General features: G+C 43.7%; 3 protein-coding genes across 3 annotated transcripts in view; 1 reads left to right on the top strand and 2 right to left on the bottom strand.

Moving 5' to 3' along the window:
• gcm2 (glial cells missing transcription factor 2) overlaps window positions 1-8,919 on the top strand; it is a 34,342-nt gene extending 25,423 nt beyond the window's left edge. The window contains exons 4-5 of the mRNA XM_084325918.1: window positions 593-854; window positions 2,534-8,919. Coding sequence (XP_084182044.1) covers window positions 593-854; window positions 2,534-2,848 — 577 coding nt within the window. The 3' untranslated portion in view covers window positions 2,849-8,919. The remainder of the gene's footprint in view (window positions 1-592; window positions 855-2,533) is intronic.
• Window positions 8,920-34,552: 25,633 nt separating this feature from the next.
• LOC311238498 (uncharacterized protein) lies at window positions 34,553-36,574 on the bottom strand. Its single transcript, XM_084326586.1, has 3 exons — window positions 36,423-36,574; window positions 36,122-36,237; window positions 34,553-36,003 (listed from the first exon to the last, which is right to left on the bottom strand). Exons 1-3 carry the CDS (start codon window positions 36,550-36,552, stop codon window positions 35,197-35,199), a joined length of 1,053 nt encoding a protein of 350 aa, XP_084182712.1. The 5' UTR covers window positions 36,553-36,574; the 3' UTR covers window positions 34,553-35,196.
• A 4,650-nt stretch (window positions 36,575-41,224) lies between these two features.
• LOC311237732 (uncharacterized protein) lies at window positions 41,225-43,852 on the bottom strand. Its single transcript, XM_084325708.1, has 4 exons — window positions 43,664-43,852; window positions 42,989-43,154; window positions 42,688-42,803; window positions 41,225-42,569 (listed from the first exon to the last, which is right to left on the bottom strand). The coding sequence occupies exons 1-4, from the start codon at window positions 43,688-43,690 to the stop codon at window positions 41,763-41,765; spliced, it is 1,116 nt and encodes a 371-aa protein (XP_084181834.1). The 5' UTR covers window positions 43,691-43,852; the 3' UTR covers window positions 41,225-41,762.
• Between the last annotated feature and the right edge of the window lie 28,237 nt (window positions 43,853-72,089).

Here is a 72,089-nt window from a genome sequence, read left to right as displayed (position 1 = left end):
ACCCTCTCACTCACTCTGCTAACTCACCCTCTCACTCACTCTGCTAACTCACCCTCTCACTCTGCTAACTCACCCTCTCACTCACTACTACTAACTCACCCTCTCACACACTCTGCTAACTCACCCTCTCACTCATTCTGCTAACTCACCCTCTCACTCACTCTACTAACTCACCCTCTCACACACTCTGCTAACTCACCCTCTCACTCTGCTAACTCACCCTCTCACTCACTCTACTAACTCACCCTCTCACTCACTCTACTAACTCACCCTCTCACACACTCTGGTAACTCACCCTCTCACTCACTCTACTAACTCACCCTCTCACTCACTCTACTAACTCACCCTCTCACTCTACTAACTGAGGCTATGTCTACCTGCAGTGACCATATTCAATCAGAATCCTTTTTTGGGTGGTAAAAATGGATAAAACAGGTTTTAATTCATTAGATTTTTTGTAATCGCTTGACATCCCTGGTATTAATATGTGTTTTTGTTGCGTGTATTCATGTGTGTTTGTTATGCATATTAGCATGTCTACTTGTTGAGTATATTAATGTGGATGTTTTTGTCGTGTGTATCTCTCTCTCAGTAAGAGCAGCTCCCTCCTGGGAACCTCCTCCTCTACTCCTCTTTCCTCCTATGAGCCCCTCCCCCCCTCCAAGCCCTCCCTCCCCTCCGCCAAGCCTCCCCACCCGGGCTGGAAACAGCTGCTGAAGAACAGCGCCCCCTACAGTGATCTGGCTGCCACTGCCAACCATCAGTACTACAGCCCAGAATACCCCTACCGTTACTCTGGCAACGGACCAGGCTCGCCAGCGGCTCTGCAGACAATCATCACCACGACGACCAAGGTAGGACATTTGACCATTGACCTATCACAATGATAAGTGCCCTTCTAGTCACCTGGCCGCCAACAACAACCAACCAAGACAACAGGAGAGGCACAGTGCTGTCGGGGTTAGGGTTAGGGTTAGGGTGCCCACACACAGCACTGGACACAGAAATGCCATGGAGAGCAGAGGAGACGAAGAGCTGCCATGTGAAAAGAAGAGAAGAAGAGCTGCCATGAGAGCAGAGAAGAAGAAGAGCTGCCATGAGAGCAGAGAAGAAGAGCTGCCATGAGAGCAGAGAAGAAGAAGAGCTGCCATGAGAGCAGAGAAGAAGAAGAGCTGCCATGAGAGCAGAGAAGAAGAAGAGCTGCCATGAGAGCAGAGAAGAAGAAGAGCTGCCATGAGAGCAGAGAAGAAGAAGAGCTGCCATGAGAGCAGAGAAGAAGAAGAGCTGCCACGAGAGCAGAGAAGAAGAAGAGCTGCCATGAGAGCAGAGAAGAAGAAGAGCTGCTACGGGAGTCAGGATGTAAGCAAGGAGCGAGTGGAGCTTGTAGATAAAGGCACAAGTGAAATAGTTAAAACTCTAGTGAAAAGCAAGCAACAAACTACTACGTATAACGTCTGTAGTTGGGCCAACATGGTATTGAAGTACAAAACTGCTTTTTCTCTGGGGAATACATTTTTTTATCAGGGAAGTTGAGGCTGGAAATAGCATAGTGGCGTGAAGCATTATTCACAGCCCTGCGGAGCGGCGCATTGATGAGTGCTGGTGCACACCTAGCCCCCCCGTTGTGGAACAAGCCCTCCCGTTGTGGACCATCACCATTAAGAAGCTCGGCAATACCATTTAAGAAGCTAGGCATCACTATTAAGAAGTTTGGCAGTACCATTAAGAAGCTAGGCATCACCATTAAGAAGTTTGGCAGTACCATTAAGAAGCTAGGCATCACCATTAAGAATCTATGTATCGCCATGAACCTCTTACCAAGCACCGGCCCGAAATCGGGCCCTCATGCCCATGCACGCAAGTCACGGCACTTTGCGAACGTCTACCGGCTCTGGGCTGCATTTTTCGCCGAACATATAATATACCGTTCGAAAGATCCATTTGTTTGTACCATTAAGAAGCTAGACAGTACCATTAAGAAGCAAGGCATCACCATTAATAAGCTAGCCAATACCACTAAGAAGCTCTGCAATACCATTAAGAAGCTCTGCAATACCATTAAGAAGCTCTGCAATACCATTAAGAAGCTACTGTAGGCAGTACCATTAAGAAGCAAGGCATTACCATTAAGAAGTTAGGCATCACCATTAAGAAGCTAGTGTAGGCAGTACCATTAAGAAGCAAGGCATCACCATTAAGAAGTTAGGCATCACCATTAAGAAGCTAGTGTAGGCAGTACCATTAAGAAGCAAGGCATCACCATTAATAAGCTAGGCAATACCACTAAGAAGCTAGGCATCACCACTAAGAAGCTAGGCATTACCATTAAGAAGCTACTGTAGGACAATATGAGAAAAGTTACAGTGACTTTCCTCTACTCTATTATCACGTATCCCTTATCGCTTATCCTTCATTCTCTCCTCTCCTCTCCTCTCCTCTCCTCTCCTCTCCTCTCCTCTCCTCTCCTCTCCTCTCCTCTCCTCTCCTCTCCTCTCCTCTCCTCTCCTCTCCTCTCCTCTCCTCTCCTCTCCAGGTCTCCTACCAACCCTGCCCAAAGCCATCAGCAGCCCTGCCTCCCTATCAGTCCTGTCCCAAGCCTCCGGCTGGCCTCTCATCCTACCAGCCCTGCACTCCTCCTAAACCTCCCGTGCTCCCTGGTTGCACCTCGCTCCTTGACGATGCCTCCTCCTCCTACTCCTCCGAGGTCAAGGTTTCAGAGGAGTCAGGAGGGGTCATCAAGTCTGTCTCCTACAACCCGGACTCTTTGCAGGCCAAACCAGAGAGAGCAGACAGCTATGACTACCGATACTCTGGATACCCCAACTCCTACAGATACGACGAGTACTGAGCCATTACTAGTACTACAACTACAAGTACTACTGCCTAGACACTGGATACCCCAACTCCTACAGAGATGACGAGTACTGAACCATTACTAGTACTACAAGTACTACTGCCTAGAGACACTGGATACTCTTAACTCCTACAGATATGATGAGTACTGAGCAGGGACGTGCTCATGACTTTAGAGGGGCAGGTGCTCAAAGGCTGAAAAGGGCACTATACCTGTGTGTGTTTTAACCGAGCGCGCATAGCGCACAAGCCCGATTTTTAAGGGCCCTTTTCGGGCAGGGGGGCCCCCTTTTTATGCTTTTTGGGGGGTTTTGGCGATCAAATATTGAATATTGAACTATAATAATCAGTGCAGGAGCTCACTTATCCTTGAAAGACACTTTTATCACTGACTTAAAAGGCCCATACATCTCCATAAATGTTCAGGGGGAGGGAATAAGTGCTTACCCTACAGACCCCAAGAAGTGCTGTATATTCTGTATTGTTTAAAATGCATTTTTTATTCCAATCCCGATTTGTATTTGAGATTCCCAAATCCCATTGGACTTGACTTCTTCGTGTCCCTCAGTGAGTGTAATACCAGCATTCAACTGTATGCGCCACAGCGGTTTCTATCATCATCATCATCACCACCCACGCTATGCATAAAATATATAGGTCCGCGGAGAGGCACGCTGAGGAGGCCGTGCAAACGGCAATGGAATATGGGGCATCTCTCTCTCTTTACCTAATATTTTGATTCTATCCTGACATTTTTCAGTTGGAAGGGCAGTCTATATGCGTAACAAAAAAAGAAAAAGAAAAAAGATTTAAATTATTATTATTCTTTTTTAAAGGGCACTTTTTTATGAGGCTCAAAAAGGCAGGTGCTCAAGCACCCATTGGGCTCTATGTGTGCACGTGCCTGGTACTGAGACACTGTTGGTACTACAAGTACTACTGCCTAGACACTGGATACTCTTAACTCCTACAGATACGACGAGTACTGAGCTACAAGCACTGCTGCATTGACACTGGATACCCTAACTCCTACTAATATGATGAGTACTGAGACACTGTTGGTACTACAAGTACTACTGCCTAGACAGAGAGAGCAGACATCCATTAATACTATTGATAGGCTGGCTATCCATAATACATAGATGTGACAAATAGTGCAAAAAGACTACTACTACTACTACTACTACTACTACTACTACTACTACTACTACTACTACTACTACTACTACTACTACTACTACTACTACTACTACTACTACTACTACTACTAATACTAATACTAATACTAATACTAATACTGCTATTGCTACTAATACTACTGCTACTACTACTACTGCTACTGCTACTACTACTACTACTACTACTACTACTACTACTACTACTACTACTACTACTACTACTACTACTAATACTACTGCTGCTACTGCTATTGCTACTAATACTACTGCTGCTACTACTACTGCTACTGCTACTGCTACTACTACTACTACTACTACTACTACTACAACTACCAGGGCCGCCTGAGAGAAATGCGAGGCCCTGTGCGAGATTTAAACGCGAGGCCGCGTTTTTTCATACAGTCAACATATTCTTAAATAATAGCGCTGCCCGAGGCTGGGCATGATACAGTCAACATATAGCAAGAGAGAGAGCGAGAGAGAGCTCCCGTTCTACAGTCAATATACAGTGTACAGAGAGAGAGAGAGAGAGAGACACATTGGAAAGAAATTGAAATGCTATTTGGCCCTAAACAGAGAGTACACAGTGGCAGAATACCTGAGCACTGTGACTGAAGATCCTTGACTAGGTACAGACTCAGCGAGCACAGCCTAGCCATCGAGAAAGGCCGCCATAGGCAGACTGTGTGTGTTAGAAAGAGAGAGAGAGAGAGAGCATGTGTGTTTGTGTGTTAGAGAGAGAGAGCATGTCTGTGTGTCGTGTGTGTGTGTGTTAGAGAGAGAGCATGTATGAGAGAGAGATAAGCAAAGATGAGCCCCTAAAGGATATTCAACTTTTAATGGAAGAACAAAACAGAAGGAAAAGATAACTTCACAAAGGCAACATGAATATACATAGATCCAAAAGGACAAAGATCAACACTTAAATCCAAAGAGAAGAGGGTCTATACCAGAGAAAACAAAGTAGCAAGGAGCCAAGGGCCGACATCAGCTAAATAGGCTAACTGCAAATAGAGTAGCCAGGTACTGACACCAGGCCACACACAGCTTTGGCCAACGCTACCCAAGCTACACAAACGACCAAGACAATTCACACACAGCACATGTCGTATCTCCAAATGTTGTGAAGTAACATGTGTTTTGCCTGGAAAAAAACATCGTTATTAACAAAACATTCGGGAGGGGAAGGAAGGAAGAGTGGGGTAATGTCCAATGGACATCTTACCTGCACCAAGGAATGCAGGGCGAAAGGCCGCAACACAGGTCTCCACGTTGACGAAAGGCCTCTCGCTGGCGGGACAAAAAGAAGCTATGGCCGGAGCCTTGTCATGGTGCAGGCCCGACTACATCTTCTGTCAAAATGATGTCGTAGTCAGAGTGCCAGGGCCCCCTGCTATTCTCACGGCTAATGTCAATGGTCGTAGCACAAGCTAACAGCTAACTCTAGGCTAACTGATAGCATCAAACTAACGTTCCCAGCCGAGCGCAGCCGGCAGCTAACGTCGTAGCTAAACAGCTAACTGGCTAACAGTTAGCTCAACCCGGCTATCGCTAACCATTAGCTAACGCAGAAGCAAGCTATGCGGCTACCACTGAAAAACTGTACAACGTGAGAAAAGCAATACAGGCCAACACTTCAGACAGCCGCTGTGTTTTCCTCTTCTCATACGAAGAGAGAAGGGAAAAAGAAGGCAATACACGTCCCACTACAGAGTGGTGTTTACCATAGCGGTGCCGGCAACAAGTCCAGGCCACACACCGTTAGCTACTAGTACTACAACAGCTAGTCGGCCCGGTTGGCTCCCGAGAGAGAGAGAGAGAGAGAGAGAGAGAGAGATATCCACAGCGGGAATAGAATAGAGTGCATTAAAAACTCACCAAACGTCCAAGAGGATGGAGACAACCGCGTGGAGTTGACAAAGTTCATCTGCCGAACGACCATCCTCTTCATCTTGGCATAACAATGCTGCACGCGCTGTCTCTAGGTTAGCTAACGCTAGTTAGCCTTTAGCTAAGCTAGCTACTAGCCGACATCATCATGGCTATATCCCGACTGAACCACACGTTAGCACTCAATATTATAACGTAGCTAAAGCTAACTAGCTGTCCCTGTCTTTAGCCGGGATGGCTAGCCTGACTGAACTGTCTAACATGCAACAACTTTCATCTTCAGTCCATCTGCCGAACGATGTCCTCTTCATCTTGGCTGGCATAACCTCCAATGCTGCACGCGCAAAATAGTCAGACGCTAGTGATGGGTCGGTCATGAGCGACTCGTTCATAAGAGCCGATTCATTGCCGTGAGCGTGAGTCGAATCGCTCACGTCTGGCAATGAGTCGGTTCACGCCCCCCCCCCCCCCCCCCCGGCACGCACACAGACACACACAATGAACTCAACAGACGCTACCTTACCCGTAACCCCTCCCCTCATTGAAACCAATTCTGCTGCCTGCAGAGCATCAGAGCTGCCTGCAGAGCCTCAGAGCCAGGAACAAGTCAGACACATTCTACAAATGTGTCTAATGTGAAATATATAAGCATATAAGCTAAACTAGGTCTGTGATGAAAAAGGGCCTCGCGGGAAGGGGGGCATCGCAAAAAAAAAAAAAAAAAAAAAAAAAAAAAAAATTAAAAATATTTTATTTTAATTTTTTTTAATTTTTTTTTGTGCAAGGCCCCCCTTACCGCGAGGCCCTGTGCGACCGCACTGCTCGCACACCCCCTGAGGCGGCCCTGACTACTACTACTACTACTACTACTACTACTACTACTACTACTACTACTACTACTACTACTACTACTACTATGACTACTACTATCAAAACAGAGTGGACATAACAGTGGGCCTGCATGTGACCAGTACTGAATAATACATACTACTACTATTACTATTACTATACTGTCAGCAAGTAAATACTGCTCTCAGTATAACACCCTCCTTCCAATGTGACAGAATGGGTAGTATTATGGTCTGTTGGGTGCAAATAGATACAATGAAAACTACTAGCATTCAATATCACTGATTGCTCCACTAAATACCCCTATCCTAATATATGATAGAATGAATACTGAACTACTAGCATTCAATATCACCGATTGCTCCACTAAATACCCCTATCCTAAAATATTAATATTCTGACAAGGAATCCTGGAGCCCAACAGCTGACATTAAGATACATTTACGAGAGTCCAAATGAAAGGTTATCAGGCAGGTGCGCCGTATTTGTGTAGTTGGCTAAAATAATTTACTAACAAGCACGATGATGAGGATGATGTTGTGTGGATATCTGATAGATGGATTAGTATTATGGTATGTTGAGAGAGAGGGGAGAGAGAGGTACTTACAGTAGAGCTGCTAAATTGTGCGCCAATCAGCTGGGGACAGAGAGAGAGAGTGAGAGAGAGAGATTGCTGTGAGGTTTGCTCAGTCAGCACTGACTTATAATTGCAAATAATGATGAAAATAAAAATAAAACTGCACCCATGGTAACCGCAAAAACAATAAATGTAGACCCGACTTATAATTGAGACCGGCCTTCAAACCGTGTAGCCATGAAAAGGGACACGCTGTTTAATTGTGACTCAGCTTTTAAATGACATTTTACGGTATGTCAAATACTTTGACAATTACTATAGCTGACTTTAACCCATGGGACTGTTGCTACACAGGGTTGTACAGACACACAACGTGAGTACACAAGTATTACTATTGTTACTACATGCTGTGTACTGCTACTGCTAGTGGCAATCCTTCCACCTGCTTTCTACTGGACCACAAACACTACGGATGACGTCGCCATCTACTGTAACTGTCTAGCAGACTTCTGTATTCTGCTGGTGTTATTTATAGAAGAAATACATTCTAGTAAAGACTGGATGACTGCACTTAACTGGATTATCCTGGACTGGAATACTCTAGAGATACAAAGTGTCTTAATTTCATGTGTTGGTGTTTAAACTATTTATCTGTATAATGTATACATAGATGTATAAACTAGACTAAGACTGGACTGGGCAGATGTGAACAAGAATGGAGAGTGCATCAGAGAGGAACTCAAACCACTAAGAATCTGGTTCACTGAGGCTCTGCTGCATATAGTGTGCTATGCCTGTGAACCTATCAAAGAGCAATTCTCTGCTATTCACTAAACAGGCCTTATGAAGAGAGAGGGCACAATATTGCTGATAGATACAGCTCTATTCTAACCCTAATCCCATGAGGAGCTGATATACAGCTACATTATATTCCTAACCCTATGACAACTTGATAGCGCTGGCAGATTTTCTTGTCACACATAATAATGATTTGTAGGAGGGGCCATGCAAATTAGAGATCATCAACACTGTAGAGCAAATGAGATCTTATGAAATATGGCAGTCTTTGCTTAGTGTGGTCAGTTTAGCTGTTCAGAATGGCTGCTAGCTGTTTAGCTGTTCAGAATGGCTGTTAGTAGGCTAGTTCTAGTAACTGATGAGCAAAGAACAACACAATCTAGGCTTGAGATAAATGTGCACAGCATGGAGTTAATAACCTATTCAGACCATGGAATTATCTTTGGTATTAAGTAACTCAATGTGAATTTATGTTAAGAGGGGTTTCTTGTGTCTCAAGTCAAGTCATTCAGACATGCAACCTAAGTTCATTTTGGGTGCACGGTACTCCTGAGAAAAGGTGAAATAAGTCCAGCGTCTCTCATGATAATTTTGTATATTGTTATTTCTGAGCGCATCCTTATAATATACAGTCATAATAGAATTAGAAGGTACTCTCTGGAATCAGTGACCTTGGTCTATATTGAGATGTTTTAATGTAATTTTTCTGTTGTGTCTTTCATGATGTGGTCAAAGACAGTGTAAAATAAAATAAAAACGTTTTTAAGAAAATAATTGATTACAACTCAGCATTCTATTCAGTACTGTCACTCCCCTTCAACTCAAAAGTTATATTATACTATCAGTCTGTGGCAGCAGTTATTATATTTTATTACATGGCGTTTTCACATTCGCCGAAATGCTTGCTTGTGATTGGTCAATAGCGCGCGTCAGAGGTCCGATATTACCCGATACCGGACCTCTGTGGAACAATAATGACCGCTGTGCGCAGCTGTTCGCAATCAAGCCCACTGACATCAGTGCAATCAGACACTTCCGGCTGCCGGGGAAGCTGCCGGCGATGACAGGGCGGAGCGACGAGCGGAGCCAGAACCAGTGTTGCTAGTCGATGTAAAATGAATTAGGTATATTGTTAGTAAGTTAGCCATGTAATAAGCGGGATAATGTATAGCTATACTCGATCATTGTCGCAAAATAATTGACCTTCACTGACATTTAAAACACCTCGCCGAAGCGGCTCGGTATTTTAAACTACGTGTCGGTCAATTATTTTGTGACAATGACCTCGTAGCTATACATTATCCCTTACATAATATCAGTCGGTGGCAGCAGTTATTATATTATAATATTAGTAGTGGCAGCAGTTATTATATTATAAAAGCGGTCTGTGGCAGCAGTTATTATATTATAATATTAGTCATGGCAGCAGTTATTATATTATAATATCAGTCGGTGGCAGCAGTTATTATATTATAATATCAGTCGGTGGCAGCAGTTATTATATTATAATATTAGTCATGGCAGCAGTTATTATATTATAATATCAGTCGGTGGCAGCAGTTATTATATTATAATATCAGTCGGTGGCAGCAGTTATTATATTATAATATCAGTCGGTGGCAGCAGTTATTATATTATAATATAAGTCATGGCAGCAGTTATTATATTATAATATAAGTCGTGGCAGCAGTTATTATATTATAATATTAGTCGGTGGCAGCATTATTATATTATAATATCAGTCGGTGGCAGCAGTTATTATATTATAATATTAGTCATGGCAGCAGTTATTATATTATAACATTAGTCATGGCAGCAGTTATTATATTATAATATCCGTCGGTGGCAGCAGTTATTATATTATAATATCAGTCAGTGGCAGCAGTTATTATATTATAATATCAGTCAGTGGCAGCAGTTATTATATTATAATATCAGTCATGGCAGCAGTTATTATATTATAAGTCATGGCAGCAGTTATTATATTATAATATCAGTCGGTGGCAGCAGTTATTATATTATAATATCAGTCGGTGGCAGCAGTTATTATATTATAATATTAGTCATGGCAGCAGTTATTATATTATATTATATTATAAGTTGTGGCAGCAGTTATTATATTATAATATCAGTCATGGCAGCAGTTATTATATTATAATATAAGTCGTGGCAGCAGTTATTATATTATAATATCAGTCGGTGGCAGCAGTTATTATATTATAATATTAGTCATGGCAGCAGTTATTATATTATATTATAAGTTGTGGCAGCAGTTATTATATTATAATATTAGTCATGGCAGCAGTTATTATATTATATTATATTATATTATAAGTTGTGGCAGCAGTTATTATATTATAATATCAGTCATGGCAGCAGTTATTATATTATAATATAAGTCGTGGCAGCAGTTATTATATTATAATATCAGTCGGTGGCAGCAGTTATTATATTATAATATTAGTCATGGCAGCAGTTATTATATTATAATATCAGTCGGTGGCAGCAGTTATTATATTATAATATTAGTCATGGCAGCAGTTATTATATTATATTATAAGTTGTGGCAGCAGTTATTATATTATAATATCAGTCATGGCAGCAGTTATTATATTATAATAGCAGTGTGTGGCAGCAGGTATTATTATATTCCTTCATTCATTCAATCTTTATTTAATCTCGAAAGATCATTAATAGCAGGCTCTCATTTACAATGACGTCGAGAGGAACAATACACAATACAAAAATTATATAAAAACTGAAAAGTCAATCAGTTAAACAATTCAAATCAATAAAAAACAGGTGAAATGGTTGGTCATTATAGATTTAAACTGACCAATGGATATTAAAGTATTGAGTTTTAAGGTGCTTTGCAAAACAGGGGCAGGGGGCACAGAAGCTAAAAGCAGTCTTTCCTAATTCAGCGCAAACTTTAAGGTCCCCCTGCTTTTCTTTATCATAAATCGATCAATACAGACCGTATTAGATCCCCAATTATCATATCATGGGGTATCATTGGAAAGCCACACTCATTGGCTACAACCCTGTGCAAAGATTTTCGAGATCGCCAAATGATTGACCGAGCTAGAGCCCCGGGAGTCGGGGTGGTAATGTGTACTTTTGCGTACTTTGGGGCACGCCTCACATATCGGCATGTAACTCGAGAACCGCTGAACGGATTTTGTCACCTGAAAGGGCAATCGACAGGCAACAAATAGGGCTTTAAAAAACACCTCTCTGCCATAATTGTAGTGGAAATTACTAAGAGAACAAAGGATGAGCTGAGTAAATCATTCTGTCGGCTGCTATTATATGTAATTCATAGGCTACCTAATACCAACAACAAAATGGATTGTATCATATGCCTCTACACACATTATATTATACACATCATATTATATCTTGGTTCGGCAGCGCCTCTGTGAACAATCTCTCAGAGTTTGCTCCATCAATAAACGCGCATTTTGGCTGATAATGTGCCGGTGGCCGGAGTCTCATTCAGGCCTAATTGTATTTAATTCAATTGTAATGTTATTACTGGGGTATCTAAAACATCACAATGTAGATCAGGGTTATCCACTGAAGCCATAATGACTCTGATCAGAACCACGGGCTCATGACGAGCGCACACAATAGGCATTGTAGAGCGCAGAGTTGGCGTGCTGAAATTGATTTAATTTCAGTCATTACAGTGCTTAATGTCGGGTCATCTCTTGTCATTTATTTCTGTCAATGTGCTGGTTCTGTAGCAGGACTGGGTCAGTCAACATCCTTGGCTCCCGGCGCACCGAAGATTATACGTTCAAGTTCGGTTGGACCTCTGTGATCCATCTCGCTCTCAGTGAAGTCTCTCAGAGTTCGCTTGGGTTAGTCCACTTTTCCACATTTCATGGGGGTGTGCCATTACCGTATATGGTTAATCGGGGCGGTTCTGGTATGCAAATACGTGAAAGTGTGCACGAGCCTCGGCGTAGGACCAAGGTGATATTTATCATGACAGGTGTGCGTAGGACCTGTGTACGCACGTGTGATGAATCCAGTTTTTTTTGTGCATGCACACATTCTAAATTCTGTGCTTAAGTATGGAAATAGAACATTTTCTACGTCACGTTGATGAATGAGGGCCCAGGTATGTAATTTCATCTTTCCTTGTGACAATATTGTCACCCACTGTAACTGAGAAGCCGCTGGCCTTGCTGTGTTTGCTATTTGATCCAAAGAGAATGGACTCTGTTTTACCCAGGTGTAATGATAGTTTGTTATCAGCGAGCCAGGTGCAGATTCTGCCGAGTTCAGAGCTGAGGGCTTTTTCAACCTGCAACTTGTCCCTGTCAGAGACCAGCAGGGCCGATTCGTCCGCGAACAGGATTGATTGATTGAAAACTTTATTAACAGATTGCAGAATGGGTACAATACAGTACAGCTCAATACACACAATTGTTAAGGGGATGCAGACCAGAGAAAGACTTTCGTCTTGTTTACATCAGGGTCCCCCATTTTCAATTCATCAGGAATTCATCAGGAACAAGTTGCAGTCACAAGCTGATGACATGCAATTTGCATAAATTAGGAACAGTAAAGGTCCTAGTATGCTTCCTTGTGGAACACCACAGCTCACTGTGAGGGGGGGGGGGGGGGGGGCAGTGTACCGTGCACCTCCACCATCTGTTCTCTACCCTCCAGGTAGGATTGCATCCAGCTCACTGATGAACTTCTACTCACGTTGTTTGTCTCCTGCGGAGCAGAACTATGACATCGGGAACCGGGAGCTCCTGGCGCTAAAGCTTGCCCTAGACTAGAGGAATGGAGACACTGGCTGGAGGGTTGATTCCTCTCTCAAACCAACGTGATGAAGCCCCAATGCGTAGTAACTGTGTAAAATGAGGAAGGAGTGGAAATGCAAGAGGACCACTGTTTTCTGTTGTGGATGCTTAAAACTTATGTGTCTATGTTTTTGCCTGTGTGTGTGTGTGTGTATGTATGTATGTATGTATGTATGTATGTATGTATGTATGTATGTATGTATGTATGTATGTATGTATGTATGTATGTATGTATGTATGTATGTATGTATGTACTGTATCTACTGTATGTTTGCCAGATTGCTGGGAAATTTGTTGTGCACATTCATGACCCAACAGGAAGAAACCGATTGATCTTGGTGACCCCTTTTCCTGTAGTGTCTCCATCAGGCCAAGCTGAGAACAAGCTATCTTATGAAAATAATGGCTGACCTGCCATAACATTTGGTGTGAATATTCATGACCCCAAGAGGAAGAAGTTACCTTTCTTCTAGCACCAACATCAGGCCAAGTGTTACATTTTTAAATGAGTGCATCTCCTGACACGTTAGTCATATTTGCTGTGAACATTAATGACCCCTAGAGCAGCCATTCTCAAAGTGAGACCCATGGGCCAGTGGCAGCCTGCAATGACTTGTTAGGGTGTAAATACACGTGTTGTATTTGGTCTGGTTCCAATCCAGTCTTAAACCAACCTACAACATCAAACAATACTTAAAACTATGCCTCCTGGGCTAAGCTGTCAAGTTAGGAATGACTTTTGTTTGTTGAATGCTTGCTAGGCTACCGGTTGCATGGCAACTAGGCATCTCATGAGTCATGTATGATTGAAGAGATGCGCTGTTATGTTATCATTTCTGGTAGCTTTAGCTAGCAATTTCAGTGACAATAGAGTGCTATTGTCATAGAGTTACAGAGGTTTGAACACACTGAAATAAACATATTTTTTTCATTTGCAGATCTATCTACTCTATAGTTATTCGCTGAAAACACTGCTGGGGGCCATAGCATGACGTCTTACTTAGACCATGCCCAAAGTTGATAACAATATCACAAAAAAGTTGTGTTTTACACATCTTTATGTAATGGTATGTTTAGGCATTTTTCCAAAACTCTGTGAGATGAGTCAACACTACCTCAGTCCCCTCTCCCCCTCTCCCACTAATCTATTGTCACGTACACCACCCCCACCCATTCTCACCCCATTCTCACACAACAACAGATCAACAACAGATTAACGCAATTTGCACTCCAGAGAGAGAGGCGCATGTTCATTCTCTTGCGTACAGTACGCTTTTACAGCTTTTACAGCTTCTCTGTCTCAAAAATTATTTTCTTTTCATAATTTCATTGGCTACACAAACAGTCAATCATTTTCAGCGTCAGTGGTGATTTGTCCGGTCATTGAGAGGCGAAACCGGAGGTGGTAACTTTTTCGAAACTGACCCTCGTTGGCTGTTTGGTTTTATAACCCGAGATTGGAAGCACTTAATAGGTCAAATGGTGTCAATCAAATGGCGGCCATTTTTGCTTTCAACCGATGTGTTGGTGGAGAGGCAATAACACAGCGTGACGCCGACAGACGGCTGTAATGTGTGTTGCGACGTGCGCAGGGATCCCACAGACATTGCAACATTTTATTAAAGGACTTTCATAAGCACTATTTTTCATTTTAAAAAGGCATTTAAAAGGATACAATTCACTTTTAAATGCTGTTTTTTATAGAAAAAAACTGATCCAATATTTATGGCTTAAAACCAATTTCCGACAATTTAAAAACACTTTAAATTAAAAAAAATACATTTTTTGATTCAGAACAATTTTATCATGGATGAACAAAACTTTCAATGCGAATGGTTGATTTGAATTTCAAGGACTTTTTAAGCACCTTGTTGAAAAATGAGCTGTTTTCAAGGAATTCCAGGCCTTGACTTTCTTTTGTCAAAAATCAAGCACCCACTTCAAGGACCTTGTGCGAACCCTGTCATGGTTTTTGCTTTATTTCACCTTTCTGTGAGGGACAGCTGTCTATTTTTGCTTTATTTCACCTTTCTGTGAGGGATAGCTGTCAATCCCTGGTCCCTGTGGTTAATTGCCTCATGGGTCGGCAGGTGTGTGGGCTCCTAAAATGTCTGTGTAAGCAGTCTAGTGGTTATTCGTTTCACGGATAACTTTAAGAGTCCCTATTATCTGCTTGTGACCCACACACACACCCACAGCCCTCACAGAATGAATTAGCCATGACTGGGTCAGCGGATAACACAGGTCTCGAACAAGCACTTGCTGCACAGCGTCAAGGATTACTTTCACATGAGGAAGCTATCGTACAATTACAGCGGCAACACGCCCTCATGGTGCAACAGCATGGGGAGATGTATGAAGGATTGCGCAAGATGGATAGTTCCATGCGTGATTTGGCTGACAGCATAGCCAATGCACAATTATCTCTCCCTCACCAGAGCCCACCTAATGTCTCTCAAGTACTACACACAGGACCCTGGCCATTACCTTGTGAGGCTAAAGTCCAGCTCCCCTCACGCTTTAATGGGGAGTCATGTAAATGCTGTGGTTTTCTGGCACAATGGCGAATAGTGAACAGAGCCCAGCCTTCTCGTTTTCAGTCTGAGGATTCACGTGTTGCCCTAATTCTATCCCTGTTGGAGGGACCTGCCCTCGATTGGGCTGTTCCACTCATACGGGCTCAGGCTCCAGTGTTAAATGACTCACAGAGACTCATGAATGAGATGGAGATAGTTTTTGATCATAAAGAGGTCGCCATGAAGCTGACGCGCATGCGCCAGGGCACCAGTAGTGTAGCTGAGTTTTCCATCGCTTTCAGAACCCTGGCTGGGCCTACAGGCTGGCATGAGGGACCACTCATCACTTTGTTCACCAACGTGTTATCTAATCAGGTCAAAGATGCTTTGGCGGTTGTGGAATCTCCAGACAATTTTGATACACTGGTCACTACTGCCATACGTGTTGATAACCGGATCAGAGACTGTGAGCGTGAGAGGCGGGCCAATGTTTTCGTGTCCCGCTGGAGGAAGTGTCGTCCTTTCCTCCGCAACCTTCAGTGGTCAGCTCGTCTGAACCTATGCAGGTGGACAGCACTTCTGTGCGTGACTCCAGGGAGACTGGTTCTCGTGTGGACTGGTGCCGGTACTGCAGGAGAAAAGGTCACACGAGGGTGGAGTGTCCGAAACTGAAGAGAAACGGTCAGTCTCGCTAGTGGGCCGAGAGACACCAGTGAGACATCACATCACCCCCTTTCGAACCTTTCTGCCTGTGGTTTTAGGCTGGAATAGGCAGTCTGTTATGGTTGACGCCTTTTTAGACTCAGGGGCAGTGGACAGTTTCATCAATTCCAGATGGGCTAAGGACTCTAAAATACCTGTACATTCCCTCCATAAGCCCTGTAGTGTCACAGCGCTTGATGGACGGCCATTGGGTACAGGCAGTGTCACCAAAAGAACCAATTATTTATCTATGCAGGTTGCTTATGGGAACCATCCTGAGCGCATTCTATTATTTTTATTCCATTGTGCTGGGCCATTCTTGGCTTAATAAACACAAGCCACAGATAAATTGGGGTGAGGAGAGGGACACTGTCATGCAGTGGGCCTCCCAATGCCGTCACCGTTGTATCCAAATTCCTCCGTCACCCACAAGTTATGATCAGTTTAGTGAGAACGGTTGTGATCCTGTTGAAGCAGTGGGCGGTCTTGGTTTCCAGAGCCCACTCTCTCAACCATTGCACTCCCAGCCATCTGTTGATCAGGATTGGAGTTTGGAATGGGATCAACAGTTTGATTGGGACTCCCTCTGTGAGGAGGTTCTGGCGGAGGACAGTTTAGACAGTTTAGAGTCTCTGTGTGAGGACTTCTCCTCGCTTACTTGTACAGCTGACCCCCTCATGGAGAGCACCAACATCATGAGTGTGGAGTCACACCCATTACCAGAGGGAGTTCCCACTGTCTATGCTTTCCTCAGTGAGGTGTTTAGCAAACAAAGGGTCACCATCCTGCCACCGCACCGACCTTATGATTGCGCCATCGAATTGCAACCGGGCTCTATTCCCCCTCATGGTTCCTTGTATTCGTTGTCGGTTCCTGAAAGCGCAGCTATGAACACTTACATCAAGGAGGCTCTGGCTACTGGTTTTATTAGACCTTCCACTTCACCTGCGGGTGCTGGATTCTTTTTTGTGGGACCTTGCATCAACTACAGAGGTCTGAACAGCATTACAGTAAAAAACGGTATCCCCTTCCCCTGATGAACTCGGCGTTTGAATGCCTCCAGGGGGCATCCATTTTTACCAAACTCAATCTCCATAATGCCTACAATCTGGTGCGCATACGCCAAGGGGATGAGTGGAAGACCGCATTCAACACTCATAATGGTCACTACGAATACCTGGTGATGCCATTTGGTCTTACTAATGCCCCTTCAGTTTTTCAGGCGTTAATCAATGACGTGCTCAGGGAGATGTTGGACAAGTTTGTTTTCGTCTACTTAGATGACATTCTGATATTCTCCAAGTCCCTTTCTGACCATGTCAAACATGTCAGGCAGGTCTTGAGGTGCCTTTTGGATGCATGGTTGTTTGTGAAGGCTGAGAAGTGTGCCTTCCACGTCCGCTCTGTGTCCTTTCTGGGATTCATTGTATCTGAGGGGAGGATTCAAATGGACCCCAAAAAGGTGTCAGCAGTGACAGACTGGCCTACACCCGTCTCGGTCAAGCAGGTGCAACGATGCCTAGTATTTGCAAACTTCTACCATCGTTTTATTCATAATTTCAGTTCAGTGGTACCACCTATCACCGCACTCACCAGGAAGACAGCACCTTCCCATTTCCAGTGGACTCCCAAGGCTGAGGCAGCTTTCGTTGAGCTTAGGAGATGGTTAAGTTCTGAGCCTATCCTCATTACTCCTAACCCATCCCTGACCATTTATTGTGGAGGTGGATGCTTCTGAGCTTGGAGTCGGAGCTATACTGTCCCAACACTCATCGTCCGACGGTAACGTACACCCATGTGCGTACTATTCACATGGGCTCTTGCCGGCTGAAAGAAACTATGATGTTGTGGACAGAGAGCTGTTGGCGGTCAAGTTGGCATTGGATGAGTGGCGCCATTGGCTAGAGGGAGCTAAACACCCATTCACGGTCTGGACAGACCATACAAATTTGGAATATATCCAGGGTGCTCAGAGGAGAAACTTGCGACAGGCTCGCTGGTTACTGTTTTTCTCTCGGTTTAATTTCCTCCTGACGTACCGTCCCGGGTCTAAAAATATCAAGCCGGATGCTCTTTCCCGGTTATATGATGGGTCAGAAGAGGACCATCCTCCTGAGCCCATTGTTCCTGCAGGACAGATCCTAGCTCCTGTGACATGGAGAATTGACTCTGCTGTGTGGAGGGCACAACGTTTGGAACCAGATCCGGGTGGGGTGCCCCAGGGTTGGTTATTTGTACCAAACAGCATTTGTTTCCGGGTATTGAAGTGGGGCCACTCCTCTCGGCTGACAGGACACCCCGGAGTGCACAGAACTCGTGACTTCTTGGCCAGAAGGTTCTGGTGGCCTGGTATGATGAAGGACGTTCGGGAATTTGTGGCAGCCTGCCCCGTTTGTGCACGGAACAAAGTGTCTCAACAGTCACCACCAGGGCTGCTTCGTCCTTTGCCCATTCCTAGTAATCCGTGGAGCCACATCGCCATGGATTTTGTGACTGGTCTGCCTCCTTCTGACGGTCACAGCGTCATCATGGTAGTGGTGGATAGGTTCTCCAAAGCAGCTCACTTCATTCCGCTGGTCAATCTGCCATCTGCTCAGGAGACCGCTCAATTGGTGGTTGACCATGTCTTCCGAATATATGGCATCTATTTTCTTAATTACTCATTTTGAGACTTCCACCTGTAAAGGTTGTTTTGTGTTGTTTATTTTTCCCCTTCTCCTAAAATGTCTGCGTAAGCAGTCTAGTGGTTATTCGTTTCACGGATAACTTTAAGAGTCCCTATTATCTGCTTGTGACTCACACACACACCCACAGCCCTCACAAACCCTGCATGCGTTAAATTCGCACAAGGTCAACTCTGAATTTGAGTCTATGGTATTACAAGTCCAGTTCTAAAAAGTAATACTACAGTAATGTACACTCAGAGGTCCTAACTGACCTCTTCAACCTGTCACTAGCCCAGGCAGTTGTTCCTTTCACTAGCCTAGGCAGTTGCTCCCTTCACTAGCCCAGGCAGTTATTCCCTTATCTAGCCCAGGCAGTTGCTCCCTTCACTAGCCCAGGCAGTTATTCCCTTATCTAGCCCAGGCAGTTGTTCCCTTCACTAGCCCAGGCAGTTGTTCCCTTCACTAGCCCAGGCAGTTATTCCCTTATCTAGCCCAGGCAGTTGTTCCCTTCACTAGCCCAGGCAGTTGTTCCCTTCACTAGCCCAGGCAGTTGTTCCCTTCACTAGCCCAGGCAGTTGCTCCCTTCACTAGCCCAGGCAGTTGTTCCCTTATCTAGCCCAGGCAGTTGTTCCCTTATCTAGCCCAGGCAGTTGTTCCCTTCACTAGCAGTTGTTCCCTTCACTAGCCCAGGCAGTTGTTCCCTTCACTAGCCCAGGCAGTTGCTCCCTTCACTAGCGATTGTTCCCTTCACTAGCCCAGGCAGTTGCTCCCTTCACTAGCAGTTGCTCCCCTCACTAGCCCAGGCAGTTGTTCCCTTCACTAGCCCAGGCAGTTGCTCCCCTCACTAGCCCAGGCAGTTGTTCCCTTCACTAGCCCAGGCAGTTGCTCCCCTCACTAGCCCAGGCAGTTGTTCCCTTCACTAGCCCAGGCAGTTGTTCCCTTCACTAGCCCAGGCAGTTGCTCCCTTCACTAGCCCAGGCAGTTGCTCCCCTCACTAGCCCAGGCAGTTGCTCCCCTCACTAGCCCAGGCAGTTGCTCCCCTCACTAGCCCAGGCAGTTGTTCCCTTCACTAGCCCAGGCAGTTGTTCCCTTCACTAGCCCAGGCAGTTGCTCCCTTCACTAGGCCAGGCAGTTGTTCCCTTCACTAGTGTGACCGATCGTATGTGACTCCTCTGCCCCGAGGGAGTTTCGAACCCTGGTCGGCCACACCACGGGCGACAGCACAGACCGCTATACCAAGAGGTGAATTCACTCTTGGTAACGTGTCTATGTGTCTTTTAAGGGAGGATGAGTTTAACTCGCAGTACCGATTACTGCCACAGTCACTTCACATTACAATACAGTCCATCGTGACTGTGGATATTACTCACGGACTTCCGTTACACTAGCCCAGGCAGTTGTTCCCTTCACCCCCCCCCCCCCCCCCTCTTTCTTCTCGCCCCCCACCACTCTACCTTCTCCCGAACCATTGTGGTAACTAATAGGGATCCAAAATGAACAAATAAACAGATAAATAGTACTCTTGTCACGTGGGGACCAAAAAGACATAGACATGCGACCTATTTTGGGTCCTGAAACATAGCTTAGGACCCCCTGGTATAAATGATCAAAGGTGGGACGTTTTCTGAGCTGCTGTCCTGTTTGTATTTGAGGTGCAGTGAAGCCGGGAGATGTTTTGTTCTGATGCCTTCTGACCGATTGCGTTTCAGTGTCAAGTAATAAATGTTGTTTTGACAAGAACACGTCGGAACACGCTGCTGCCCTGGAAATGAACTTATCTACTCCTCCCGTCTCCTCTCCTCCTTCACCTCTCCTCTCCTCTCCTCTCGTCTATCTCCTTTCTCCTCTCCTCTTCTGTTATAGTTATGACCTCATATTCTAGAGCAGATATTTTGGTCTGGTTTCCCCTCTTCAGATGTGAGTCCCTGTAAGTCAGCCTAACAGATTTCCAACCAGAATGCTGTTGAAATGTAATGATTTTCCTTCCTTCTCTTTCAATATAAACAAAGATATTTTTTTCTGTTTCATGACATTTTTGTTTTGTAAGTTCAGTCCAGACATTCAATCAAATTCCTTCGCCTGCGATGGTTGAAAGACCTTTTCATGTTTCCGTACGCATGGATCTCTTCTAGATCTTTGATACAGGGGTTAAATCATTCTAAATGTTTGATACAGGTTTTAAATCCTTCTAGATGTTTAATACAGGTTTCAAATGTGTATGTGTGTGTGTGTGTGTGTGTGCGTGTGTGTGTGCGTGTGTCTGTGTGTATAAATGAATGAACCTCAGTAAATATGCAATTTAACTGATAGATACACAAAATGTATTTATTTATGTTCATTTAATTGTGTTGATGTTTTCATTTATGCAAAATAAGTATGTACATTTTGTTTGGTTTGGTAAACATTGCACTATGAACAGTCTATCAGTGTACTGTATGTGTGTCTGTAGGGGCAGGTACAATAAGAGTTTTCTCCTTCCTGTTCCTTTCGGCCATGGAATTTAGTGGATCATATCAAGTGAACTATATGTACTGAAGACACTGTTGGATCTGTAACAATTCCATGTACGAATAAATACAAATGATGATGATGATGATGACATCATTCTAAATATTCAATACAGGTTTGAAATCATTCTAGATGCTTTGATACAGGTTTTAAAATGAAAACCTCTCCCCTCCCCCCTCTCCTCTCTGCTCTCTTGTTTTGGAGTCATATATGACAGTTGTAATGAGACAGTTCTCTCATGGAAATATCTGTTAAAACCAACAGACGGTTGATTCCCGAACAAGCTGTCATGTCTCTCTAGATCCTCTCCCTGCGATCAGTCTCTTCTTACACCACCATCAGTCAATACAACCTTTTATCTTACATTAATGTCACTCAGTAGATTACTAGAAAATGCTTTCAGGAATTGGCAGAACAGACAAAACGCCACCCACCCAACCACCCACACAGCGAGCAGACTATCAACTTAGACTTCAAAAAGAAGCTAAAATATTGTCTGCTATATATATAAATATAAGCTGCTCCCTTTTGGGCAATTCCATTTGCTCCTTTAGTGGACACAGTAAAAGCAGCATGGCCTCAATGAACACACACACGCACACACACACACACACACACACACACACACACACACACACACACACACACACACACACACACACACACACACACACACACACACACACACACACACACACACACACACACACACACACACACACACACACACACACACACACACACACACACACACACACACACACACACACACACACACACACACACACACACACACACACACACACATCCTGCACCAGAGAGCTGAACCAGTCACCACTATGAGTCTATTTCCTGTGTGTCTATGTTATTTTATGATGAAACCCATTGTTGACAGAAGAAAATCCTCCTGACATCTAGATCCACCACTGGTTTATTTATTTTATAACTGGACTTTGAAGAAGTCTTTATTCGGCATGCAGTGACATACACATGCGATGGGCGCCAAACAGACAGGAACAAACTCACATGCAATTTTTGTTGGGTGGCCGATGCGATTGAGTCTCTGCACTTGACCCATCCCGTCGTCCTTTCCCCCAAGGGCAGCCGGGAGCAGATAGGGGCTGCGGCGTGGGGCCACGCCCCAGGGACCAATCCATGTGCTCCTGTCCGTCTTCATCAGGGACATGCACAACAGTGTTAGCGATCTGTTGTGCATGTTTTTACATTGGGAAACCCTTGCGAGCACGGGGAGAACATGCAAACTCCACACAGAAAGGCCCGGGAGATACCCCACCTGGGTAACTGTCAATGCGGAAACCAGGGCCCTCATTCATCAACGTGACGTAGAAAGTGTTCTATTTCCATACTTAAGCACGGAATTTAGAATCTGTGCACGCACAAAAAAACGGGATTTATCACACGTGCGTACACAGGTTCTACGCACACCTGTCTTGATAAATATGACTTTGATCCTACGTTTGAGCTTGTGCACTGTTTTAAGTATTTGCATACCAGAACCGCCCCGATTAACCATATACGGTAATGGAATACCCCCATGAAATGTGGAAAAATGGACTAAGCCGAGGGAAGCGTGTTATGAGACAGGCTGACAGACGTGTACACGTACGGTGATGTTGGATATGATATCTATTAACCATTGCTGCCTGGGCAGCGCAAACACTAATAAAGACCGTGCTGGAATATGACTGCCTTTTCCCGTTTTGTTTGATTAATACCCAGGGATTAAAGTTCTCCTCAATTTTATTCCAAATCGCGATGGATTTTCCGTCAATTTTCTACCTGCTGCATATGATTTCTAGAGGCATACTACAATCTATTTTGATGTCAGTATTGGGTAGCCTATATAAACAATAATACGAGAGCATATACAAGAACAATGAATCTCACTGCATGTATGATGTAGCCTGCCTTTCAATACATGAACTTGAATTCCATCATGTTTGTGTGCGGGACTCACAAGGCTGTTGTCACAATGGGTGGTACCGGTACAGTAATAGTCTACATAATATCACGATGGACCATGCCATAGCCTATGTTCTATTATGACATGATCTGTGACGACAAATGTTCTAGAATGTTTGATTAAGATATCATACTCTGACAGCATGCCTATGATCAACAAAAACGCGAACTTGAATCCCATCATCATATTTACATAGTCTGTCCACTATCTGGTGTCATTGCAATGCGTTTTTTATTCTTTCTTATACAGTAAAAAGGGGGAAGAACACTATATCGTGGGTGTTCATATGACTTGTATTCTGCTTACAGCTTCGAAATTACACTTGTTTCGTTTAACGTAAAGCCTTTTAAATATAATCAAAACGTTCCCGTGTTTCTGCGGTCTGTGCGCAAAATAATAACGAGTTGAGCTACGCGGAGCGCAGTCAGTCAGTACACCCCGTATATTCCGATAACGCTATATAAACCATGCTGCATTCATTCTGAGAGAAAGATCTATTATTCCAAATGCTATTTATAGGGTTTTGACCATAATTACACTACTGTTGCTATTTTACAATGAACTATAATGAATTACGGTTCATACAGAACATGCCAGTGTTGAAACTAATGCACAGAAGCTCATTTCCTTGTTGTAATAATATATTCTACCAACGGGCGCCAGGTACGCATGGTCCGAGCTGTCCGTAAATATAAGCACGAAGTCAAGTTCAAGTTGAAATTGATGAATCCCACACTCTGCTTAGAAATGGTCGTACGCACAGCTTAAGCACATATCTGTGCGTAATTCACGTTGATGAATGAGGGCCCTGGTCCCCAAGTGGGAATCGAACCCTGGACCTTCTAGCTGTGAGACGGCAGTGTTAACCACACCACCGTGCCACCTTTTCTATCTTTTATTGTGTTTTTCATTTCAATTCAATATTTATTTCATCTTGAAAAATATCACTGAGAGCAAGCTCTCCAGACGTAGAGAAACGCATAATAAATAAAAACAAATAAAACAATAAAGAAACAAAATATATATTATCTGTTGTAGTTATTATTATTATTATTATTATTATTATTATTATTATTATTATTATTATTATTATTATTATTATTATTATTATTATTATTATTATTATTATTATTATTATTATTATTATTATTATTATTATTATTATTATTATTATTATTATTGAATTCCATATGTTTTATGCTAAGTTGCCCAGTCACATGCATAACTGGCCTATGAAACTTAGCGTACGGTTTGCAACCATTTACTCAGTAGAACATGAAGACACATCATATCTGTCCTCCTTTAAAAAGACAAAGACCCCACCGAATGTGGTAGTTATAGACCCTTAAGCCTCCTCGGGACCGATCTCAAGCTGTATGCTAAGGCAGGGGTTCCCAAACTTTTCAGGCCGCGACCCAAAAATAACGGGGTCAGAGAGCCGCGACCCCCACTATTATAGGAGGTAAATAAATGGAAATGTATGGTTGAAACATGCACACGTTCAAACGCACACACACTAATAAGCATTGGAGGCTTTTAACCAGGGCCGGACTGGGGAATCATTCAGGCCAGGAAATATAGTGCAAAATATAGCCCCAGTCAGGCCACTTTTTAAGCAGGGGGTCTGGGGGGTCACCAGGACATTTCTTGTTACAAAGACTTCATTTCCTGAATTCTGGTGCAGGATTTTTTTTTTATTTGTACCCTTTAAATGCCAGTGTTTGTGATGGCATCACAAATTATTGTTAAAAAACAGGCTAGCATGTATGATTAGCAACAACACTGATTTTGATGGATTTTCAGTTTTTTTGTAATGTCAGATTGAAAATAATACAATCTTTTATTCAACTTCAGCCCTGATCATAACACCACATATTAATTTGATAATTCTAACCCTTTAAATGCCAGTGTGTGTGATGGCATATATTTACAATATATCAAATGCAAAGTAGATTTTTCTGGGGGGGATTATTACGGCTAGCATGTGTCAATGATTAGCAACAACAGTTTTTTGTAAGGGTCCCGCCTTGTGTGTGTGTGTGTGTGTGTGTGTGTGTGAGAGCAAGATAGAGAGAGAGAGAGAGAGAGATAGTTCTCCAACTTGTGTGAGTTGCAGTGATCTCCTGGTTGTTCCCCACCTAGGTTATCTAACTATTGCGCTGCTGCAACTAGAAACACTGTCCTGGCCTGCTTCTAAGTTCAGTGGCCTGATTTTTTTTTTTAAATCATCTGGCGACCCACCCGCGGCGGGTCGCGACCCTCCTTTGGGTCGCGACCCTGACTTTGGGAACCACTGTGCTAAGGTACTAGCCATCAGACTTCAAAAGCATATGACATCTTTAGTTCATCCTGATCAGACAGGCTTCATAAGAGGCCGCCTGATCACGGATAATATTAGACGGTTACTACATGTGATAGACGCCAGCAAGGATGCCGTGCCTCCTACAGCTATATTATCCTTGGATGCGATGAAGGCCTTTGATAGGTTGGAATGGTCTTATTTATGGGCAGTACTCGGAAGGATGGGGTTAGGAGTAGGATTCATTAATATGATTAAAGTACTATACACAGAGCCATCGGCCATGGTTATAACAGGTAAATTCACCTCCCCTCTCTTTCCTGTCTCGCGCTCGTCCAGACAGGGTTGTCCTCTTAGTCCCGGACTATTTGCTCTATCCTTAGAACCTTTAGCACAGTATATAAGACAATCCCAATCCATAGAGCCGATCTCAATTAGGGGCACACAGCACCATATTAGTTTATATGCGGACAATGTAATATTGTTCATGCAAAACCCTACCACCTCACTGCCTCATCTTCTCAAGCTGATAGATGATTTTGGCAATCTATCTGGATTTAGGATAAACTGGCCAAAATCGGCCTTCCTTCCACTTAATGTCACTGCAAAGAATACCTTCCTTCCAGAAAATATACAAATGGTAGAACACTTTAGATGTCTTGGAGTTGAAATATTCCCCACTATATGCCAAACAGTGAAGTATAATTATACAGGAATCCAAGATAGGATCACAAATGACTTTGACAGGTGGTCAAAACTTAAAAACTCAGTACAGGCCCGAGTATCAATAGTTAAGATGGATGTTTTACCTAGAATCAACTTCTTCAGTTCAATGCTACCGTTACCCCCCCCCCCCCCCCCCCCCCCCCTGCTGGTTACTGGAAAAAATTACATTCCGCCGCATATAAATTTATTTGGAACAACAAACCTCCATGAATAAAATGATCCACCGCACAGAGAAATAACGCCGACGGAGGTCTAGCATTTCCAGACTTCTACTACTACTTTAAAGCGTACTCTTTAAGACCACTGATCACCTGGTTTGATTCTCAAGCATCCGTATCCTGGAGAACATTAGAAGAAAACATTGTGGCACCACATAGACTGCAGGATGTAGTATACACCAACCTATCAATTAAGCAATGCAACATTAAATTAGGCCCTCTTATTACACATATGATCCGGATATGGCGTGAAACACAATTTTTTTTTTTACTAACCAACATAAATGGCATAGACACTCTCCCATATTTAATAACAATACACTCCTTATTGCACAACAACCTATCAGATTTCCCAAATGGGAAAAGAATGGCATACATACATTGGGAGATATCTTTAATGAACAGGGTTTCTGTAGCTATCAAGATATACATAACAAATTTAACCTCACCAGTTCCACATATTATTTCTACAGACAGTTATTAGCATGTTTGAAGGCTCATGCAGTCCCATTAAAGGTACCACTTGAGCACCACAGATATCACACATTCTTTTATGAAAGGGAAACATCGAGAGGTTTTGTCTCGGACTTTTACCGTCACTTACTTACATGTATGAAGTCCTTCCCCTAGACTCAGTTTGGAGGAGGGATATACCAGACTTGGAAGTAGATTTTGATTGGGCTGAAGTCTGGGCAAACGTTCGGCTATCGTCACGTAACCCGGATCATCAACAGATGAATCTTAATTTTATTCATAGGACTTACCTAACTCCTATTTGACTGAACTGTATGGGGCTTAAACAAGACTCTCGATGTTCCTTATGTACAAACGGTGATAGTGGTACATTTATATGTATTGGGAATGCCCGCCTGTTAAGATATTTTGGGAAGAAATAACCACACTATTATCAGGATTTTTGTTTTTGACAATACCTGTAATGCCTTCTGTATTGTTGCTGAATGATGTCTCTCAGTTATCACACTCTGTACTTGTAAAAAGGATAATCTTGTCCGGTTTTACGGCTGCCAAAAAGCTAATAGCATCACGCTGGATTCAACCTGATAAAATGTGCCGGAGGGTATGGATTCTTACCTATCTTGATGCGATTTACCTAGAGATATCTACCGCACGAATTCTAGGTGTTAATGAAACCAGCATAGCAATCTGGTTAGAAGTGGTGGAGAGGATAAAGCATTATATGAACTTTTAATCCTTGGTATCAAACGGAATAATGGATGTATTCAAGGGGGGTCGGGGGGGGGGGGGAGAACGAGCAAGAGCATTTATGTGTTGTATTGTATTGTAATTAATCTGTGTATATCTTTAATCTTTAATCTACATCTATTTTAATTTTAAAAACCGGGCTGTTATTATTGTTAGTATTATGTCGGTAATAGCCCTGTGATTTATAGTGGATTTCTACTGTAAATGTTTGTATGTCATGTCAAAAAGAAAAAGAAAAAGAAAATCTGATGTGAATTTTTTGGGGGAAAATGGAAAATGTATCATGGTATGTGAATCTGAAACCTCTCAGAAAGGCATCTAGATAGAGGACAGAATTGCGCCAGTATTTATAGTGTTATTTTATAATGATATAGTATAATATACTGTTATATAAATGATTATACATGTATAAAGTATAGTATATATTATATACTGTTATATAATTGTTATATAATTCAATTATATATTATGGTGTTATACAAATGATTACATAATTTATATTGTATATTATATAGTGGTTATATCATTATATCATATATGATATATCATAATAGTGTTTTATAGTGTTAATATAAATTGGGGGCAGTGTGGGCTAAGGTTAGAGAAATGGGCTTGTGGAAAGAGACATGTTGTTTTATTTTTGATGTGATTTATACAGGTTTGTCTCTTTGAGATCAAGATCTCTTTTTCAAGAGAGACCTGTTAACAATAGATATACAACTACATTGGACAGTCTTAGTACAGCTTAGACAAATATTACCAAACAAGTCAACAACCAACAAACACAATTACAAAGGAAAGGAAACAATTACAATCAACATCAAAAGTCAGTGTCCAACAGAATTAAATATTCAAATTTCAAGGTTTTCTGTAATTCATCCATTTGTATGGAGCATAGTATTTAACCCTTGAGTCACCCTTGTTGCAGTTCTGGTCAAAAAGCCCTTTTTAAAAAAATTTTTACATGTGTTTGTGGATATAGCGTTGGCTAGATTTTATGTATTTGCCAAAAAAGTTGCTCAGTATCACATCTTGGACTCACATTACAATAATCCATGATGTAAAAACAATCACTATTAAGCGAGTGAACAACAAGTGTCACACCTTTCACCCTAGTCGCAGAACTGGACAGGTTAGGGTTAGGGACTTAGGGTTAAGGTTAGGGTAACCCTAGGGTAACCATAACCCTAACCCCCTAACCCTAATTTAATAAATGGTTAAAATCCTGAAAATGAATAAATATTCGATATGTATGGTGAGGACTGAAGTTAATAATGATATTCATGAAAGAAAATTGGAACAATACATTAAAAATATATGTTTTTACTGAGATCGCAGTTTCGGTCACTAGGGAGAGAGGTAGTGGGTTTTTTGAAGGTTGACTCGAGGGTTAAACCCAGTTTTACCAGTTTTAGATGTAGTGTTTTAGAAGTGATCATGTGACCTAGTACCATATGTGCTGTATTTAAAAGCAATCAAGCAGTGGACATAATAGGGAAGTTTCATAAGCAAATCCTTATAGATAAATAAAATACAATGCAAGTCCCTTCTATTGGCAAGGCCATCCCACTTTTTAATATAAAACACAATGGTGAGTGAGAAATGTATCTACCGTCATAACATGCAATGCACTATGATACACAGCATCTAGGGGTTTTAAGGTGAAGGGAGTGGCATGCATGTGTAACGGATGGTATCGTGAAGCGCAGTCAAGAAGGGCTGGGGTGAGTAGCGGTGCTATGGGTTAAACTCACTCTCACATACTCAAAAGACGCATAGACACGGTACAAAGAAGTGAATTCACCTCTTGGTATAGCGGTCTGTGTTGCTGCCCGCGGTGTGGGAGACCGGGGTTCAACTCCCACTCGGGGCATCGAAGTTTGATGTGACATTGTCACAACCAATGTACAGAATGTCACCATAATCAAATACAGACATAATTGTTGATTGTACAACGGTCGTCCAGTTGGCAGGAGAAAAACATTTAGACAGGTGTTCCACATGGGTATAAAAATATCCTTTTATTTTACAATTTGATAACCTTGAAGTGTATGAATAAATACTAATATCAGGAGTATTGCTCACACAAGACCTTGAGAATAACATACATTTTGTTTATCAGAGTTAAACAAACTTGTGGTTAATGAGAGATATTTGAAAAGCATCAAAAACAAACTGTGAATTTGTAGTAGCCAGTTTAAGAGTTGAGCCAGTACCATACAAGATTGTATCATCTGCATAAAAATGTACATTACAATGCGTGGAAGATAATACCATGTTATGTATATATCATATAAATAAAAGTGGACCCAAAATAGACCCTTGTGGGACACCTTTACTAAGAGATTTGATACCATCAGCAACAACAGCTTGAGTTCTCCCTGAGAGATACACTGTAGGTATGATGATCATCCAATCCTATGGAAAATAGCTAATTTATTAAAATATTATGGTCAACGGTGTCAAATACCTTTGATCAATAAAAAGTACAACATAGTGCCGACAGTTATCACACAATGGTGTTCCAACTGTGTTCCAAGGTCCAACTGTGTTCCATACTATCACCAACATCTAAAAAGGGAGATCCCCCTTGAATGGCCCTTCTAAGGTTTCTCTCCTCCACACTGCCTGTGGAGCTTTTTTTCCCTATTGTTAGGTTTTAGTGAGTTTTTCCTTACCTTCGCGTGGGGTATGTCTGGGAGTGCTTGCATTCTTTCATTTATTTGCATTAATCTAAAAAATGTTGGACCTTATGGTGTTCTTGTTCTGTTCTTGACTTATTGTTATGTTTTCTTCTTGACTTGTTTAAAGAAGACCTGTACGGCCCATGGGGACATTAACGTGTGTTGTCGGGCCTTATAAATAAATTTGATTTGATTTGATTTGATTTATCAAGATAGTTTACAATATTATTTATTACAAGTGTCACCACTGTAACTATACTATGCCCTGGTCCAACTACACACCCTCAAGATCCCTACACTATGCATCTTCTGGTCGTCTAATGCCCGCTCTTAACTGGGCGATTTTCGGCCGTCCCAGACGAAAGATGACCAATCGTGGCATAATCTGTGGTCGTGGGCGAAATCGTGGCTCCAAGACGCAGGTCGTACGTCGCACAGTGAGAGAGGTTCAAAGATGACCGACGTGCAAGTCTTGCGATCAAAGATGCCTGCGACACATATCTGACAGTGCTTGATATTCTACGACCAGCGTCAGCTACCAACCAATAGAAATGCAGCATGATGACGTGTGATCAGTGCGACCGCATGATGACGTGTGATCAGTGCGACACATGTGCGTTTATGTGGGACAGTGACTGTACAATCCAATAATGCTGCTCCGCAAACGGACGCCAATTGTGTGGAGTCGTATCAAAGAGGAGAGGCTTGTCGAGTTGTGGCAACAGAAGCCATGCCTGTATGATGTGTCCTCCAGCTGTTACCATGACCGTGTACAGAAGGACAAAGAATGGAAGGAAATGGCGGAGGAATTGCAGCTCCCGGGTGAGTTTAATGTTAGTGTGCTAGCTAGCACACACACACACACTATGCAAGTACAGTCTTGTTTCTGTCAGCCCACTTTCAGTGTACATTAACTAACGTAATGTTGTTATTGCGCTTCACAGCCGAAGAGGTGGTAACGCATGCAGCGTCCCTGCGCACCCAATACGGGAAGCTATTACATCCCAAACCCAGTGGAAGTGGGACTAAAGACCCAACCCAGCGACAGACATGGATACTGAAGTACCTGGACTTCCTAAAGCATCATGTATTGCCTCGTCAGTCCTACAGCACCCTGGAGGTATGTGTATATTTGGAAATTGACAATAATAACGTACTTACTGTACATACTTGATTGATTGATTGAAAACTTTATTAACAGATTGCAGAATGGGTACAATACAGTACAGCTCAATACACACAATTGTTAAGGGGATGCAGACCAGAGAAAGACTTTCGTCTTGTTTACATCAGGGTCCCCCATTTTCAATTCATCAGGATTGAACCACTAAAGTTGTCAGACCGTTTATTTCTTAATAATGAATACTATAGTCTGTGGTGGCCTTGACTTCTTAAATTTCTCTTTTAATTACACGTTTAAAATCAACTGGATGAACGTTTCTCTGTAACCCATTCTATTTGGAATTTTATACCAAACTATATATTTTCCATATATCTACAAACTATATACTGTAGTAGCCTTTGTAAAATACCCTGTAACCCACTGCCTCTCGTGGTTTATTGCTTAATTATCACCTTGTACTGTGTCCTACAGTTCACAAATGGTGTCACCTGCATAATCATTGTGTGTATACTTGGTCAATAAAGATTATTCTGATCCTATGTCCTTCATCCAGCTAGATGATTCAGTGACGGACAGCTGTGCTGACACTGCTGAACAAGATCCAGAGAGTGATGACCTTGGGGAATCAGCGGTGTCAGAATCATCAGCACAGGACCCACCAACCCGTACATCCACACCCGCACCCACACCCACACCGGGTGGTCAGGCAAAAGTGGTCCGGAGCAAGCCATGGGAGAGAGGGCTGAACCTTGAGAGAGAGAAGATTGACCTCCTCAAGCAAGTAGTTTCAGACAACAGAGATGATGATGATGAAGATGTAATTTTTGGTAAACAGGTGGGCAGTGAGATGCGTCACGTAACGGATCCTGTTGAAAAAATGCGAGCAAGGCGGTCCATCATGAGGATGATTTATGAATCTCAGGACAGAAGCATGTCAATACGTCAACAGGTGCAGGGTCCTGCATCACAGCCGAATCAGCCGATGTATCGCACCTTCCCACACAACACACCACACCAGCGGCAAACGCAAACCTTTCAACCCTACCACCAGCCTCCTCCCACTCCCAGTTCTCAACCGTCTAGTAGCTACATGGGGATGCTCAGTGAAAATTCAGATACGCAGGCTGAATATGATTACTGATAATCAGTACAACTGGTAGTGTGGTAGTGCCATTGTCCACTTGTTTTTTTTCTTGTAATTTTAATGATGTATATTTTCTGGGTCTGGCGGCCGTGGGCTCTGACTGGGGGGGGGCCGTGGTTCGGTGTCTCTGCGGGTCGAGGCATTAAAGAGGCGTGATGCTTTGGCCCGCGGGGGTGCCGGACACCGGGTCCTCCGTGGTTGGGGTTCGTGGCTGCCTGCCTCAGGAATCTTTTTTTTTTTATAGTACGTTTTATTTTCCTCCACTTGTTTTTTTTCTTGTAATTTTAATGATGTATATTTTCTGGGTCTGGCGGCCGTGGGCTCTGACTGGGGGGGGGCCGTGGTTCGGTGTCTCTGCGGGTCGAGGCATTAAAGAGGCGTGATGCTTTGGCCCGCGGGGGTGCCGGACACCGGGTCCTCCGTGGTTGGGGTTCGTGGCTGCCTGCCTCAGGAATATTTTTTTTTTTATAGTACGTTTTATTTTCCTCCACTTGTTTTTTTTCTTGTAATTTTAATGATGTATATTTTCTGGGTCTGGCGGCCGTGGGCTCTGACTGGGGGGGGGCCGTGGTTCGGTGTCTCTGCGGGTCGAGGCATTAAAGAGGCGTGATGCTTTGGCCCGCGGGGGTGCCGGACACCGGGTCCTCCGTGGTTGGGGTTCGTGGCTGCCTGCCTCAGGAATCTTTTTTTTTTTATAGTACGTTTTATTTTCCTTATACTTTGCACTTTATTTGAAGTTTTCTAGCCCCTGTTGAGCAGTGAACAGTAAGTTCATATACTGTAATTTCTAAATTGTTTTGATATCTTGAAGCACCTTCTTACATTCTGAAACACCTTATTTTACATTCTTTTTTTGTGATCAAAAGGGGGAGCAGAGCGAGCGAGTGCCATTGTCCACTTGTTTTTTTTCTTGTAATTTTAATGATGTATATTTTCTGGGTCTGGCGGCCGTGGGCTCTGACTGGGGGGGGGGCGTGGTTCGGTGTCTCTGCGGGTCGAGGCATTAAAGAGGCGTGATGCTTTGGCCCGCGGGGGTGCCGGACACCGGGTCCTCCGTGGTTGGGGTTCGTGGCTGCCTGCCTCAGGAATCTTTTTTTTTTTATAGTACGTTTTATTTTCCTTATACTTTGCACTTTATTTGAAGTTTTCTAGCCCCTGTTGAGCAGTGAACAGTAAGTTCATATACTGTAATTTCTAAAAAAATTTGATATCTTGAAGCACCTTCTTACATTCTTTTTTTGTGATCAAAAGGGGGAGCAGAGCGTATATATACTGTATTTGTATATACTGTATAGAAATACTGTAATTTCTTAATTTTTTTGATATCTTGAAGCACTTGCTAATCTTGAAGCACTTGCTATTCAAATAAAAAAATAATTACTTTGATAAACCATTCCAGTTTCATTTATTTACATTTCTCAGACAAACAAGGAAATAGAATGAAATGAATAATAAAGCAGTTATAATAAAGACAAAGAAAATGATTAATTACCACTTGTATCGGGGTTATCAATGACCCGTGTTAGATTGATATTTCAATTTTGTAGAACTTCAGGGTCAAGGTCCAGCAGTCTTACTTCCATCCAAGTAAATCTACAAGTAAGCTAGTGACCACTGTCCCTGTTGTTGGTGAGCTGTTGTTTTTGTTTACTCTAACTCTATGTGTGTTGTTTGTTCCCTTGCATTCTCCCCTCTTAATTCTCCCCAACGTTGTACTAATCGGAGACAATGCCCTTCGGCTGGGCGATGAGGTGACCCCCCCCCCCCCCCCCCCCCCCCCCCCCCCCCCCTTGATTGGTGCACACGTCTGGTCAGCCCTGAATCAAAAGCTGTAACTTCATACTGAATATGCATTTCAATGGACAATGATGGAAATTAATTAACTTATATGCTTGTCATAAAACTGCCCTGTAGTTTGTGAGGTTAGCTGCCGACAGAGAGACAGGTGGACAGAACCAACCTGATAGGAGATAATTATTATATTATATATAGTGTAGAGGCAAAAACCAACATTCGTCTCTATGTGGGGGAATGGTATCCAACAAACAGTAAAGTAGCAACGGAGAATGAGACACTAGTCTATTAACATTATATCATATCATCAACAGTGTATATTTGCATATCGTATATGTCACAAATGTAACAGTACTATATACCTGTATGTCATGCATGTCCCTATGTGCCTTTAAATAAAACAGAATAACAAGGTTAGCCTGTAGGCCTACCTATATGGTTATCGTATTTAACGTGTGGATATTTACGTAGCTTAACATGTAGGCCTACATTTGAACTCGATAGGCCCTACAAGTAGGCCTAGGCATATGTTATTTTCTTTTAGGACATGTATAATGATTTTAGGCCCAACAGTTAGGCTATGGTGTATAGGCCTAGTGTTCAAACACCATCTTTATAACCAAAAAAGTACAAAAGGACATTACAACATGTCTTCCTGCCAATGCACAGAACCTGATGGTGAGACAAAGTATTGTTTCAGTGTGTCGCGCTGCTCCTTTGCAGTTCTGTTGGCATTCCGATCCCTGCTAGCAGGCACTGATGCCAGGGCGGCATCACTGCGCCAGCTCCCAGGGATGATGTGGTGGTCCTCATCCTCCGTGTCGACCAGAGCAGTGGGGATGTAGGTGTCTGTGGCCTGGGCTCGTAGGTAGTTGTGCAGGGAGAGAGCAGCCAGGGTTATCTGGGACACTGTATCTGGTTCTAGGGGAATGATGGTGAGAAAGACTCGCCATTTGTTGGCAAGTATGCCAAACGCATTCTCTACAACACGCCTCGCTCTTGACAGTCTGTAGTTGTAGACACGCTGGTCATGGTCAAGCTGTCTGAAGGGGTATGGCTTCATCAGGTGTGTGTGGAGCGGAAAAGCCTCGTCTGCAATGAACATGAAAGGGGTGACTACATCTGTACCTGGCAGACTTTGGGCTGGCGGGACATTTAACTGGTTGCTGTCCAATGCCTTTTTCAGGTCACAGTGGGCATAAACACCTCCATCAGACACTCTGCCCTGGGTTCCAATATTCGCATAGAGGAAACGATAATTGGCGTCTACAACAGCCATCAGGACCACAGAGAAACGAGACTTGTAGTTCCTGAAGGTGCTCCCACTGTTGCCTGGTGGGCGGATGGTGATGTGTTTTCCATCTATGGCTCCGAGACAGTGAGGGAATTGCCAATTCTCCTGGAAGCCATTGGCCACTGCTCTCCACTCAGCCTCTGTAGTCGGTGTCTACACAAACAGACAGACAGACTGCATCAGAACAGTGACATGAATCTATCAATATTTATCTGATCTAGGTATGATTGCCCCATATGTTACATTCTAGCTGCTTCTAAATGGATCTTACCGTCAGGTGATCCTTCTTCAGGACCTGGTGCAACACCTTGCATGTCTCCTTGACAATCACACCAACAGTGCTCTGGCCAATACGGTACTGGAAGCTCAGGGAAGTGAACGACTCTCCTGTCAGCATGGAGAATGATTGTAGAATATCATTTATGTATGCGCGTCGACAAATAAATGTGCCAAACTGCAGCATATCAGAACTATTAGACTGACACATTCTATAGTTACATTCTGGTCACCGCGGATACACTGTAGCCTGAGTTCACTTGGGTTTACCCTCCACTACAACCCCTGATTATTACCTGTTGCTAAGTATCGCAGTGTGATGGACAGTCTCTCTCTGGCAGTGATCGCTCTCCTCATCTGGGTGTCTGCTTTGGAGATATAAGGAGCCACCAGCTGTAGCAGATGATCGAACTGTTCCACATCCATGCGGAGTAGACTTCTGAATCCACTTCGATCATCTGTCTAGAAGTACAACAGGCAGACTTTAATGAGTGCATTGAGAACAACACAAGCTAGCAGTGAGGTAAACAAGCTCAACATTCATTAGGAGGGTACGACACATGTAGCGTTAGCATGCTGACGTTAGTATCTAGAAGTACAACAGGCAGACATTAATGAGTGCATTGGGAACAACACAAGCTAGCAGTGATAACAAGCTCAACATTCATTAGGAGGGTACGACACATGTAGCGTTAGCATGCTGACGTTAGTATCTAGAAGTACAACAGGCAGACATTAATGAGTGCATTGGGAACAACACAAGCTAGCAGTGATAACAAGCTCAACATTCATTAGGAGGGTACGACACATGTAGCGTTAGCATGCTGACGTTAGTATCTAGAAGTACAACAGGCAGACATTAATGAGTGCATTGGGAACAACACAAGCTAGCAGTGAATCTCAGGACAGAAGCATGTCAATACGTCAACAGGTGCAGGGTCCTGCATCACAGCCGAATCAGCCGATGTATCGCACCTTCCCACACAACACACCACACCAGCGGCAAACGCAAACCTTTCAACCCTACCACCAGCCTCCTCCCACTCCCAGTTCTCAACCGTCTAGTAGCTACATGGGGATGCTCAGTGAAAATTCAGATACGCAGGCTGAATATGATTACTGATAATCAGTACAACTGGTAGTGTGGTAGTGCCATTGTCCACTTGTTTTTTTTCTTGTAATTTTAATGATGTATATTTTCTGGGTCTGGCGGCCGTGGGCTCTGACTGGGGGGGGGCCGTGGTTCGGTGTCTCTGCGGGTCGAGGCATTAAAGAGGCGTGATGCTTTGGCCCGCGGGGGTGCCGGACACCGGGTCCTCCGTGGTTGGGGTTCGTGGCTGCCTGCCTCAGGAATCTTTTTTTTTTATAGTACGTTTTATTTTCCTCCACTTGTTTTTTTTCTTGTAATTTTAATGATGTATATTTTCTGGGTCTGGCGGCCGTGGGCTCTGACTGGGGGGGGGCCGTGGTTCGGTGTCTCTGCGGGTCGAGGCATTAAAGAGGCGTGATGCTTTGGCCCGCGGGGGTGCCGGACACCGGGTCCTCCGTGGTTGGGGTTCGTGGCTGCCTGCCTCAGGAATCTTTTTTTTTTTATAGTACGTTTTATTTTCCTCCACTTGTTTTTTTTCTTGTAATTTTAATGATGTATATTTTCTGGGTCTGGCGGCCGTGGGCTCTGACTGGGGGGGGGGCGTGGTTCGGTGTCTCTGCGGGTCGAGGCATTAAAGAGGCGTGATGCTTTGGCCCGCGGGGGTGCCGGACACCGGGTCCTCCGTGGTTGGGGTTCGTGGCTGCCTGCCTCAGGAATCTTTTTTTTTTTATAGTACGTTTTATTTTCCTTATACTTTGCACTTTATTTGAAGTTTTCTAGCCCCTGTTGAGCAGTGAACAGTAAGTTCATATACTGTAATTTCTAAATTGTTTTGATATCTTGAAGCACCTTCTTACATTCTGAAACACCTTATTTTACATTCTTTTTTTGTGATCAAAAGGGGGAGCAGAGCGAGCGAGTGCCATTGTCCACTTGTTTTTTTTCTTGTAATTTTAATGATGTATATTTTCTGGGTCTGGCGGCCGTGGGCTCTGACTGGGGGGGGGGGCGTGGTTCGGTGTCTCTGCGGGTCGAGGCATTAAAGAGGCGTGATGCTTTGGCCCGCGGGGGTGCCGGACACCGGGTCCTCCGTGGTTGGGGTTCGTGGCTGCCTGCCTCAGGAATATTTTTTTTTTTATAGTACGTTTTATTTTCCTTATACTTTGCACTTTATTTGAAGTTTTCTAGCCCCTGTTGAGCAGTGAACAGTAAGTTCATATACTGTAATTTCTAAATTGTTTTGATATCTTGAAGCACCTTCTTACATTCTGAAACACCTTATTTTACATTCTTTTTTTGTGATCAAAAGGGGGAGCAGAGCGAGCGAGTGCCATTGTCCACTTGTTTTTTTTTCTTGTAATTTTAATGATGTATATTTTCTGGGTCTGGCGGCCGTGGGCTCTGACTGGGGGGGGGGCGTGGTTCGGTGTCTCTGCGGGTCGAGGCATTAAAGAGGCGTGATGCTTTGGCCCGCGGGGGTGCCGGACACCGGGTCCTCCGTGGTTGGGGTTCGTGGCTGCCTGCCTCAGGAATCTTTTTTTTTTTATAGTACGTTTTATTTTCCTTATACTTTGCACTTTATTTGAAGTTTTCTAGCCCGTTGAGCAGTGAACAGTAAGTTCATATACTGTAATTTCTAAATTTTTTTGATATCTTGAAGCACCTTCTTACATTCTGAAACACCTTATTTTACATTCTTTTTTTGTGATCAAAAGGGGGAGCAGAGCGAGCGAGTGCCATTGTCCACTTGTTTTTTTTCTTGTAATTTTAATTATGTATATTTTCTGGGTCTGGCGGCCGTGGGCTCTGACTGGGGGGGGGGGCGTGGTTCGGTGTCTCTGCGGGTCGAGGCATTAAAGAGGCGTGATGCTTTGGCCCGCGGGGGTGCCGGACACCGGGTCCTCCGTGGTTGGGGTTCGTGGCTGCTTGCCTCAGGAATCTTTTTTTTTTTATAGTACGTTTTATTTTCCTTATACTTTGCACTTTATTTGAAGTTTTCTAGCCCCTGTTGAGCAGTGAACAGTAAGTTCATATACTGTAATTTCTAAATTTTTTTGATATCTTGAAGCACCTTCTTACATTCTTTTTTTGTGATCAAAAGGGGGAGCAGAGCGTATATATACTGTATTTGTATATACTGTATAGAAATACTGTAATTTCTTAATTTTTTTGATATCTTGAAGCACTTGCTAATCTTGAAGCACTTGCTATTCAAATAAAAAAAGAATTACTTTAATAATAATAATAATAATTCATTTAATTTATATAGCGCTTCTCAATAACCCGAAGTCGCTGACAGTAGTCGGGAGCAGGGGTACAAACAAAGAGGCGAAAGCAAAGAAACAAAACAAAACAACAAAGAAACAAAAACAAAGGAACATGAGACCATGGGGGGAACGGGGGAGACAGCCTGATGGCACAAAAAAAAGACTAGAGACATATCGATCAGGTTGGAGGGGAGGGGGGGGTTTAGGGGTGGGGGGGGTTGAAGGCAAGGGAGAACAGGTGGGTTTTGAGGCGAGCTTTGAAGGTGGAGAGTGTAGGGGAGTCTCTGATGGACTGGGGGAGGGAGTTCCAGAGTCGGGGTGCAGTGCGAGAGAAGGCCCGATCTCCGAAGTTTTTAAGCTTGGATGTCGGGACAGTGAGGGAGGCAGTGGAGGAGGACCGGAGGGAACGGGTTGGGCGGTAGGGGAGAAGGAGATCAGTCAGGTAGGGGGGGGCCAGGCTGTGGAGGGCTTTGAAGGTGAGGAGTAGTGTTTTAAAGTTAATGCTGTGTTTGATCGGGAGCCAGTGGAGGGAGTGGAGGACAGGAGTGATGTGTTCGCGGGACCGGGTGTTAGTGAGGAGGCGGGCGGCTGAATTTTGGACCATTTGCAGTTTATGGAGGGAGCGGGAGGTGATACCAGTGAGGAGGGAGTTGCAGTAGTCCAGGCGGGAGGAGATGAAGGCGTGAATGAGGGATTCAGCAGCGGGGGGGGAGAGGCAGTGACGGATTTTTGCGATGTTGCGGAGGTGAAAGTAGGATGTTTTGACGATGGAGCGGACGTGGGGGTCAAATGAGAGGGTGGGGTCAAGGAGGACACCAAGGTTGCGGACTAGGGGGGAGGGGGTGATGGTGGAGTCGTTGATGGTGAGTGTGATGGGTCCGGATCTGGTGAGGGTGGTTTTGGTGCCAATGATGAGGAGTTCAGTCTTGTCACTGTTCAGTTTGAGGAAGTTGTGGGTCATCCAAGTTTGGAGTTCGGTGATGCATGATTCAATGTGACTGAGGGGTGGGCTGTGGGGGGATTGTGTACTGATGTATATTTGGGTGTCGTCAGCGTAACAGTGGAAGTTGAGGTGGTATTTGCGGATGATGTGACCAAGGGGGAGAATGTAGCAGATGAAGAGCAGGGGGCCAAGGACTGAGCCTTGGGGGACCCCCTGTGTGACTGGGGAGGGGGGGGAGGTGTGGCCGGAGAGGGAGATGAATTGGTGTCTGTCAGTGAGGTAGGAGGAGAACCAGTCAAGTGCTGTGCCCTTTCCAGTTTCATTTATTTACATTTCTCAGACAAACAAGGAAATAGAATGAAATGAATAATAAAGCAGTTATAATAAAGACAAAGAAAATGATTAATTACCACTTGTATCGGGGTTATCAATGACCCGTGTTAGATTGATATTTCAATTTTGTAGAACTTCAGGGTCAAGGTCCAGCAGTCTTACTTCCATCCAAGTAAATCTACAAGTAAGCTAGTGACCACTGTCCCTGTTGTTGGTGAGCTGTTGTTTTTGTTTACTCTAACTCTATGTGTGTTGTTTGTTCCCTTGCATTCTCCCCTCTTAATTCTCCCCAACGTTGTACTAATCGGAGACAATGCCCTTCGGCTGGGCGATGAGGTGACCCCCCCCCCCCCCCCCCCTTGATTGGTGCACACGTCTGGTCAGCCCTGAATCAAAAGCTGTAACTTCATACTGAATATGCATTTCAATGGACAATGATGGAAATTAATTTACTTATATGCTTGTCATAAAACTGCCCTGTAGTTTGTGAGGTTAGCTGCCGACAGAGAGACAGGTGGACAGAACCAACCTGATAGGAGATAATTATTATATTATATATAGTGTAGAGGCAAAAACCAACATTCGTCTCTATGTGGGGGAATGGTATCCAACAAACAGTAAAGTAGCAACGGAGAATGAGACACTAGTCTATTAACATTATATCATATCATCAACAGTGTATATTTGCATATCGTATATGTCACAAATGTAACAGTACTATATACCTGTATGTCATGCATGTCCCTATGTGCCTTTAAATAAAACAGAATAACAAGGTTAGCCTGTAGGCCTACCTATATGGTTATCGTATTTAACGTGTGGATATTTACGTAGCTTAACATGTAGGCCTACATTTGAACTCGATAGGCCCTACAAGTAGGCCTAGGCATATGTTATTTTCTTTTAGGACATGTATAATGATTTTAGGCCCAACAGTTAGGCTATGGTGTATAGGCCTAGTGTTCAAACACCATCTTTATAACCAAAAAAGTACAAAAGGACATTACAACATGTCTTCCTGCCAATGCACAGAACCTGATGGTGAGACAAAGTATTGTTTCAGTGTGTCGCGCTGCTCCTTTGTAGTTCTGTTGGCATTCCGATCCCTGCTAGCAGGCACTGATGCCAGGGCGGCATCACTGCGCCAGCTCCCAGGGATGATGTGGTGGTCCTCATCCTCCGTGTCGACCAGAGCAGGGGGGATGTAGGTGTCTGTGGCCTGGGCTCGTAGGTAGTTGTGCAGGGAGAGAGCAGCCAGGGTTATCTGGGACACTGTATCTGGTTCTAGGGGAATGATGGTGAGAAAGACTCGCCATTTGTTGGCAAGTATGCCAAACGCATTCTCTACAACACGCCTCGCTCTTGACAGTCTGTAGTTGTAGACACGCTGGTCATGGTCAAGCTGTCTGAAGGGGTATGGCTTCATCAGGTGTGTGTGGAGCGGAAAAGCCTCGTCTGCAATGAACATGAAAGGGGTGACTACATCTGTACCTGGCAGACTTTGGGCTGGCGGGACATTTAACTGGTTGCTGTCCAATGCCTTTTTCAGGTCACAGTGGGCATAAACACCTCCATCAGACACTCTGCCCTGGGTTCCAATATTCGCATAGAGGAAACGATAATTGGCGTCTACAACAGCCATCAGGACCACAGAGAAACGAGACTTGTAGTTCCTGAAGGTGCTCCCACTGTTGCCTGGTGGGCGGATGGTGATGTGTTTTCCATCTATGGCTCCGAGACAGTGAGGGAATTGCCAATTCTCCTGGAAGCCATTGGCCACTGCTCTCCACTCAGCCTCTGTAGTCGGTGTCTACACAAACAGACAGACAGACTGCATCAGAACAGTGACATGAATCTATCAATATTTATCTGATCTAGGTATGATTGTCCCATATGTTACATTCTAGCTGCTTCTAAATGGATCTTACCGTCAGGTGATCCTTCTTCAGGACCTGGTGCAACACCTTGCATGTCTCCTTGACAATCACACCAACAGTGCTCTGTCCAATACGGTACTGGAAGCTCAGGGAAGTGAACGACTCTCCTGTCAGCATGGAGAATGATTGTAGAATATCATTTATGTATGCGCGTCGACAAATAAATGTGCCAAACTGCAGCATATCAGAACTATTAGACTGACACATTCTATAGTTACATTCTGGTCACCGCGGATACACTGTAGCCTGAGTTCACTTGGGTTTACCCTCCACTACAACCCCTGATTATTACCTGTTGCTAAGTATCGCAGTGTGATGGACAGTCTCTCTCTGGCAGTGATCGCTCTCCTCATCTGGGTGTCTGCTTTGGAGATATAAGGAGCCACCAGCTGTAGCAGATGATCGAACTGTTCCACATCCATGCGGAGTAGACTTCTGAATCCACTTCGATCATCTGTCTAGAAGTACAACAGGCAGACTTTAATGAGTGCATTGAGAACAACACAAGCTAGCAGTGAGGTAAACAAGCTCAACATTCATTAGGAGGGTACGACACATGTAGCGTTAGCATGCTGACGTTAGTATCTAGAAGTACAACAGGCAGACATTAATGAGTGCATTGGGAACAACACAAGCTAGCAGTGATAACAAGCTCAACATTCATTAGGAGGGTACGACACATGTAGCGTTAGCATGCTGACGTTAGTATCTAGAAGTACAACAGGCAGACATTAATGAGTGCATTGGGAACAACACAAGCTAGCAGTGATAACAAGCTCAACATTCATTAGGAGGGTACGACACATGTAGCGTTAGCATGCTGACGTTAGTATCTAGAAGTACAACAGGCAGACATTAATGAGTGCATTGGGAACAACACAAGCTAGCAGTGATAACAAGCTCAACATTCATTAGGAGGCTACGACACATGTAGCGTTAGCATGCTGACGTTAATAACGTTACTTACCTCAAGTTCCATTTGCAGGACTGGCATTCCCAGTTGGCCTCTTTTCCCTAGCCACGACTTTGTTCTCTTTCTCTTTTTTTTTAAATATAGCCGGCCTCTCTAGGCACATAAAAGCCACTATGGCAAGTGTTCGCTTCCTGGACATTGGCATGTTCACAGTCTGCTTCTTCTTCGTATCACGACCGTCTTGTTTACAACTCGTCAGGTTGACGCACACTGATGACACACAGGATAACGCTTTATGATGATGCTACGCTTTATTATGACGCTACGTAGTCTGCGTCGTAGCCTACGACTCTCATCGCACAGTGTACATGCATCAGATTGATGGTCGTACCCAAGATTATTCAATTTGTGTCGCACAGTGTGGCTTGCAAGGAACTTATAAGATGCAAAATATCTCCCAGTTAAGAGCGGGCATAAGACCCACTCTTATTCTGGCTTGTGGGGGCTCATTGAAATGAAGCAGGCTATTCTCTGTTCTGGCTCCACGGTGGTGGAACGAACTTCCGACCACAGTCAGGACAGCTGTTTACTAAAAACACACCTGTCAATCAATATCTGAATTAAAAGACAAAACAAAAAACGAATTAACCTTCTTACTGTCTTAATGTACGATGTACTATGATACTACTGTATGCCTATATTACTAGTAGCTACTATGTACTATGTTGCTAATGAAAGGGTTAACCTTCTGTAGTGTGGTAGTGAAAGGGTTAACCCTTTGTCATGTGGCAGTGAGAGGGTTAACCTTCTGTATTGTCACAGTGAAAGGGTTAACCATTTGGTAGTGTGGTAGTGAAAGGGTTAACATAAAGAGCATCAGAAAGCTCTAAATATAGGGGGCATGTTTCTTAGCAAAGAAAATTGGAATGAGAAAACGGATCCTTGGACCTTGTCTTTTTCCCCAGTAGCGCGACTAATATCCATATCAGTTACATCATCCAAGGTATTGTTACTCAATGTTTGCGAGCGTGGTTTGGAGATATTCACAGTAATTGTTAATTCAGTAAAGTAGTCAGATCTACTCTTTATTGAAGGTACTGATATGATATGATTCTACGATTAATACTACAAATGTAATGGTCCTCAATGAGTATAACAATTACACAAAACATTAGCTTTATATCAGCCTTTCTGAAAGAAGAAATTGTTTCTTTATACATAGTCCTATATATATAATTTGAAATAAAAAAATACCATGTTACTTAGTCCTGTATTATGATCAAACAATTACACAAAAATGCATCCTATATAGACTCATATGCCAAAACATTCAGAAATACCCAAATGATGCAAGTTTGTTTTTTTATGACATGCACAACTACAAGCTTTTAAAAACACTGACATAACAGCTGAATATCACTGAAATCCAAGTTAATGTATATCTTAGAAGTTCTTTGTTTCATCATACAAACAGCCAAAGCTGTCATGTATGTTGTGTATGTCATAAATGTCTATATGAATTGAAAATGGGGGACCCTGATGTAAACAAGACAAACGTCTTTCTCTGGTCTGCATCCCCTTAACAATTGTGTGTATTGCGCCAAAGGGAACACAGTTTCTTGAGTCTGGCGTTGTTGTACTTTATCTATTTAGTGTTACTTTTGGGAGTAGTGGGGGAGAAATGAATGAATGAATGAATGAATGAATGAATGAATGAATGAATGAATGAATGAATGAATGAATGAATGAATGAATGAATGAAAACTTTATTTAACAGATTGCAGAATGGGTACAATACAGTACGGCGCAATACACACAATTGTTAAGGTGGGATGCAGACCAGAGAAAGACGTTTGTCTTGTTTACATCAGGGTCCCCCATTTTCAATTCATATCGACATTTATGACATACACAACATACATGACATTAGGGATTAATAAGAACGAGCCGCCTCGGAAGAAGACGGCCGCTGCTGCTGAAACCACCGCCTCGCGTCGCCTCGCTGGCTCTTCCGCTTCACGATAAGGGGGGCGTGCTAGCGCGCGGTCACGTGGGCTTAGTGGCCAATCAGAGGAACCCGGAAACCGAACTGCGTTGTATTTGGCATAGACGCCACCCAGCCTCTGGTGATACAGTGGGACCCTGCACAATAGTGCAACGCCTCAATACCGCCGCCTGGTGGATGATCGGGCGAGTTACAACCGGAAGTGGCCATCGGTGCATCTGGGAAATCCGTCCGGCAGTCACATATCGTTGCGGGACTACAGACAAACACTGGCGTGCATATGGATCGCTGCCATAACTCAATAATCGATATGATTTGGGCGTTTATTGCGCCATACAAACCGGAAATGGATCTAGTAGATCGACGTCAAATAAGTGGGATCTTTTTCCTCCAGTCTCATCGGCGAACGGTAAGAGGACAGTAACGTTACTTTCAGCTTGATTGTTTATTCTTTTCACTGCAAACTAATCTGATCAATATATCACCCATACTACATAAACCATTTACTGACGATCACAGAATTATAAACGACCCCCCCCCCCTTTCATCCGTGCATGATGAATCATAACGTATACGATCATTTACAGTTGCATTTTTTTTATATAGCGTGTCTAGGGAATAGACGGCAGTTGATAATCTATACGTTTATGCCTATAACTCACGTTCTATGAATTACTGCAGAAAACGATAAAAACATACTTATATTCTAGAAGGTATTTTTGGAAGAATCTATGAATGAAAAAGTATAACGTTCCTACATCCTGAACGATAGATAATCGATGTTGAATGGGCCATAGTAATGTCAATTTAGCAATACAATTTAAAAAGTTATAGCCCTGCAAAGAAGGTGAACATCTCCATAGGCTTAGAGTGGTGGCAGTGAGCCTACATTGATGGATATAAGCGTGGCAGGGAATGTGTTAACCAACGAAATCAGAGCGTCCGCTGCCTTGCTCGAAACCAAACTCGACAGCCTCTGGACGTCGGTTCATGACCATGCCGAGCGTCTGACCTCCGTGGAAGACGGCTTAAATACTTGGACTGGCAGGGTGGACGAGCTAGAGGCTAGATGTACAGCTCTGGAAGAAAGCAATGATAAGCTAAAGTCTAAGCTAACCAACGTCGAGTCCCGCAGCCGCCAGTCTAACATTCGCATGTTAGGATTGGATGAGTCCGTTCATAGCGACCGGCCCAGTGACTTTTTTGCAGAGGTACTGGTTGAAATTCTGGGCAAGGAGGTCCTCTACGCCACCCGAACTGGACCGGTGTCACAGGGCCCTTACTGCCAAACCAGCACCCGGTTCCAGGCCTAGAGCGGTTATTGCTCGCCTACATCATTATCGAATAAAAGAGAAGATTATCTGGGAGGCACGGAAGAGGAGGGGAACGCTGGAATACAGAGGGAAACCAGTCCTAATCTTTGAGGACTACTGTCCTGAGGTCGTGGAGCAGCGTTCCCGCTACAACGACGTCATGGGCCCCCTCTACAAGCAAGGACTCAAGCCGTCTCTTCAGTTCCCTGCTAGACTTATCATCACGACCGAAGACGGCGCGAGAAAACATCTTTCATCGCCTGAGGACGCCGTGGACTTCTTGAAGACCCGGCGAAGGGAGGCCTCAACACCGGCCTCACCAGTGCCAACCGCGGTAGTAGCCTGATTTTGGGCCGTTAGCACTTCGCTATGGCTAATACGCCGAGCGTCATATCACTCTATATTTCTTCGTTCTTATAAATATGGTTGACTGTGTGACGTTAGGTGTCGCCTGGATGCTTTATTTAAATTTTTCTCTGCGTCTGACTTAAGGGGGGGGTTGGCCTGTTCTGTTTTGTATAACTATTACATAATGCCACTTTATTTTTTTTTGTTTTTACATCCACTATGTGCCGGGGAGCTAAGTGCCAGCTTTGTTTAAATGACCTATGACTTTTATGCGTGTCACTTATGCCTCATCACAACTTGGCTTAATGCCTCCGTGATGCATTTTTTTTGTGTGTGTGTACATATTTTATCGGACTGGGGTCTCACGGATCCATCAGCCTTCCAACCATGTTCTGCTAGCCACACACATGGCAAATGGTCGCGTTTGCAGCCAGAGGCGTCATCATCTGCTGTTGACCTGCTAGGCCGCTAAAATGTCAGACGAACTTTTGCACAGCGCCCTCTCCTGACACAGCGGTCCAGTTGCACTATGACAAAGCAGCGAGTTACTATGTGACCTCTACTCTATGTGAATCATAGGAAACAACGGACTTGTCAGCGGAGTATCGCCCTCCTCCGGCCTGGTGGACGTACTGCACACGTTTATCATGCAGTACACATGTAGGTTGTATAACCCCCCTCCCCCCCTTCTCTTGCTATGGTTCTTGTTCTAGGTTTCTTCTTCTTGTTTAAACTTAGCCATGTTCTTATAAGGTTTAATGTGATGTGAACTCTTCCATTTACTCAACTTTTTTTTTCTTTTTTTGGGGGGGTGTGGCAAGCAACCACTGAGAGAGTAATCTACTTATGGTAGGTTTGAGGGTTTTAGGCCCTATGGTAGGATACATATGGTTGTTGTGGTTGCTGTGCTCGGTCAGGCGATAACGGACAAGTATTTTGAAGGGGGGAGGGGGGTGGGAATGGGGGATTGTGTGGTTTTTTGTTTTTCTTTCCAGTGGACTCGCTCTATTTTATGTTTGTTTTCACGCTCACGCTCGGATCTCAATAGGACCTTAACAAATGGATATATATCTGTTATGGTGTGCTACTCCAATCGAATTACATTCAGTCATACTGCAGCCTTCTTAGACTATGGCTAATTTTAACATATTGATCTGGAATACAGGGGGTCTCAATATACCGCATAAACGCACAAGTGTACTAACGTGGCTAAAAAGGAAGGAAGTGAATCTTGCATTACTGAGTGAAACACACCTTTTATTGGCGGAGAACACAAGACTGGCAAATAGATTCTACCATAACATAAGTTATTCTTCTTTTGACACCAAGACCCGTGGGGTAGCCATAATAGCAAAGTGGAAATTGAATATTAAAACTACTTAAGCCTTAAGACCCTGCTTTTCTTTATCATAAATCGATCAATTTAGATCCCCAATTATCATATCATGGGGGATCATTGGAAAGCCACACTCATTGGCTACAACCCTGTGCAAAGATTTTCAAGATCGCCAAATGATTGACGGAGCTAGAGCCCCGGGAGTCGGGGGTGGTAATGTGTACTTTTGCATACTTTTGGGGCATGCCTCACATATCGGCATGTAACTCGAGAACCGCTGAACGTATTTTGTCACCTGAAAGGGCAATCGACAGGCAACAAATAGGGCTTTCTTTATTTCTATCTATATATTGTATTAAAAGAAATGCACACCCGAGCCACTAGAGGTCGGCAAAGTGGCATCGCGAATCGTCCACATGTGGGCCCTTGGATGTTAAGAGGTTAATGTTATTTTAATTTAATTTTTTGTAGCCAAGAGTAAAGACCATAACCCTATCAAAAACAGTAGTCAAAGTGTATATTTTAATTTTTACCGATGTTTTATACGATTTATCGGAAATACGAATTTATCAAAAAAATGCTAATTACCGTAAAACCGCAAGGAAATTACTAAATCCAGATTCAACCCTGCCATTGGAAAGAGGAGCATTTTCCCTATCCATAGATGTATGATTTGGCCATAATAAGGTCAAGGTCAAGTTCAAGATCAAATATGAATTCATAATTAAAATCATTATCATTTATTACTGTATCTACAAATCCTTCTGTTTAATCATCTTCCCTTTATTCATTTGCTTAGATTTTTTTACACTTGATCTCAATAAGGTGGTGAATGAGCTCAGTGAGCGACCTCGGTTATGGCACAATTGTAACATGGTGTTATTCACCGGCACAGATGCAAAAATAAATCATAATTTATATTCTCCTTTTATTCATTACAATTTACTCAAGCCTAGTAACAGACACAATATTTCTGACACTGACACAGAGCTGATTTTAATGCAGTTTGGGATCCATTGATTGATAGGTCCAGTCACGCTGAATCCCCTGATCAGAAGCAAGCTACCACGGCCCTACAAGCCTGGTCTAAGGACACAGGGGTAATCAATATGTGGCGATCGCTCAACCCATCCACGAGAGATTATTCCTTCTTCTCATCGAGACATAAGACTTTTTCCAGGGTTGATTATGTTTTTTCTTCCCCACGGCTCTTTGATAGCTTGGATGTTGACTTTTTACCCATAGCACTTTCAGACCACAAAGGTATCCTCTTTAAGGTTTCCCGTCCCGTGCCCCTAGGTGGCGCTTTAACTCTACACTGCTGAAAAATGGGGATTTTAACTTGCAATTTAAAGAAAAGCTCACTGAATTCCTGCAGTTTAATACAGGCTCGGTACAGGATCCCAGAATTGTATGGGATTTGGTTAAGGATTTTATCAGAAATAACACTACTCTCTTTGCATCTAATCTCCGCAAGGGACGTCTCTCCAAGCTGGTGGAACTGGAAAAGCTTCATGCCACGTTGATCTCTTCATTCTTGCCACCCGACTTCAAAAGCATATCCCTAGTTCATCCTGATCAGACCGGCTTCATAAGAGGCCGCCTGGTTACTGATAACATCAGACGGTTACTGCATGTGATTGATGCCAGCAAGGATGTGGCAGTCCCTACAGCGGTCATGTCCTTGGACGCAATGAAGGCGTTTGACAGATTGGAGTGGTCTTACTTGTGGGCAGTTCTTAGAAGGATGGGGTTGGGAGAGGATTTTATTCATATGATCAAAGTTCTCTACACAGGGCCTTCGGCCATGATCTTAACAGGAAAGTTCTGCTCGCCACTCTTCTCTGTCTCACGCTCTTCCAGACAGGGCACACAGCACCATATCAGCTTATACGCAGATGATGTACTCCTGTTTATGCAGAATCCCTCCATCTCTCTACCTCATCTTCTCAATGTGATAGATGAGTTTGGCAGCCTATCCGGCTTTAAGATCAACTGGCCAAAATCTGCTTTTCTTCCACTTAATGAGCCTGCGAAGGCTACCTCTCTGCCTGCAAACATACTTATGATGGAGCACTTTAAATGTCTCGGAATTGAAATATTCCCTACTATTAGCCAGACGGTACGGTATAACTAGTCCAGCTTGGGTGACAGGATTACAAATGACTTCAACAGATGGTCAAAATAAAAAAAATCATTACAGGCCCGTGCGTCAATGATTAAAATGAATATTTTACCCAGAATAAATGTTATGAGCTCGATGCTCCCGCTGCCTCCTCCTGCTGGTTACTGGCAGAAGTTGCATTCTGCCTCATATAAATTCATTTGGAATAATAAACGCCCGCGCTTGAAGAGATCAACTGCCCAAAGAGGTAAACTCGATGGAGGCTTAGCATTTCCAGACTTTAAATATTATTTTCAAGATCAGAGACCTCTGATCACCTGGTTTGACACTCAAGCAGCTGTGTCTTGGCGACCATTGGAGGAGAAGATGGTGTCCCCACATAGACTTCAAGATATTGTGTATACCAACATTTCAATTAAGCAATGCAAATTACGATTTGGCCCGCTTATCTGATTCAGACCTGGCGCGATACCCAGAAAGCATATACTAACCGCCATAAATGGCACACACATTCCCCTCTATTTAATAACTATTTACTCCTTATTGGACAACAACCTATTAGGTACCCTAGATGGGAAAAGAAAGGTATCCATACGTTGGGAGACATCTTCGATAACTCTGGTCTCCAATCTTTCCAAGATCTATCCAATGGATATGATCTCCCCAGAACCTATTTTTTCTTTTATTTACAAATAAGAGCAGCCCTGAGGGCTCATGGCGTTCCATGGGATGTTCCACTAGAGCGTCACCGTTTTCACAAATTCTTTTATGACAAAGAGACATCGAGAGGCTTCGTTTCTGACTTTTATCGCCATTTACTTACATCCTCGTATAAGGACCTCCCCCTTGATACGATTTGGAGAAAGGATATCCCGGAGTTGGATGTAGATTTTGATTGGGATGCAGTCTGGGAAAATGTCCGGCTGTCCTCACGCAACCCAGATCACCAACAGATTCATCTAAATTTCATTCATAGGAATTATTTGACCCCTAGACGACTGAATCTAATGGGTCTCAGACCTGACTCTCGATGTACCTTATGTCCAAACGGGGCTATCGGAACATTTATGCATATGTACTGGGAATGTCCTCCTGTTGAGCTTTTCTGGGAAGAGATTACCACCCAGCTATCAGATATTTTCTCTCTGACTATACCTGTCCTACCTTCTGTATTATTACTGAATGAGGTTTCCCAATTACCGACCTCTACACATGTGAAGAGACTCATTTTAGCCGGCCTCACAGCCGCAAAGAAATTGATTGCCTCACGGTGGATACACCCAGACAAGCTATGCCCGAAGGTATGGATTCTTACCTACCTTGATGTGATATATCTGGTGATATCCACTGCACGAGTTTTAGGGGTTTACGGAGCGAATATTGCTATCTGGTTGGCAGCGGTTGCAAAACTTAAAGAGCGCATATAACGATCAATTGCTAGATAATCTACCATATATTATGTTTTTGTTTTTTATTGTATTTTTAATTATGTATATATTCTGGGCCCCCTTTAGATGTGGGTCTGGCGGTTGTAGGCTCGGACTGGGGGGGGGGCCGTGGTTCGGGGTCTCTGTGGGTCGGGGCATTAAAGAGGCATGATGCTTTGGCTCATGGGGGCGCTGGACTGCGGATCCCCCGGGGTCGGGGTTCGCGGCTGCCGGGCCTGTAGATGGAGGGGGCTCAGAAAACCCATTATGTTTGTGTTCTGGGCCCCTTTTGATTGTGTCGGAGTGTCACAGGCTAGGGGTGGGGGGGGCCTTTGGTTCGGGCCCTCGGCGAATCGGGGTGTTAAAGAGGCGTGATGCTCTGGCTCGCCCGGGTGCCGGACTTGGGGCTCTCGAGGGTTGGGGATCGTGGCTGTGATGGGTGGTGAGGGAGGGGGCTTAGGGTGTTAATTGTACAATCTATTTTATTTATTGTCTAGTCATTGTAGTGTTGAGTCGATGTTTTTGGTGTCTGTTTATGTATTATTATTGTTGTATGGATTGTATTATTGTTATTATGTTGTGAATTGTGTTGTTTCATGTTTGGAAATTAAAAAAAAAATTATCACAAAAAAAAAGAATAAATCGATAATTACTTTGGGTATGGAATCGTCAGGCGTGTGTTATGCAAAACTAGCCCCATTTTTTGCCTGATGGATAAGAGGTTAATGTGAAGATTATGCAATAAAAAGTGTCAAAAAGGTGGGCCTAATAAATAACGCTCTTCTGTTGTTCAATTCCAACCACTGAAGTGCCCTTGAGCAAGGCACTTAACCCAACTGCTCCAGTGGAGCTCCTAGTGGTCAACAGTGTCAGACTGTGGTTGTACTGGGCAGCTCCTAGTGGTCACCAGACTGTGGTTGTACTGGGCAGCTCCTAATGGTCGACAGTGCCAGACTGTGGTTGTACTGGGCAGCTCCTAATGGTCAACAGTGTCAGACTGTGGTTGTACTGGGCAGCTCCTAGTGGTCAACAGTGTCAGACTGTGGTTGTACTGGGCAGCTCCTAATGGTCAACAGTGTCAGACTGTGGTTGTACTGGGCAGCTCCTAATGGTCAACAGTGTCAGACTGTGGTTGTACTGGGCAGCTCCTAATGGTCAACAGTGTCAGACTGTGGTTGTATTGGGCAGCTCCTAGTGGTCAACAGTGTCAGACTGTGGTTGTACTGGGCAGCTCCTAGTGGTCACCAGACTGTGGTTGTACTGGGCAGCTCCTAATGGTCGACAGTGCCAGACTGTGGTTGTACTGGGCAGATCCTAGTGGTCAACAGACTGTGGTTGTACTGGGCAGCTCCTAGTGGTCACCAGACTGTGGTTGTACTGGGCAGCTCCTAATGGTCAACATTGCCAGACTGTGGTTGTACTGGGCAGCTCCTAATGGTCAACATTGCCAGACTGTGGTTGTACTGGGCAGCTCCTAATGGTCAACAGTGTCAGACTGTGGTTGTACTGGGCAGCTCCTAATGGTCGACAATGTCATACTGTGGTTGTACTGGGCAGCTCCTAGTGGTCACCAGACTGTGGTTGTACTGGGCAGATCCTAGTGGTCAACATACTGTGGTTGTACTGGGCAGTTCCTAGTGGTCACCAGACTGTGGTTGTACTGGGCAGCTCCTAGTGGTCACCAGACTGTGGTTGTACTGGGCAGATCCTAATGGTCAACATTGCCAGACTGTGGTTGTACTGGGCAGCTCCTAGTGGTCACCAGACTGTGGTTGTACTGGGCAGATCCTAATGGTCAACATTGCCAGACTGTGTTTGTACTGGGCAGCTCCTAGTGGTCACCAGACTGTGGTTGTACTGGGCAGATCCTAATGGTCAACATTGCCAGACTGTGGTTGTACTGGGCAGCTCCTAGTGGTCACCAGACTGTGGTTGTACTGGGCAGCTCCTAGTGGTCAACAGTGTCAGACTGTGGTTGTACTGGGCAGCTCCTAGTGGTCAACAGACTGTGGTTGTACTGGGCAGATCCTAATGGTCAACATTGCCAGACTGTGGTTGTACTGGGCAGCTCCTAGTGGTCAACAGACTGTGGTTGTACTGGGCAGCTCCTAGTGGTCAACAGACTGTGGTTGTACTGGGCAGTTCCTAGTGTGGTCAACAGACTGTGGTTGTACTGGGCAGCTCCTAGTGGTCAACAGACTGTGGTTGTACTGGGCAGCTCCTAGTGGTCAACAGACTGTGGTTGTACTGGGCAGCTCCTAGTGGTCAACAGACTGTGGTTGTACTGGGCAGCTCCTAGTGGTCAACAGACTGTGGTTGTACTGGGCAGCTCCTAGTGGTCAACAGACTGTGGTTGTACTGGGCAGCTCCTAGTGGTCCACAGACTGTGGTTGTACTGGGCAGCTCATAATACGTGAATATGTGTAACTGTGTGAAGCCGGACATTGCTGAAAAAGAGCATAAGAGCACAGCATTTACTTTTATATACTGTAAATACATGGTATATTCTATTATATACAGTAGTGTTTCCATATCAAACACACTGGTTCAATGATGTGGAGCCAGTAGTGTGTGTGTGTGTGTGTGTGTGTGTGTGTGTGTGTGTGCATGTGTGTGTGTGTGTGTGTGTGTGTGTGTGTGTGTGTGTGTGTGTGTGTGTGTGTGTGTGTGTGTGTGTGTGTGTGTGCGTGCGTGCGTGTGTGTGTGCGCGCGTGCGTGTGTGTGCGCGCGTGCGTGCATGAGTGTTTCATCTCAGGGACCGTAATGGCCCCTATGGTACTGCTTTGTCTCTCCTCTATTCCTCTCCTCTCCTCTATTCCTCTCCTCTCCTCTATTCCTCTCCTCTCCTCTATTCTCTCATGATCTCGTCTCCTCTCTTCCTCTCCTCTCATCATTTACTCTCCTCTCTTCCTCTCCTCTTCCCCTCACCTCATGTTTCATTGTATTGTGGATTATATAATATACAACTACAGTATGACCCTGTTGGCCACTGAGCAGCTCCACTGGAGCAGTTGGGTTAAGTGCCTTGCTCAAGGGCACTTCAGTGGTTGGAATTGAACAACAGAAGAGCGTTATTTAGTAGGCCCACTTATTTGACACTTTTTATTGCATAATCTTCACATTAACCTCTTATCCATCAGGCAATCTGATACCTAGTACAGGTCCAAAATTGATAACAATCCCACGGAAAATGTTTTTGTAATGTGTGTACTGGCAATAATATTATGTATATTATATTATGGATAATATATGTACCATTATATTATGTCTCATATATGTATCATCATATTATGGATTATATATGTGAATGGAAAATGGACTGCATTTATATAGCAATTTTATCCAAAGTGCATTATGCTTACAACTTATGCCTCACATTCACCCATTCACACACCAATAGTGGAGACAACCAGGCAAGGTGCCAACCTGCTCATCGGGAGCAGTTAAGGGTTAAGTGCCTTGCTCAAGGACACTTCGACACACTGCAGGGAAGGGCCAGAATCGAACCACACCTACTGGCGTGGTGCCCTTGGTGTTTAAATCAGCTGTTATTAAACCGCTACTTAAAAAACTGAACCTCGACCAACTCATCTCTAAAAATGACAGACTCATCTCCAATCTTCCCTTCTTATCCAAAATAGTAGAACGGATTGTCACAAGTTCGCAACTTACTGACCATTTATCAAGTAAGTAACCTTCACAAATCTTTTCAATCTGGCTTTAGAACCTACCACTCCACTGAAACGGCGCTCACTAAAGTCACAGACGACCTACTGCTTTCTCTTGACTCTAACTTAACCTCTGTGCTCGTACTGCTTGACCTCAGTGCAGCCGTTGACACTGTTGAGTGTTGACCGCTCCATTCTTCTGACTCGGCTGCCTGTAACTGTTCCGCAACAGTAAGTGACTTCCGGGGTAGGCCTGATTGGCCCCGACAGGCACGTGACGCGGCAAACTCAGGACGCGCAACGAGGCTGCTGAGAGCTGTCGCGCGGAAATAGGCTGTCTATTGCCATTCTCTAACACAAACTCTAACCTTAACCAGCTCCTTAACAGCGCCTAAACTTAACCGTTCTAACCTTAACCAACTCCGAAACAATGCCTAACCTTAACCTTAACCATGCCTAACCTTAACCATAGAAAGAATATTGCCATTCTCTAAGACAAACTCTAACCTTAACCAGCTCCTTAACAGCGCCTAAACTTAACCGTTCTAACCTTAACCAACTCCGAAACAATGCCTAACCTTAACCTTAACCTTAACCATGCCTAACCTTAACCGGCGAAAGAATACACGTTAAAAAAAAATCATGTTAAAAAAAAAAGATTTGATGGGATTCGAACTCACCAACAACGGACCGCAGGATCGCAGGACCGCTGCTCTGCCAGGTGAGCTGAAGCGCTGAATGAAAGTCATGGCGTATTTGGACGGTTACGTAATTCCGCAAGCTCTGCCGCTCGGCTCCGCGGAGCGTGCCGCGCGGCAGAGAAAGTTGCGCGTCACGTGCCTGTCGGGGCCAATCAGGCCTACCCCGGAAGTAACTTACTGTTGCGGATAAGCTATAAGCGACTCGGCTTGAGAATCATATTGGCATTCAGGGTCACACACTCGCTTGGTTCATCTTCTTCTCTCCCTTTACCGTAGGAATCAACCCTCATGTAAGATACCATTAGCTCCAGAGTTTCATTGGCTAAAAAAACCGAGGTGACTGGTCCCTTCAGGACCCGGCCAAACCGGACGTGGTCACTTGTCCGAATGGCTTGTCAAATGACACTCGTCGGATGTTTCGTCTTGTAGCTCGAGACTGGAACCACGCAATAGGTTGAGTAGGGTGACGATCGAAAGGCGGCAAATTCAACTTTCCAACAATGTATTGGTTGATCGGCAAAAACGCAGCCCGGAGCCGGCAGATGAGGGCAAAGTGCCTGACGACGGCCCATATAAGGGCCGCCGAACATTAACTTAGCGCAGATAAAACCGAGATGCTAGTCGTTGGCCCCCCAAATCAGAGAGGCCTGTGTGAGGACATCTCTCTCAAATTCGATACCTGTCATGTCTCTCAGGGCTCCACCATAAAAAAGTCTGCGCAGTGATTGATTGATTGAAAATTGCATTAACAGATTGCAGAATTGGTACAATACAGTATGGCTCAATACACACAATTGTTAAGGGGATGCAGACCAGAGAAAGACTTTCGTCTTGTTTACATCAGGGTCCCCATTTTCAATTCATAATGAATTGTAAGTAAGGGTGCAATTAGCACCGTGCAATCCATTCTTTGTGGATCCCGCCCTATATATGTATAGCCAGATAGAACATATCTTTTTATAAAAAAAAAATATTATCTTTTCCCCCCCTCCTTTTTCCGATTTGTCTCCCATCCCACTGTTAGTCGTTATGCCAATTCCCAACCCCCTTCCTGGTTGTTGCGCACCCCCCCCTACTGTTGGTCCGGGAGGCCGGAGACTATCGCATGCTTTCCTCCGACACATGTGCAGCCAGCCAGCAGCCAGCCTGGCAGCGCAGACTCTCACTGGGGGAGTGTAACGTGTGGAAGGTCACACTACCTCCCTCCAGATCCCTCCCTCGCTGTGCAGGCGCCCCGACCGAACTGTAGGAGTCGCTGTTTACAACGACCAGGACCCACCCACCAGCTTTCCCACCCCTGACACTGCCAATTGTGTTAGTATGAGCGACCAGCCAAGCTGGTAGCAACGCCGAGAGCTGGGCTCGAACCCAGCGTCTCCTGCGTTTGTGGCGAGTGCCTTGCCCACTACACCACCTAGCCGCCAGATAGAACATATCTGAATAGAATAGAACAGAGCTGTCAGCCAGACAGAAGAGATCTGAATAGAATAGAACAGAGCTGTCAGCCAGACAGAAGAGATCTGAATAGAATAGAACAGAGCTGTCAGCCAGACAGAAGAGATCTGAATAGAATAGAACAGAGCTGTCAGCCAGACAGAAGAGATCTGAATAGAATAGAACAGAGCTGTCAGCCAGACAGAACAGATCTGAATAGAATAGAACAGAGCTGTCAGCCAGACAGACGAGATCTGAATAGAATAGAACAGAGCTGTCAGCCAGACAGAACAGATCTGAATAGAATAGAACAGAGCTGTCAGCCAGACAGAACAGATCCGAATAGAATAGAATAGAGCTGTCAGCCAGAGGAGAACAGATCCAAATAGAATAGAATAGAGCTGTCAGCCAGATCGAACAGATCCAAATAGAATAGAGCTGTCAGCCAGACCGAACAGATCTGAATAGAATAGAACAGAGCTCTCAGCCAGACGGAACATATCTGAATAGAATAGAATATAACAGAGCTATCCTTTTACAAAAACAAGCGCCTCTTTCATATCTTTTCATCTGTTCTGTTCTCTGTTCTTTTCCTTGTTGTTGAAAGGTGTTCGGCTCTTAATCACTCCATCTCCTCTCCGCCACTCCCTCGCTCTACACAGAAATAAACCATCCTATCGTCCCTCTGCACCCATCTCTCCATCCATTCACCCCACCCCCCACCCCCCCCCATCCATCTCCCTCCTCCCCTACACACTTGACTCAGATGTGGCTCTGCCCTAATGGATGTTTTCATTTTAATGCTACTTGGTCATGATCAAAAACAGAGAGAGAGAGAGAGAGAGAGAGAGAGAGAGAGAGAGAGAGAGAGAGAGAGAGAGAGAGAGAGAGAGAGAGAGAGAGAGAGAGAGAGAGAGAGAGAGAGAGAGAGAGAGAGAGAGAGAGAGAGAGAGAGAGAGAGAGAGAGAGCGAGAGAGAGCGAGAGAGAGAGAGAGAGAGAGAGAGAGAGAGAGAGAGAGAGGATGTCCCTGCTCGAGGCAGCTGGCAGAGGGGTCTTATCATATACCGAAACACAACACTATCCTGATTATCCTGCTTTCTGCTCAAACATTCTTCATACATCTCCAAACATCTCCCGGCCAGAGATGTTATCCATGGAGCCGACCGGCAGAGTTACGCCTCTTTAAGACGACACTACATTTTCTCTCTGCTCTTCCTGAAGATAAGATTTCTCACGGAATCTAGGCAAGGTGTCTTCAACTAACAGTGTGGTAGCCTATAGTCTCCTGTAAATCTGAACTGCTCAGTTCCTAGTGTAAATATATTCTGAAAAAAAGATTCCCCAGTTTATAATAAACTACTGTAATACTGAAATGAATAAACACTAAACAAAACAAACCCACTATATGTGAACTAACTAAAACTAAACTGAATTAAAAACAAAGATTTTAAACTAAATAAAAACGGATGAAAAATATAAACTATAATAACTCTGTAAACATGTAATATATAATAGAACTGTCTCTGAGCTGCATGTAAACATGTAATCTATATAGAGATATGGAAGCGTCTGAAAACCATGTGTATGTGAGAAAATGTAACCATGAGATGTGAGAAAGTGGTAGGGGGAAGGAAGACAGCCAACAAACCCCGGCTATCCGGGGATTCAGACAGAAAAGTGATTGAGAGGAGGAAGAAAAAAGAGGCAGTAAATGTAATCTATAACAGAACTATAAACATGAGAGTAGAGGTAAAAGGTTAAGATGATCTTTAGCTGCTGATTATTTATCGGAACTGGTCAAACCTGCTCTTTGTCTCTTCTCCTTCGTCATTCACCTTTTTACTCATCTAACTCTCTTCTTCTATCTCTTCTGTTCATCCTCTATCTGTCCATCCGTGGTATCATCTTTTTATCAGCTCAGTTCATCTGTGTGTCAGCAGGGATGGGGCGTCACGTAGGCATTATGAGATTGGTGGATTCCAGCCAAGCTAACAGCATGCTAATGCTAACTCTAAGCATGCTGGTAGCTTTGATCTGCAGAAAAAACAAACTATTGCTGATGCACGGATGTAGGCAGATTGGGTTACGTTAGTACCGGAATGATACTGTGGACTAAATCTCCCCAGAAATAAACTAGGAAGAGTTTAGGATCTCACTAGCAGTAGTGGTGGTGGTAGTAGGAGTAGTAGTAGTAGTCAGGCACGTGCACACATAGAGGCCAAGGGGTGCTTGAGCACCTGCCTTTTTGAGCCTCATTAAAAAAGTGCCCTTTTTGAAAAAAAAAATATATATATATATATATATTTTTTTTACCGTTACGCATATAGACTGCCCTTCCAACTGAAAAATGTCAGGATATAATCAAAATATTAGGTAAAGAGAGAGAGATGCCCCATATTCCATTGCAGTTTGCACGGCCTCCTCAGCGTGCCTCTCCGCGGACCTATATATTTTATGCATAGCGTGGGTGGTGATGATGACGATGATAGAAACCGCTGTGGCGCATACAGTTGAATGCTGGTATTACACTCATTGAGGGACACGAAGAAGTCAAGTCCGATGGGATTTGGGAATCTCAAATACAAATCGGGATTGGAATAAAAAATGCATTTATATTAAACAATACAGAATATACAGCACTTCTTGGGGTGCTTGGGGTCTTTGGGCCTTTTAAGTCAGTGATAAAAGTGTCTTTCAAGGATAAGTGAGCTCCTGCACTGATTATTATAGTTCAATATTCAATATTTGATCACCAAAACCCCCCAAAAAGCGCGCTCGGTTAATATATACACACAAGTGTAGTGCCCTTTTCAGCCTTTGAGCACCTGCCCCTCTAAAGTCCTGTGCACGTCCCTGGTAGTAGTAGTAGTAGTAGTAGTAGCAGCAGTAGTGATAGTAGTAGTAGTAGCAGCATCAGTTTTTGTAGTAGTAGTAGCAGCAGAAGTTGTAGTAGTATAGTAGTAGTGGTAGTGGTATTAGCAGTAGTAGTAGTAGTAGTAGTAGTGGGGTGCTGTGGGGGTTGTGGTGGGTTCTTCATGCGGTGTCGGTGGGTTGGGGGAGTTCAGTGGTGGGGACTGGCTGGGGTCCGTCGGGGCGGGAGTCGGGAGACTGGCGTTCGGCTCTGGGGGAGGTCTGGGGGGGGGGGGGGGGGGCAGTTTGGTTGGAGCCTATGGCTTCGGCTGGGCCTTTCCCAGACCTTTCCTGGAGTTGGGTGCTCTTGCGTGTGCTTTGATGGATTTTGGTTGGTTTTCATCGTTGGGCTCCCTTGGTTCGCTGGCATTTTGGGGATTCCTTGCGTGGGGGGCTCGCTACAGCTTCTGCTGTGTTCGGGGTGTCCCGGTGTCGTCTCGGACCGCCTGTGGTGCTGCATGTCTTCTCATCTGACCGCTGTTGTGTCTCTCTGCTTGAGTGTTTGGAGTCGTAGCCTTGCTGTGTGGCTCCTTTGGCGTGGCTGCAGGTCCTGGGGCGCGTGGCATGTCATTCCTCCGTGGAGTTTGGGGGAGGGACCGTGGAGTTTGCCGGTTTCCTCGTGGTGGCGAGGTCACCGGGACCGGGGGAGATGGGGCGGCCCGCGGGGGTGGCACTCCCGTCGCCACACATAGTGGTGTGAGTGGCGCGCGGGCTATGTTTTCCTTCGGTCATGACATGCTTTATCAGGGTGTGTGTCTTGGATGGGGATGTGGTGGGGATTGATGTGTGGGGTGTTTGGGAGACTGGCTGTTCCGGGGGGGGGGGGGGGGGGGGGGGGTTCACAAGTACAGTGTTGGTCACATGCTTTCAAGCAACACTGTACTTATTGTACTTATTTTATGCCTATTCTTATGTCTGCACTTTCTAAATTGCACTACTTCTATTGTCTTTTATACCTATTCTTATATCTGCACTTTATGCATTGCTTTTATTCTGTCAACTGTATGCTAATTGTATGCCTATGTTAATTTTATGCTATTCGCTGTGAAGCACTTAGCTGCAATCGATGTATGAAAGGTGCTATATAAATAAAGCTATTATTATTATTATTATTATTATTATTATTATTATTATTATTATTATTATTATTATTATTATTATTATTATTATTATTATTATTATTATTATTATTATTATTATTATTATTATTATTATTATTATTAATATTATTATTATTATTATTATTATTATTATTATTATTATTATTATTATTATTATTATTATTATTATTATTATTATTATTATTATTATTATTAGTAGTAGTAGTAGTAGTAGTAGCAGCAGCAGCAGCAGCTTGTAGTAGCAGTAGTAGTAGTAGCAATAGTATGAGTAGTAGTAGTATAAATAGTAGTAGTAGCAGTAGTAGTGGTGGTGGTGGTAGGAGTAGTAGTAGTAGTAGTAGTAGTAGTAGTAGTAGTAGTATAAATAGTAGTAGTAGCAGTAGTAGTGGTGGTGGTAGTAGGAGTAGTAGTAGTAGTAGTAGTAGTAGTAGTAGTAGTAGTAGTAGTACTAGTAGTAGTAGTAGTAGTAGTAGTAGTAGTAGTAGTAGTAGTAGTAGTAGTAGTAGTAGTAGTAGTAGTAGTAGTAGTAGTAGAAGTAGTAGTAGTAGTAGTAGTAGTAGTAGTAGTAGTAGTAGTAGTAGTAGTAGTAGTAGTAGTAGTAGTAGTAGTAGAAGCAGCAGTAGTTGTAGTAGCAGGTAGTAGTAGTAGTAGCAGCAGTAGGGGGTCATCCCTATGTTCCCCGGGTCCTATGTTCCAGGGGCATCGTTTTGGTATGACATTGTATGGCACTCGCCATACCTTGGCAAATTTGAATGTTGATTTAGAATTCGAATGTCAACATTATGAACGAAGCTTCGAACTATTCGGTACAGCCCTAGCATGTTTTGATATTGTCAATTATCTCACTTTTACTAGGTGATTTTTACTAGGTGACTAACTCAAATATGCTGCCAGGGGAAAAAAGGGAATGTTACATACGGATGTTTTTTAGTCAAAGGGCAGCAGAGACAAGTGATACAGGGGCTTAACATAGGACCCGGGGAACATAGGACCCTTTTTATCGGGAGCGGGGAACATAGGACCCGGGGAACATAGATACGCTCCCCAGCAGTAGTAGTAGTAGTAGTAGTAGTAGTAGTAGTAGTAGTAGGGGGGGGTGGCACTCCCGTCGCCACACATAGTGGTGTGAGTGGCGCGCGGGCTATGTTTTCCTTCGGTCATGACATGCTTTATCAGGGTGTGTGTCTTGGATGGGGATGTGGTGGGGATTGATGTGTGGGGTGTTTGGGAGACTGGCTGTTCCGGGGGGGGGGGGGGGGGGGGTTCACAAGTACAGTGTTGGTCACATGCTTTCAAGCAACACTGTACTTATTGTACTTATTTTATGCCTATTCTTATGTCTGCACTTTCTAAATTGCACTACTTCTATTGTCTTTTATACCTATTCTTATATCTGCACTTTATGCATTGCTTTTATTCTGTCAACTGTATGCTAATTGTATGCCTATGTTAATTTTATGCTATTCGCTGTGAAGCACTTAGCTGCAATCGATGTATGAAAGGTGCTATATAAATAAAGCTATTATTATTATTATTATTATTATTATTATTATTATTATTATTATTATTATTATTATTATTATTATTATTATTATTATTATTATTATTATTATTATTATTATTATTATTATTATTATAATTATTATTATTATTATTATTATTATTATTATTATTATTATTATTATTATTATTATTATTATTATTATTATTATTATTATTATTATTATTATTATTATTATTATTATTATTATTAGTAGTAGTAGTAGTAGTAGTAGTAGTAGTAGTAGTAGTAGCAGCAGCAGCAGCAGCTTGTAGTAGCAGTAGTAGTAGTAGCAATAGTATGAGTAGTAGTAGTATAAATAGTAGTAGTAGCAGTAGTGGTGGTGGTGGTAGTAGGAGTAGTAGTAGTAGTAGTAGTAGTAGTAGTAGTAGTAGTAGTAGTAGTAGTAGTAGTAGTAGTAGTAGTAGTAGTAGTAGTAGTAGTAGTAGTAGTAGTAGAGTAGTAGTAGTAGTAGTAGTAGTAGTAGTAGTAGTAGTAGTAGTAGTAGTAGTAGTAGTAGAAGCAGCAGTAGTTGTAGTAGCAGGTAGTAGTAGTAGTAGCAGCAGTAGGGGGTCATCCCTATGTTCCCCGGGTCCTATGTTCCAGGGGCATCGTTTTGGTATGACATTGTATGGCACTCGCCATACCTTGGCAAATTTGAATGTTGATTTAGAATTCGAATGTCAACATTATGAACGAAGCTTCGAACTATTCGGTACAGCCCTAGCATGTTTTGATATTGTCAATTATCTCACTTTTACTAGGTGATTTTTACTAGGTGACTAACTCAAATATGCTGCCAGGGGAAAAAAGGGAATGTTACATACGGATGTTTTTTAGTCAAAGGGCAGCAGAGACAAGTGATACAGGGGCTTAACATAGGACCCGGGGAACATAGGACCCTTTTTATCGGGAGCGGGGAACATAGGACCCGGGGAACATAGATACGCTCCCCAGCAGTAGTAGTAGTAGTAGTAGTAGTAGTAGTAGTAGTAGTAGTAGTAGTAGTAGTAGTAGTAGTAGTAGTAGTAGTAGTAGTAGTAGTAGCAGCAGCATAGATACGCTCCCCAGCAGTAGTAGTAGTAGTAGTAGTAGTAGTAGTAGTAGTAGTAGTAGTAGTAGTAGTAGTAGTAGTAGTAGTAGTAGTAGTAGTAGTAGTAGCAGCAGCATAGATACGCTCCCCAGCAGTAGTAGTAGTAGTAGCAGTAGTTGTTGTAATAGTAGTATTCTATTGTATTTGTTGGTCTTGCCTTGTTAGCTTGTCGGCTAACTATCCCAGTCTGCTAGCTTCCAGGCTTACCTGGCTAGCCTGACCTACTGGTTTTAGCTCCTTAGCTAAACCTTCGATTGGCTTCCCACACGTAATGTAGCCTTTAGCAGTCGATAACCTAGTATAGCTTGGTCCTTAGCCCTTTAAAAAAAATGCCCCTGTCTACCACCTCCACCTGGGTAAGCATGTCTTCCTGTTCTCTCTGTGCCTCTCTGCTAGATAGGTTAACTTTGCTAGAGAGTCGTGTCCGTGAACTTGAGTCGGGAAAACAGCTAGCTTTAGAAATCACTGACATTTCAGGCTTTTCTGAGGAGCCTCAAGCGAGGTATTCTAGACTGGAGAGTCCCAGTCATAGTGCTCAGCCTTTGTGCCCACTACGGTGCGGCAGTGTACCCGTTTGGTCTCGGTCTCGACACCCACTCCGCAACCTGATTTTACTTTTAAGCTAGACAAGCCACTAGCCAGCCAAGATTAAATGTTTTGGGGGAGCCAGAGCTCCCGACATTGAAGCCAACTTCAGATTTCTGATGAATAACAAGGTAAACGATAACGAACATTCTCCCCCCACTGAAGTAAAATTGTATCATTATACACATCGGAAATAATGACTGTAGGATGAAAGTCTCTGAGGTCACAAAGATCAACATAGTTAGGCTTTCTGACCTCGCCAGAAAGATGAGTTGGCATAGAGTAATCTTCTCTGGCCCCCTGCCTGTAAACCGGCATGATGATGAGTTCATGAGTAGGACAGCTTCTCTACACCGATGGCTGGAAAAATACTGTTTAGAACAGGGCTTAGGGTTCGTGGATAATTGGCCCTCTTTCCGGGATCGCCCTGGCTTGCTGAGAAAGGACGGCGTGCATCCTAACATGCAAGGCGCCCCTCTCTTATCTAGAAATATAGACAAGATCATATCTTTGGGATGACAGCCACCCCACAAGCATGCCATGGTACAGGTTCGTAGCGAGCCTGCCAGTCATGCTAAACCGATGCATGACTATACTGTATGCATCGGTCCGAATCCCTATACCTTTCCTAACCATGCTGGGTCCCTCCCCCAGCAGGCATCCCACTCCTCTCTTTCTATCTCTATTCCTAACCCGGTATATCCAATCAAAACTAGAATATCTCGTTATGCTCCGCTTTACCCAGCTCGTCCTTGTGCGATAAACCGTGCCAACTTAATTACGATTAAGCCTACCCACGTGGCTGAAAATCGCTCTGTTAAATACACAGAGTGCTTGAAGGTTGGCCTTATTAACATTCACTCTCTGCCAACCAAAGCTCTTTTGGTAAATGAGCTGATAACAGACCATAGTCTCGATTTATTGGGCCTCACTGAGACATGGCTTAAACCTAATGACTTCCTGCCCTTAAACGAGGCTTCCCCCCATACATAATTTGATTATACACCATTTTCACATGAAAACAAACAATAAAATAAACGTGTAATAAAATAATTTTTTTTTATTTATTTTTATTTTTTTTATGAACTCTGTAATTCTCATGTGGTCATATCTAGTGGTTAAAAATTTTACCCTATTCACCTGTGTGTTAAAAAGGAAGTTTTGTATGATTGTATTTGGGTAATTTTCAAAACTTTTCCCCCATGGGATTCCTTGGGACTTTTCTTTCCTCACTCAGGACATATTGAAGATACAAAATCAGTTGAGTTTGCTTCTTTTGCCATTTGTTTTAGGTTGTGCTCCATTTAGCATAAAATGACTGGACTATTGCTGTATTCAATTTGAAAGTCACTTTGGATAAAAGCATCAGCTAAATTACTAAATGTAAATGTAAAGGGAAGCTTGACAGAACATCAGGGGAGAGGGAGGGGAGAGAGGCAGACACAAAAACACACCAGCCAACCAACCCGGAAACAAATTCAGCCTGAAGCCTCCCCCAATTAGTCTGAATTCCCACTCATCTGTCTCATGTTAGCCTAATCACAGTCAATGTCAATAGTTTCTCTGGGCTGGCACACAGCCTGAGGCAAAAATAATCGATCTCACACAGTTCATTCACAAAAATACACACATAAACACCAGGGGCGGATTTAGGATTGTAGGAGATCCGAGGCTTAGCCCAGATAGCCCAGATTTTTTTTACTTCGACACCACAACCTTTAACTTATACCACCACCTTAAAGCAGACAAAAGGCACTAGAGAACACTTAAATTCACACCCTTTAATTAATGAAGCAAACTATAATAATAATAATAATAATAATAATAATAATAATAATAATAATAATAATAATAATAATAATAATAATAATAATAATACACTGTGTTTGTATAGCACCTTTCATACAAGAATTGCAGCTCAAAGTGCTTCACAGCAGTACAAAAAGACAGGCATAAAATGAGCACAACATTGGCAGATCAAGAGCAATGCATAAAGTGCAGACATAAAGCATAAAATAGATAGCAGTAAAATAGACAAAGTCAAGGTAAGACATAGAACATTAAATCACATCGTTTTTCATATTAGGATCTAAGATCTAGGGTTAACTCGCCGAACGTTGAGCGGCAGGATCCCCGAAAACCAGAGTATAGTCGGGTTTTCATCGTTGTTTCTTTTATTCGATATTTCCATTCATAAAGACATGCCGGCAGCCTGTGTTATCACATATCTCAAAAGCTATGTTTCTAAGGTGGAAGAATTATGTTTTTGTCAACTTGTTGATTGTGATTTAAAGCTTAGGTCTGAGTCTACCATGACACCAAGACTTAAACTCAAATACAGTTAGCAGCTGGATAGACTACAGATGGAAATTAGCTTCTGCTAAATCTGGTGCAAACATATTTTCATGTAACAATGATTAATTGTCAAAAAAAAGAAAAAAAAATTATATATATATATATATATTTTTTGAAAATAGATTCGGGGCTTTTCAGAAAACATTCGGGGCTTGAGCCCAAGTAGCCACCCCCTAGCCCCGCCCCTGATAAACACACAACGACTAATGGCTCAGTCACCTCTTATCTGGGTATCTGGGTATCTGGTTAGATAATACACGTTCTTTTTCTCAGCATGTGTTACATCTTCAATCAAAAATACTTGGATTAACAACCAGAAACCATGGAGTAGGGCTGACCTCGACTAGTAGAATAGTCTACTAATCGATCGAAAGGAGCCATAGTCGACTGCCAACCTCTTAGTCGAATGCAAAAAAAAAGCATAATATTTTTATTTAATTTTTTATATCATTCTCTCCAAAAGCAAAAAGGCCTAGAAGCATGGCTAGCACTAATGGTGCACATATCAGCGAGGCTAACTGCCTAAGAAAATGGGCACAATGGCACTGAAAGAGGATTTCACCTGTCTAATGAACACACTAGACAAATTTACATTTACATTTACATTTAGTCATTTAGCTGATGTCACTGATCAGCTGAGTAACAATGTTCATCAAAGTGTTGAGTGCTACAGTGTAGGTTCGTTTATTAGGACAGGTGCATGCAGGGCCGCCTCAGGGGGTGTGCAAGCAGTGCGGTCGCACAGGGCCTCGCGGGGAGGGGGGCCTAGCAAAAATTTAAAATACAAATAAAAAAAATAGAATGTTAACAATCACTTTCCATCACAGACCTAAAATCTAGTTTTGCTTACATGCTTATATATTTCACATTAGACACGTTTGTAGAATGTGTCTGACTTGTTCCGGGCTCTGCGGCTCTGCAGATATACTATTGGAGCTCTGTGGCTCTGCAGATACACTATTGGAGCTATGCGGCTCTGCAGCAGATATACTATTGGTTTCAACGAGGGGAGGGGTTACAGGTACGGCCGGGGTGCGTCTGACTATTTCCACGGGAGCGCTGTGCAGCATTGGAGCAGAAGAAATAACGCTGCGTGCCGTAAGCTTATCAATACCCAGTATAGTGATTAGGTTATGCCAAGACGAAGAGGACGTTCGGCAGATGGACTGAAGATGAAAGTTGTTGCATGTTAGAAAGTTCAGTCAGGCTAGCCATGTCGGCTTAGCTAAAGGCAGGGACAGCTAGTTAGCTTTAGCTACGTTATCGAGTGCTAACGTGTGGTTCAGTTGGGCTAGCCATGAATGAATGAATGAATGAAAACTTTATTTAACAGATTGCAGAATGGGTACAATACAGTACGGCTCAATACATACAATTGTTAAGGGGATGCAGACCTGAGAAAGACGTTTGTCTTGTTTCCATCAGGGTCCCCCATTTTCAATTCATATAGACATATATGACATACATGACATACAGATAGTCAGTACTGCTACATCTATACATTTATGACATACCAGATTTGCAAATACAGTACTGTTTGTGATACAGAAGGAGTCAAGAAAAGGGAGTATATACATTTGACGTAGAAACTGTACATTGGAGGAGGTTGGGTGGGGGGGGTTGGGTACATTGGGATATTGACAACCATACTGGGTAATTTACATTGGAGGTGGTTGGGGGGGGGGGGGGGGGGCCGGGGGGCACACTGTATAAACAAGTAACACTGTACATTGAGGGGGGGGGGAGGAGACACTGTACAAACAAACACAATTGTACATTGAACTATTGACAAAACCATACTAGGTAAATGACTGTACATTGGAGGGGGTTGGGTTAGGATATTTACAGGGGCCAGTGTTGAATTGCAGTCTCCCGTAGGTGTCCCTTGAGAGAGGTTTTGAAAGTGGGTAGTGATCCACATTCCTTTACAGCTTTGGGTAGGGCGTTCCACATTGATGTGGCATAATTGCGAAACGTGTTTAGTCCCTTATTTGAGCCGAATCTGGGTTTAACATGATTTGTGGAGCTCCCTCTGGTGTTGTGATCGTGGTATTCACTGACCTTTGGGAAGTATTTTGACATGTACATGGGTACCTTGGTCGTGTAGTGTATCTTGTAGACCAGGCCCATTGCAAGTTGTTGTACTCTGTCGTCTACTCTAAGCCATCCTAGGTTGTCAAAGTGGGCAGGGGTGAGGTGGGTTCTAGGAGTAAGGTCAAGCAGTAGTCTGACCAGTTTGTTTTGAGATGTTTGTAATTTTGTTTTTAGCGCCTTTGAGGTGCTTTGGTACCATGAGGTGCAAGCATAGTCGTAGTACCCCTGAATGAGTGCTCCTGCCAGAGTCTTCAGGGTGTTCTTGTTTACCAGAGAGGAGATCCGGTACAAGAATCGAGTTCGTTGATTGACTTTTTTTATTACATTGGATGCCATTTTGTCACAGGAGAGATTAGCCTCTAGGATGGAACCCAGGTAGGTAATTTCATCTTTCCTTGTGACAATATTGTCACCCACTGTAACTGAGAAGCCGTCGGTCTTGCTGAGTTTGTTATTTGAACCGAAGAGAATGGACTCTGTTTTGCCCATGTGTAATGATAGTTTGTTATCAGCGAGCCATATGCAGATTCTGCCTAGTTCCGAGCTGAGGGTTTTTTCAACCTGTAACTTGTTCTTGTCAGAGACCAGCAGGGCTGAGTCGTCCGCAAACAGGAACAAGTTGCAGTCACAAGCTGACGACATGTCATTTGCATAAATTAGGAACAGTAGCGGTCCTAGTATGCTTCCTTGTGGAACACCACAGCTCACTGTGAGGGGGGGGGATAGGGTACCGTTTACCTCCACCATCTGTTCCCTCCCCTCAAGGTAGGATTGCATCCAGCTCACTGATAGACTATCAAAACCAATTGCTTTTAGCTTGTCAATCAGAATGGAGTGATTGACCGTGTCAAAGGCCTTTTGTAGGTCCAGCATGACCATGCAGCAGTATTTGCCTGCGTCCACCTCTTGTTTGATGTGGTCATTCAAATAGAGAAGGCATGTGTCAGTGGAGTGGGATGTTCTGAAGCCAGATTGGAATTCGTAGATTAGATTTTTTTCCGCTAGGTACTTTTCGACCTGTTCGTAGACTATTTTTTCCATGACTTTCGAGATGGAGGTGAGAATAGAAACAGGGCGGTAGTTGCCTGGGTCTAATTTGCTGCCCTTTTTGTGCAGAGGGGTCACCCTCGCAATTTTGAAGTCCTTGGGGACGTGTCCCTGTTTTATGGAGAGGTTTATTATGTGTGTGATGATTGGTGTGATGGCGGCTGCTGAGTCTCTGAGGAATTTGGAGGGATGTTGTCATGGCCAGTGGCCTTGTTAGGTTGGAGGGCGCTCAGTTTATTGAGTACCTCATCTGTTGTTACCATTTCCAGCTTGAAGTCGTCCTTGCGGACCCCTAGGTTTTTGTAGTAAGCTACTATGTGTTCTACCCCATAAAGCCCTGAGTGGGAGGGTAGTTTGTTTACCAGTGTTGTGGCTATGTTTGTGAAGAAAATGTTTAAGTAATTGGCTACATCCAGCTTGTCTGTGATGAGCGTGTTGTCCGTTTTTATGTTTATGTTTGAGAATCTGGTTTTAAGTTTTTTACTGCATCCTAGTTGATTATTGAGTAATTTCCAAAGTTCACGTGGTTTGTTTTTGTTTTCCTCAGTTTTGTCATTGATGAAATTCTTTTTTGCAGTTTTGATCATGGAGTTTACGTCGTTTCTTAGTCTGTTTCTTTCTAGTTTGAGTTCAGTCACGTGGGCTTGGAGTTCACTGCTCGTGCTTTTAGTAAGCTTTGACTGACTTTTACGAAACTCAGAGCATTTTTTGTCTCTGGTTTTCATAGCGGCCAGTATTTCGGAGTGCATCCACGGCTCAGCGCGATTTTTTACCCTGGTGGTTCTTAGGGGGGCCATGTCGTTTAGTAGCTTAGCTAATGGCAGGGACAGCTAACTAGCGTTAGCTAACCTAGCTAGCTAGCGTTAGCTACGTTAACGAGTGCTAACGTGTGGCAGATAAACTAGGAACAGACTCCCAAGTTAATCCCAACGGGGGGGACAATATATGGACTGGTGAACTTTTTCAACTCCACGGTTGTCTCCTTCCTCTTGGATGTTTGGTGAGTTTTTAATGCACTCTATTCTATTCCCGCCGTGGATCTCTCTCTCTCTCTCTCTGTCTCTCTTTCTCTCTCTTGCTCTCTCTCTCTGTCTCTCTCTCTCTCTGTTGCTCTCTCTCTCTCGCTCTCTCTCTCTCTCTTGCTCTCTCTCTATCTCGCGCTCTCTCTCTTGCTCTCTCTCTCTCGCTCTCTCTCTCTCTCGCTCTCTCTCTCTTGCTCGTTCTCTCTCTCTTGCTCTCTCTCTCTCGCTCTCTCTCTCTCTCGTGCTCTCTCTCTCGCGCTCTCTCTCTTGCTCTCTCTCTCTCTCTCGCTCTCACTCTCTTGCTCGCTCTCTCTCTCTTGGAGTCTCTCTCTTGGCCGTCACATTGGTTGTGCGA

The sequence above is a fragment of the Notolepis coatsorum genome (assembly GCF_963971535.1).
Source record: "Notolepis coatsorum genome assembly, chromosome: 12".
NCBI lineage: Eukaryota > Metazoa > Chordata > Actinopteri > Aulopiformes > Paralepididae > Notolepis > Notolepis coatsorum.
The sequence above is the reverse complement of the archived record's forward strand: the minus strand, read 5'-3'. Positions and strand labels throughout refer to the sequence as shown.

Bases quoted from the DNA above. Each gene is read 5' to 3' on its own strand.
- LOC311238498 (XM_084326586.1), bottom strand. From the start codon at position 36,552: ATGGATGTGGAACAGTTCGATCATCTGCTACAGCTGGTGGCTCCTTAT. The intron at 36,238-36,422 runs GTAATAATCAGG...CCATGCTGACAG, and splicing joins ACTGCGATACTTAGCAACAG to GAGAGTCGTTCACTTCCCTG. The intron at 36,004-36,121 runs GTAAGATCCATT...CTGTTTGTGTAG, and splicing joins TGAAGAAGGATCACCTGACG to ACACCGACTACAGAGGCTGA.
- LOC311237732 (XM_084325708.1), bottom strand. From the start codon at position 43,690: ATGCCAGTCCTGCAAATGGAACTTGAG. The intron at 42,804-42,988 runs GTAATAATCAGG...CCATGCTGACAG, and splicing joins ACTGCGATACTTAGCAACAG to GAGAGTCGTTCACTTCCCTG. The intron at 42,570-42,687 runs GTAAGATCCATT...CTGTTTGTGTAG, and splicing joins TGAAGAAGGATCACCTGACG to ACACCGACTACAGAGGCTGA.